The following is a 72,089-nucleotide window of genomic DNA, read 5'->3' as shown; positions in this document are numbered from 1 at the left end:
ATGAAGAAAGATCAAGAGGAACGAAGAAGGGAAAGGTGGAATAGGAAAATGTCAGGAGATAAGGTGAGATATAAAACCCTCTTTGAACCATCTCTAGTGCATAATCACAAAAAAAAAATTGCAATACATTCTAAGATTTCTACAACAAACACTACTAACTGCCTTCAACAAAAACTAAGTCCATTTGCTGGTTTTAGTTTGTGGGTTTTTTTTCCAAACAGTCAGGCAATCCAGAACTTTTTGAATCTGAAGTACTTTTTTGTCACCGTATCGTGAGTAGAATTCTATCCTCTTCCCTGTTTACCTTCTGCTTTACTGAGGTGATGCAACAAGTGCAGAATGGATTAATGTCTCCAATAAATACAAAGAAATGGGTGGCAAAAATCTGGATACTTGAAGATAAAGAGCACTTGGGACTACCCTGAGGCTGTAAAGCCTGAGTAATGTTTGCAGTAGAGAGGAGGAAAAGTTAAAAAGCAATGAAAGTCAAGGCAGCTGTTGTGGATTGCTCAAAGGAAAGTAAAAAGCTTAGGAATGGCAATTAAAAAAGATATGATAGCTAAAATCAGGTAGCATTTGAAGGTGTATCTTATCCCTCCTACATTTCCTAACCTGAGCCCTGGGGGATGGGCCTCCTAATTATGTGTGTAATCTATGGGAAAGGAGCCAGCAGACAAATGGAACCTGGCATCCTGAGTAGACTCTGCAATTAAAAGCAACATTTTAATATGGAAATAGAGCAATCTCTCTTTTGGAGACTAGTCAAGAAAAGGTGAGTCATCAGATTTTAACCTACTCTGTTTTTCAGTTTCTTTTCCATTATTTTAAAGCTTAAATATAACTTCTTCATAGAAACTGATCTGGATGCTTTTAGAGTGTCATGCTTAATGGCAAAATGGGTAGCTTACCTACTGAAGCCAGTAGTCTTCACTATTACAAATTGGAGTGGGCACAAGATGGTGCATTTACAGGACTATAAACACACATGAAAACTGTATGAGAGCTCTGCTCTACTGTTGTCCAGGTTTGAAACAAAAAACATTGTTTCAGAAGAAATTCTGACAGCAGTTTTGAAATGTAGATCTACTAAGGAAAAAATTAAGCACCTGTTGGAATATGAACTATCCGTACCGCACTGTCTGTGGTATTGACGTGCTGGCCTCCAGCTCCACTAGCTCGCTTTGTTTCTATCCGTAAATCTTTCGGATTAATTTGCAGCTTCATCTGTCATGGGAGACAGAAAACAAACAAACAAACAAACAAAGGAACATATTTATGTTGTTTTCTTTGTAGACTTATGTCAAATATGCACAGCTGGTTTATTTTATAAGGCACTTTCAAGTAAGATTAAACTTTTTAAGGTTTATAAGTGGTAGCTCACATCTACTTATATTAACAATACCTAGTAGCCAGACTGGAACGTGATATGGTGGAAGCCAGGAAATCAGAAAAATAGTAGCTTAAGGCATAATCAACCCTTAGCACTAATCTTCTCGCTCTTCTGAAAGCTCTACACCCTCTTCCAGCAGACTTAATCAATATTTGAACTTGCCCAGGTGTTTTTTAAATACAATAGAACATATTCCCTTGGCTGGCTCTGGAATGGGGCGATGGTCTCTGGGAGGAAGGAGCAAGACAACTTTGGGAGAGAATAGCAAGGAATATTATCTTTGACAATTTGCTAAGTCAACATGAACCAAAGATCAAAACAAAGCTTTAATTCTTAACCAGCTGTTTTTAACCAAGCAAATATGGTGAGAATAAATTATCATCTGTACACTTTGAAAGGGGAAAGTGAGGACACTACAAAAACGAGGAAGAGAAGGTGCTAAAAGAAATCCCTGTGAGCTGTGCAAACTAATTCAGTCTTTTGTTACTTCGTAAAAAATGTAGAGTTTTCCACAAAACATGCAAGACAGTCATACTGAATTTTCAAGTTACAGTGAAGTAAACTGTCAGTGACTTTCTTGAGATTAGGATTACGAGCAAATCCAGGAATTTTTTATTTCACCTCTCTAGACAAAAAAAAACAAACAAATACAACTTAGTTTAAAACTAACTAATACTAAAAAAAAACATCATTAAGAGAGAATAACAAGAGAAACAGAAAACACCTGGATATCAGCAATATGGCATGTAAAAACATTGCTCATGGTAAAGTCTGTTATACTAAAAGATAAATATTACCTCAGTGGGTTGGGGTAATATTGCAACAGTCATTGTGCTGGTGTGAATGCGTCCTTGTTTTTCTGTCTTTGGCACCCGCTGAACACGATGCACTCCTCCTTCAAATTTCATGTACTTGTAAGCTTCAAGACCTGCTATACTGGCAACTGCATGTCTTAGGCCACCTTAAATGCCACAGAAAACTAGTTGTAAAACTGTAAGAAAAACTACTGGTACTATGCTTTTATATTTCAAACAGTGTATTTAGACATCATTGTCATTTGTTTCTTAAAATTATGACATTACTATGTAAATTCTTAGGCAGAATTATAGAATTATACTGAAAATGCAAGAAAATTCTTAAAACAAAGCCAGACACAGATACTCACACACTATCTCATGTAAAGGACTGTCAAATTCTTTTTTATAGAATTCAATTGATTCTTTTTATATACATAAAAAGATTGTCTACGAACCATGTACACACATGTACACATATCATGATAAACCATAGTAGAACTCTAACACCAGTAGTAAGTTTATATAAAGATCAAATTTTGAAAGCCACCTTCAGAAACTACATCAATTTTTTATTGTTAGTTGAGAACTTTACCATTCAATGGGAAAAAAACTAACTCTCTAAAGGATGAGTATTATTCATACTCCTCTCCTACTTGTGCAAATCTGCACCACTTTGATTCAGCTGCCCTATTCGACATAACTAGTGCTTCACTGATTTAATTTATAGCCATTATCTACTATCAATTCTGTAAGATAAATCTGTCATGTTTAAAATAAATCTGACCATAAAACATGTAGTTTAACAAATAAGAATACCTGTCAAAATCTTCAGTTTATATCAATAAGTTTCATTCTAACAGGTACCGTGAAATCTTTCTACTACTATGCAAACACTATTCAAAAGAACAAAAGATTTCTTCTTTACTCTAGAAGAATCTTATATAACCTAAAATAATTAATGTAGTTGACTAATAAAACTTATTTAGTCCTTTACATATAAAAGCAAGTACTAAAAAAATCATAAGCAACCTCTGCACATGAGGAAGAAGCCAGGCTACGTCAAGAGTGAAAATAACGTGAATGCCCACAAGGCTATGGCACTACTGACAAGTATTAATTATGTGATAAGCAGTCCATTACAAAAACTAATGTTCTGTCTTTTCTCCCTCACTTCTCCTGGCATAAAGATATATATCGTGGGTACAGTTTGTCTATTTGAACTGCAGGCACATCTGTGACACGTTCAGGAGAGTTTAAGTTTGTAGTGACAATAGTGTGCCTGTGACACCATAGTGCTTAGCACGAGATGACAAACTCGTTCAAAAGACAGGTATTTAGGTCATACTGTTTCAAATCAACTATTACCAACAGGTTTAATATGAAATGCAGAGACAAATTTCAACAAACTCTTTACCCTGGCAGACACCCCATAGGCCTGACAAATACGGTTAGCTCTTACTAACTATATACTCGCCCCTTTCACCTAAAATGTCTCCTTCTATCCTGAAAGCTGATGTGCACAGAAGTGTGGGTTTGCACTCGGTTTTTGTGTGACATCTTATATCCAGATTGAGACAGAGTCCCCTATGTGTGCCTCTGTCTGCCATTACAGGGTGAGAGGCAGTGGACAAATAACAAAATGTAGGTCTGTGCTTTAACATGTGTGCTAAATCTTGAACGTGCTGTTTTTGCAAAGCGGCATCCCTTAGGGTAGGTCAATAAAGTCCATTAAGATTGGACTGAAATCAATTCTTAATTGCAGCTTTGTTTAACATTCACCTTGTTCACATATGCTCACATTCAGATTTCAGCCAAATTCTGGAGCTCTCTGAAATGAGGGAGTTCGACGTTTTCATGTAGGCCCTTATTTTTGCTCATGCAGTCCATAAAACCGGATTGTGGATGGGATGCAACAGTCTAGTGTTACCAGCAGCATCCTCAACTCCATTCTTACTCAGCACAGCGCAGACACTTGGAACCTGACGGTTCAAACATGTCTTTCAGTGGCAGTGCCATCTGTAGTGTCCTTACCTCCCAACTTATTTCTGTCTCCTCAATTTTCATAATACACAGTCATTTAAGTAAGATCATAAAATACACTAAAAGAGGCTGACAAAGGCTAGTGCTGCCTTTGTTCTTCCTCTGAATTTACATCCTACCTTCCTAAACATTCCTTTCAGTGCACAGGCAAGCCCTCAGAAAGACAAAAGTTTAAAATAAATATATATCCATTAAAAATCTAGCCATTTCAAAGAGAAAATACGGCTAGATATATACTAGGTTAATGTATTACTTCAATTTCCCATTTAAGGCATTAAAGAGAATGCCTCTGAGGGTGTGGGCTCCTTGTCCAAGGACTGAGCTTTCCACCAAAAGGGTAATCAATCACAACTCCCTTTCTCTTCCAACCACAGGACTGCAAGTTGAGTCAGACCTGACTTAAAACTATCCAATAACAGAGACTTTTTAAGCCAAATCAGGGGATTGATCCAATTAGCACTGTGGCCTCAAAATTGCTAGAGCTGAGAGAGAGAAGGAACATATGGCTGGTAGCTGGCTGAAAGGTGGGACAGCCTAAGCTGACAGTGAAACTATGTTCTCAAGGTGAAGTTGTATGTGACTGCTGGGGTTCACCCTACCCAAGTCTGCCTCAATGAAAAGGGCAACTCTCCTCTTCCCCTAGCATATGAAATGGAAAAGACCCAGACCCTTCTCCCATACTGTTTATATCCATCTAATGTGCACCAAGTTTACTCAATTTTTTAAAAAAAAAAAAATTAACAGAACAGAAGTGTGGGTTTGCACTCTGGTTTTATGTGGCATCTTATACCCAGTTCAAGACAGAGTTCCCTCTCTCTGTCTCTGTCTGCCATTACAGGGTGAGAGGCAGTGGACAAATAACAACATGTAGGTCTGTGCTTTAACATGTGTGCTAAATTTTGAACATGCTGTTTTTGCAAAGTGGCATCCCTTAGGGTAGGTCAACTTTAAAAAAAAAAGTTAACATATTTCTCTTGTCCTCTAAGACTGAACGAGCTCAGCTCCTTGCAAAGCATTTCCCTGGTCATGAACAGGGATAAACATGACTCTCCTCTTTCAGCAACAAGCTGTGTTGTAACATGAAGCTTCTTGTCCCTACCTTCACTTGAAATGTGCAAATAATTTACTTGATAAATGACCTCTTGACCATAAAAAAAAGTTTATTATTAATAAAAAATTAGTTAATAAACAATACAGAATTCAAGGCTCATGAAATTAAAAAATATGTATTAATTGAATTGACAGCAGCCACTCTAGGAGATCGTGATATTATGAAAACCTGAACTCATGTTCATCAACTTGAAATAAGTCACATACTCAGAACTCTAAAGAAAATTATTGTTTGAACATGTTACTGATATAACACTTTTAAAATCAAATTCTATTAAAGATTTTAAGAACCCAGAAGTGTAAGTGAAGTCCATGATAAATTAAATTGTATCTGCATATCTGACAAGTGATTCACAGATTCATAGATTTCTGGGTTGGAAAAGACCTTAGAGATCATCAAGTCCAACCATCCCTAATCCCCATTAAATCATATCCCCAAGTAGATCATCCACCCTATTCTTAAACACATCCAGGGATGGGGACTCAACCACCTCCCTGGGCAGCCTATTCCAGTGGCTGACAACCCTTTCAGAGAAGAAATACTTCCTAACATCCAACCTGAATCTCCCCTGACTAAGCTTATACCCATTTCCTCTTGTTCTATCACCCATCACTAATGTAAAGAGCCCTTCCCCTACCTCCCCACCATCTTTTCTCAAGTATTTGTAGGCTGTAATCAGGTGTCCCCTCAGCCTCCTCTTCTCCAGGCCAAACAGCCCCAACTCCCTCAGCCGCTCCCCATAAGTTTTATTTTCCAGCCCCTTGACCAGTTTAGTCGCCCTTCTTTGGACTCGCTCCAGGAGCTCAATATCTCTCTTAAAGCGAGGGACCCAAAACTGGACACAATATTCCAGGTGCGGCCTCACCAGTGCCGAGTACAGGGGCAGGATCACTTCCCTATTCCTGCTGGTCACACTATTCTTGATACACGCCAGTATCCCATTGGCCTTTTTGGCCACCTGGGCACACTGCTGGCTCATATCAAGCCGGTAGTCAACCAACACGCCCAGGTCCTTCTCCGCCAGGCAGCTCTCCAGCCACTCTTCCCCGAGTCTATAGCGATGCTTGGGGTTTTTATACCCCAAGTGAAGGACTCTGCACTTGGCCTTATTAAAGCTCATGCCATTGGCCTCAGCCCAACGATCCAGTCTGTTCAAATCCCTCTGAAGGGCCTCCCTGCCCTCGAGCAGATCAACACAGCCTCCCAGCTTGGTGTCGTCCGCAAATTTACTGAGGGTACATTCAATCCCCTCATCCAGGTCATTGATAACGATGTTAAACAGAACTGGACCCAGCACTGAGCCCTGGGGAACCCCACTGGTGACCGGCCTCCAGCCGGATTTAGCCCCATTTACCACCACTCTTGGGGCCCGGCTGTCCTGCCAGTTTTTAACCCAAAGGAGGGTGTACCTATCCAGGCCAGCAGTTACCAGTTTCTCCACCAGAACACTATGAGAAACTGTATCAAAGGCTTTACTGAGGTCAAGGAAAACTACATCCACAGCCCTTCCCTCGTCAACCAGGCGGGTCACCCTGTCATAGAAGGTGATCAGGTTTGATTGGCAAGACCTGCCTTTCATAAACCCATGTTGACTGGGCCTGATCACCCGGTTAACCTGTATGTGCTCATTAATAGCACTCAAGATAACCTGTTCCATGACCCGTCACCGAGGTCAAACTGAAGTTTGAAGTGAAGACAATCTCCCTTTTTTGAGGTTGGAATACAGACAACAAATCAAACCTGTACCTAGATTTTCAAGTTCTCAGTTTGTGATGTCCAACTGCATTCCTTCACGGTGTTCAACTTTTGAACCTTTTAATCCCTCAATATATAACAGTGAATCAAAAACTACACTTATGCAAGAAGGGTCTTAAGGCACAGAAAGACCCTTATCACAAGGGTAGTGTAGCTCAATGACTTGAGAAGCTCAGTTAGGAGACTTGTGGATACTTTTTTTTTGTTAATTTCTACATGGTTGAAACTGAAAACGTTCAAGATACCTGAAAACATCAAGTGCAAAATATGGTGTAAGTAAACAGAAGCAGCACTAGAAGATGCTTCACATTTCTTAAAGCTTGCTAAAAATCTCTCTGCAATTATATTGTTGACTGAAAAGAGATTAGAGTTTTTCTGACAGACTGCATATCCTAACATCCTAGCTTTTCCCATTTCCACTTCAAATTTTCACTAAAAAAAGCAAAAAATACCAATGAAAGTATGAATACAGTTAAAGTTTCACAATCAATCTGAGCTAGGAGCAGTAAACTGCACAATTGCCCATCTACTGATCCATACCCGCTATAATATATAAATTACCTCCACTGCAAAACGTAGGCAAACAAAGCATGCTAGCTTTACTCATAACAGCATGGGGTAACAGCCTGCAGATCTGCTGACACAGACAGACTTAGCAAATCTAGACTGCTGAGAACTGGGGCTAGCAATCTGTCAAAAAACAAAATCCCTGCCACCGGTTGGGCATGGGCATGTCTCCAGGTTTCAGATTGCAGTTTCACAGATGGCATATGTGGACTGAACGTCTCACTCCTGGAAGGAGGTCCCTGGTTTTCTCACTGGCACCACTAGTAGCCACACACTTCTGCCTCCACTGCCCCCATGAGTGTTCTTCCTCTTCTCTTGTGCTGCATTACCTGAAAATTAATCGAGGGGTGTTTTGGTGCTGGTTTTCAGTTGGATTAACTTGGTGATGGGACTCTGCAAACACATAATCACAACTGCCAACGCAAAGAAGTCAGCAGTAATGAAAAGACAGCAGCCTGATCTTTCTGAAACAAGTTTACACACTTACTGGATTAAGCTAAAATTAACTAACATGTGCCACTGCTTTAGTTTGTTGTGTAAACCTACCAATCCCCATCCCCAACAGCAAAGACACTGTTGATGCGGTACAATGAACCAACTTCACAGCTCACCATCACCAGAATATCCATTTTTCCCACCTCCTTGCATTCAGCCCCTTGCTGCTGTTTATCTTATGTGAGCTCACTTAACACATTAACCAGACAAAAAGCTATCCCAGTTGTAAAAAGCAGTCTTACCCAGTTTAAGTGAAAGAACATCAAAACAGACCGAAAAAAAAAAAGGTAGGATTGCTCAGACACGCAGAGAGGCAGTAAGGAAGAGGGGATAAAGGAGAAACGTCTCTTTTTGGTGGCACCAAGCTGTTAAACCGATTATCTGTGAAATTTTAGTTGAAGACTTTCATAAATAATTACATCTCCTATCTCTCCTCTCAAAGTCTCAACAATTCCTCCACGTTGCTCTTCCATTAGCTGTTACAGATAATATATCCAAACATCCCACTTCCTTATATAAATCCTCAGAGGACATTATTTCAAATAAATTCAAGATGTTTGAGATTAAACGTCCCTCTCTGCCAACAGATCCACAATAATAAACAGACTTTCAATCTGCTACCAAACTGATCTATAAGCACTAGAAACATTAAGTAACTAAGTAGAACAGTATATCCAAATAAAAGGTATGTGTAATCTGTATTTGTAAAAAAATAAAGCTAAAACAACATATCTGCATCACTTTCTGAATTTTCTTCCTCCAAGCACTTAGTTCCATTTCTACTCTTTGAAACTACTGAAAGACAAGTTTTACTTTTTAGCACTTCAGTAACAGTACTTCTGAAATGGAATTTCATTCTCAAACACTGAAGCTGAGGAAAATTGTTCTCAGACATTCAAACAATCTTCTGCTTCTAAAATTAAGTTAGTGCAAATTAGCTTCCTGTAGTTAGGAAATTCAGGTGTCATATGAATGAGTGTTTCAATTCAAATTAAAAAGTTACAAAGATGAAGTGTTTTTGTTACTGACCTATTTCACTGGGAAAATATTCTAATATTTCAAATTTCCACTTTTTATAGGCAGCATATCGTTGATACATATCAAATATCTCCGAGGTGAACAGCATGGCTTCCTGCCCTCCAACTCCAGCGGTTACTTCCATAACAAGATCACTCTTGTCCATTTCTTCTGAAGGAATCAAAAGCAACACTATCTGTGAATACAAAAACATCCAGCTAAGACTTCCCTCTGACACTGCTATCTGCAACCGAGACAGTATAAAACGCCAGACAAGTCCATAATCGACCCAGGCTGTGTTCTCCTGCACTAACTCCTTGGTTGCCCAGAGGACAGGCCTCTCATGCCTCCTGCAGTGAAGAAGCAGCAATCAGAGAGAGATGTGAGGCAGGATGCTGCATTGCAGTAAGGCTCCCTGTGTCTCTTCACAGTTGCAGAAGCTACACAGGTCTCTCAACACCTACAAAACTTCACAGAAGTTGTCACCCTCAGGAGTACATCATCGCATACACACCGGTTCTTGCGAGACCATTGAGCATCTCTCTTCCCATCAGATTCCCTTTTAACCTACTCTCAACTGCAGAGGTAAGGTATGGATGTTCAGGACAGTACTTCAACAACTCAGCTGTAGTATTCATTTATTTATTTAAAAAGGGAGAGCCAGTCTTATACTGATCTGTAGAAGTAAGACAGACTAGAACCAAAAAACTCTATCACATTTTTGCAGGCTAAATACAAAACTTTGGATGATTCACAAATGCTTTTCAACTACCCTCCCTTACTAGCATTAGATGATGTTTCCACAGACAACTTCTTTTGGCAAAATTGTAAGTATTTACAAAAATATTTATGAAGTGACTGTTGTATTGCTGTCCAAGGAATAAAGAATGTGACAATATCAGCTTCTACTTGCCAGTAACATTAAGAATACATAACAACTTGTTTATGTAAAGATCATTATTTCAATGTTAAATAACAGATACTATGTAGAACCTATATAAGGTATATAAGTTTAAAGTAGTTACTTTAGTAACTAGTTTTAAAAAACACTAGTGTGTGTGATAGTACACAAGTTTAATGTTTCCAATAGATAAAAAGCTGGACATCCCTAAAGGTACACTCAGATAAGACAAACTATTGCACCTACTGATAAAGATTTATTGGTTCAAAGAATTTCACATATAAGTAGGTACTTACTTACAGGCTGTCTCTATACCATCTGCATTTTTCTCATTTTCCTTAGATAACAAACACTATTTGAGGGGTATAATTGGCGGGAAGGGGAGAAGAAGCTGAGTTTATTGTACACATCTTATTCTCTTATGAGAAGACAATTTGGCTTTCTTAGGAATGACAAGGAAATAGGGGCTTTTAAAGGGGATCTAACCTGCTGTTTCAGATCAGCTATCTCTTCTTCACAGGAGGTGATTTCCCTTTCTGCAAGCTTCTGGAAATCTTCACTCTCATCTGGAATATTTGAGTATGGTTAATCCTCAGACTTATATCAGTGTCACTCTCAGAAAACCTTCTGAAAAATAACCACATGAAGAATTTAGTCTACAAAAAAAGCCCACAACCACAAAACACACCACCACAAAAATCCCCACCGCAGTAAATCTGTCAGAAAATGAGATTAATAATACGATCTGTAACAAAGATGAACAGTACATATTAAGAATGTTTTCTGATATTGTTCAGGTATGGGACATGGGAAAATCTGAAGTACAAGAAGTTCCACTTAAACATTAAAAAAATCCAAAAACACCTCAACCCAGCCAAAAAAACAATTGCTGTGCTGGTGGTCAAGCAGTGGCACAGGTTGCCCAGAGAGGTTGTGGAGTCTCCATCCTTGGAGATATTCAAAACCCAACTGGACACAACCCTGAGCAACCTGGTGTAGGTGACCCTGCTTGAGCAGGAGGTGGGATTGGACAATCTCCAGAGGTCTCTTCCCACCTCATCCATTCTGTGATTCTAGGAAATTACTTTCTGTATTTCACTGTGACAGGAACATAAAGACTTTAAAGAGCACAACGGCCCCACAATTGGCACGCTTCATTAAAAGGACTATTACCCCTAGCATTGTATGCAAAAATTTGAAGATAGTAGTAGCAATTTCAATTATTTTCTCTCTGTCAATTTATTCCAGAAGAGCTGCAAAACTTCTAACACATCACTAAAAACAAAGGTATGGAAGAACTCTTGCATAATAAGAGGAACTTGTAATTTTAAAGTGTTACTTGACTGATCAACATTAACGCTTTACAATTAAGACTTGTTTTTCTGTACTACAGTTTCGATATATTGGTTCAACTCTCTTGCCCAGAAGAAAAAAAATATTACCTTAAAAAGGAGAAAAAGGTACACACAATGAAAAAGGGGGAACTGGGGCAGGCACATGGACACATAATTGCACAGTCAGCAGCAAAAGAAGAAAAAGAAAGACGCTAGACTTCTTTTTTCTGTGTACAGCAAGCTTTTAAAAGTGTTCATCTGAGATGGAAGATGCACTCTTATAATAAAGCCACACCTTTTCAGCACTGCAACTGCATTTAGTCACTAGCACAATTTTAAATGAAATTTTTTGACTTTACAATTTAGGTTTAACATTGCTGAATTACCACCCCCCCAAGCACTTCTGTAAGAAGGAAATTAAAAAGACAATCATGCGTAAATTGGTTTAAACAACAAGCATGCTTTACCTACAGCTGGCTAAGAGCATGCACGGTTGACTAGCTGATGACTGTAACTCTTCAAACACGTAAATTTGATTATTTCCAACTATCTACGTTTCTTTACAACAACAACTGACTGATCAAGGACTAGTCATCAAGGCCAACAGAAGGAAGGATAAGAATTAAGGAATTACAAATTGATTACAATCAAATCAGCTATTCATAATGCAATTATTATACGATTAAAAAAAATCTAGCACTTGAATACTTTAAGGTGCAAATGCAATATAAGCTCTAAAATAAGTTAAAAATAGTATGTACAAATATTTTTAAGTGTGAACTACAGAGGTGCTCAAAGTTACTGACTAAGCCCTTGTAATCACTTCACTTTGCTCAAGTTCTAAAGCTGGTTTTGATGATGCTGGCTTCTTCAGCAGGTTCTGAAAGAAGGGGAAAAAAAATCCTCCATTGCGTTTCATTCACTTAGTTTGTGTTATCGTTTAATTTGTTCAAAGGAAGCGGTTCTCATTTTTTCAATCTGAGGTGGGAGAGAACGAATAGAAAATAAGAGACCACCGGCTTTCAGACAGTGTTTGTCATCCTCATCAGCTGAAATAACCAACTACGCTTAACACTCTTTTTAAAGCAGTATTTAGAGAAGCAATAAGTATTAAATGATCTCGGGAACACTTCATGACCTAGTGAACGTCTACTGATCTGAAAGTACTGTTTTTCTGCGTTTTGGTTTCTAACTGCTATCGAAACGAAGTTTGATTCAAGGTAAAAAATATCTGCTACTTGGAAACACTAAAAGCGTGCAGCTACTAAAGCTAACCTGAAAGTTAAATTAATCCCCGATTAATTATGTTTATTTTATATGAAACAGATGCTGTCACGCTGCTCTCCTTTCAGGTACGCGCGGCTCCCACGCCCGCGGATGAGCCGTTCCCTCTCACTCCAGCTGACGTTCACTTGTACCCTGACCTCGACTCAGGTTTGTTTGCTCCCGGCCCCGGACGCCACAAGGAAACTGCCCCGGACTTCCCTCGCTGAGCGGTTTTCCACCCTCCCCGCCTTTCGCCACTCTCCCGCCACCGCCCCGCGCCGGCACGTGCCGCGCCCCCCGCACGCGGAGCCGCCGCCCGCGCAGGTGCACGGCGCCGCGTGGCGGCCTCCGCCCGCCCCCTTGAGGCGCTCCACCAATCGCGCCGGCATATGCAAATCACCCCGCCCCGGAGGTGCCGCGGCGCACTGACCCCGCCCCTCGCCGCTCCGCCCCCCTCCTCCCCCGCCCCGCACCTTGCCGCGCCAGCTCCCGCGTGTCGCGCAGCTCCTGCTCCTTGTCGCGCAGCAGCTGGATCCGCGCCGCTAGCTCCGGCCCCGCCCCGTCCTGCGCCCGCGCCTCCAGCAGGCGGCGTAAGGAGGGGGCGGCGAACAGCTCGTTTAAGCAAGGCCCGGCGCTCAGCCCGCGGCGCGGCTGCAGCGGGCATGTCCCCGCCGCCCTTCCCCCGACCGGTGCTGCTCGGGAGCTCCGAGGGGGCAGCGCGGCGGTCCGGAAGCCTTGCGCCGCGCGTAGAGCTCGCGAGAGCAGCCGCATGCTCGGCCGGGGCGGGAGGTAGGGCGTCCTTCCTTCGCCTGCGCTGCCGGAGACAGCCGAACGCGGTCATCCGCCTCCCTTCCGTGTTTCCGGAAGCTGCCGAAGAGGCTCGGCGCTGATTTCGGGACCAGTCGGAAACTATTGGCGCTCCGCTGGCGGAAACGGACGAAGCGGTTCGGGTCCCTTCGTTTCGCAGGGCTGTGCCCTGGGGCGGGCGCGCTCTGATTGGCCAGCGCTGGCGGGGCGGGCCGAGGGGCGGGGCTCGGCGGTGACGGGGCTGCGCCGGCATGGCGCGGGCGGGGATGCGGTGGGCCTCTCTCAGGGCTCCAGCGGGGCTCCTGTCGGCACAGGGGGTGTTTTTTTTTTATTAATTCAGACCAAAAGAGAAAGCCTCAAAACCCCAAACCTCGCCAAATCCTCCATACCACAAGTTTAAAGCAGGACTTCCGGGATGAGAGCCCGCGGGGGTGCGGAGGTTGTGACTGGGGCGGTTTGGTGTCCTGCGCCGCGGCCAACCTCCAAGGCTGCTTGTGTGGAAGGGGGCGCGGGAGGTTTCAGTCCGGGATTTGGGTGTCCAGGTTACTCTTACAGGTCTCTTCCTCTCACTCCAGATGAAATTTTCAGAATTAAAATTGCCTGACGAGGAAGAGGAAGAGGAAGCTGCAAATACTTGTGGAAGGATACCTCCACAGTAAAAGCAGATGCAAAATGAAGCATTTAGAGAAAAAAGAAATGCTTTGTCAGAAGAAGAGAAAAAGGGCTATTGAAAGAGCCTTTAGGTCAGAAGTTAGTGGTGAGATGGAAAGATCACCCGTTTACAAAATACAGATCTGAGTACAGCTTCTTACGTCAGAGTTTTAAACTGGAGGGCAGTGAAGATGCAGTCATTTAGTAATCGGGATGTGATGGGTGTTGCGGGATGATCTTGATAAATCCCCTCTGGTATGCAGACAGGGTGGTGTAGTAACCTCGGTTTAGATGGCATCATTAATGAGATTCTTGGCTAAACTCAAAACAGTTTGAAGAATATACTTTATTATAAAAATGTGCAACCATCTATAAAACTTTGTTGGGCAGTACTTTATATTCCAATCATTGGAAGAGTCGAAGTCGGGTCTTTGCTGTTCTTGTGTCCTTGTTCGTGTCTAAACAGAACTAGGTAATCATACTTTACAACTAAATTACACTGATGGAGTAACAGTAACTTCCACATGATACATTAGTAACTTGTTATTTTCATGCCTGTAATATCAAAAGTAAGAGTAATGCTTGCACACTTAAGTAGTTTTGGTAGTCGCAAACAAAAACTTGGAAGTTTTGTTCCATGGTGGAAATCCAAAGGCAATACGCTCAACGTGAGAATTTGTTATTCGCAATATTAAACATTAAAATGAATGGTTGAATAAAAACGTTTTCCTGTGATTGTAAATGCACCACTTTGCATAAGGTTTATTGACAAAATACAATGTAGCAATAATTGACAAGTAAAATCACACTCGAAGAGCTTTGTGGAGAAACGTACAGCCTGTGCTATACAGTCTGGGGCTGATAAATGCCCAGGTCATTGCTTGTGAAATCTCACCCACTGAAAGCTTTTCTCACACTCACTGCTACCTGCCCATGAAGCTCCTTGAAGCCTTCATTCAGAAGGGTAAAGGAAAAATGATCCAACTTATGCATTTAATAGACCAAATATTTGGTGTTCTGTAAGAAGGAAAGAAATTCTGGGAGTCTTAATGGCTGTGTGAACCCTGCTTGTGAGAGAAGTACACAGAACTTCTCAGTAAGGAGATGTAGAGCTTTTGAGAAGAAAAAAAGGTAGTGTGAGTCAATGAATGATGGTCAGCCTTCAAGTCACCTTCCCTGTTTTAACTCGGAAGGATGGATTTCCACAGAGTGAGTTTATAGGTAAAGGAAGGGGCGAAATTTAGCTTTTGGTATAACACTAAAGTAACACGCAGACAATGTTTGTCAGGTTTTTTTCCAGCTGATTTTGGCACCATTATTGCTGTGTTCTTTCATCCCATGAACGCCACTTCTACTGCTGGCAGAAGTATTCAGGACCTATGTGAATGGGGCTGATGTTTTGTCACTGCAAACGTACTCAGGCTATAGGTGAACAGAACTGGACCTTTCTCACTGGAGCCGTGTCCCAGGATGTGCTGTCTCTGAAAACAACAGCATTATGGGCTGAGAAAAACCCCGTTTTGGAGTTGGTAGTTAGACACGGTTCAAATAAACTTGGAGCAGACATTGCAGCTGTCTGTCTACGTGCAACCTTAATTTTTTGCTTTGCTGGATTTGGTAAGGACTCAGGCCGTTGTTGGCTGAGTTAACACTGCCAGGAGCAGGCTCAGACGTAGCAGAGGTGTGAGCTTTGCTCCTTGTGGTGTAAAGAGTCGACGACGTTAAGAGACTTTCTTGTGACAGCTTTGATTGCTTTTGAATTGGTGCTGTGGAATACTTAGGCTAAGTGGCTTTCGCAAGCACTTACTGCAACCAGAGGCTGCCCGTTCCTGAGCAGGCTCACGTGTGGTCAGTGCAGCAAGCTGCTTTCCTGGAAAGGGCCTCCCACCTTTTCTAGCTGCTGGTTCCACAGGCAGATGCTCCTTGTGATGGGATTTGCTGCCTAGGGGAGCAAGTTTGGCATCAGGTGACAGCTTAAACCCTGGCTGTTTAAGGTAGAATGTAGCTCTCCTCTATTTGCTCGGTTTACTCCACAGCCCAGCAGACACTTTAGCATGCCTTTAGTTTAAAACAGAGCTATTACTAGCTAAAGTCTGGTTTGTGTCCACTCTGTGTTATCCTGCGAAGGAATTACATGGGCTCCACAGGTGCTCAGCGAGCGGTGGACAGGCTGTGGACCTGTGGACCTGCGGCTATGGCCACGTTTCCACGGCACCGTGCTGGCTGGGCTCAGCTGGCTACCGTGCAGCCCAGCTGCCTGTGCCACTGACCTGCCTTTTCTCCGTCATACCTTCAGTCTCCTTCATACCGTATGTGCCTTCAATCCAATTTAAATACTCTCGATGTTGTCTGTGGTGTTTCGGTTTGGTTTGGGTTTTTTTTTTTTTTTTATTCTGGGTAGCCCAAACTTCTTTCAGCTCAGTTATTTGAAAGTTGACTGTAAACAGCTAAGTTGAACACATGCATGATACAATATATATTCAGTTTCCTTGAAACCTAAAGGTCTTAGGAGCATACCCAGGTGCTCTGCTTATTTGTGGTTATTCAGCATTAGGCTCTACTTGACAGAAAAGATTAAACACTGAGCAAAAATGGCAAAAACGTAACTCACTTTCTGTAGTGCACTTGCTATATACATTCTTATGAAAAACTGAAATACAAGTTAAATACATACTTATTTTATTCCAGGCTATAGAATAAGTGTTTTTAGGCAGTTTTTCAAAGTGTATTGTACACTGCATGCACAATAGATCAGTTCAATAGCTCGACTGTTTTACAATTTGTGTTCAAAGAACTGTATGATAGGCAATGAGATCATGTTATGGCATGATTTGTTGTCCATTTGGACCATATCCATTTTTTTTTTTAAAATGTGGGAAACCCATACTAGATAGATAAAATGCATATTAATCATTTTAATATGAGCGTTTGCTCCAAAAAAGAAACTCCATATGTTATGTTCAATTTTTAAATCCCTCCAAATAGAGGATTTAAGACAAGAAATTTTGAACGTGATTTCATTGCAGTATTACACTGAAGACTGGTGTACTATTTTTCAAAATGATCTAACAGTTTCCAAGTACAGATTTTGGAATCTTATGCTGGAGATCAAGATAATATTTTAGGACCTGCACATTTAACTTCAAAACTGTCCTTGAAAGGATGACTTGTCTATGTCGACAAGAACTTCTACCTGTGTGAAATATCTTATAAAGATAGCTTATGACTAGCAGGTCACCATCAAATATTAACATTAAGAATATTCAAGTCTACATTTGTAAAGACTTATGCATGCAGTTTTGTCTCTTACACATTGTTTAGATGTGTGGACTAAATGTATTGTGCCTCAAACACCAACAAACTTGAAATTACGTTGTGTAAATATATACATATATGATGCTGTATATGTTTAGTACCACAGTAAATATAACTGCAATCAAATGATACTAGACATATGTAGGACCATAGCTAAATTCCAATATAAGAAAAAAAGCCAGAAAAAATCATTTTTCTAACAGTATTTCACAGTAGAAGGAGGCAGTCCTTTCTCACTGCATTTTCCCCCCTCAAGATTTGTAAACATCATAGCTATTATTCTATCAGTATAACAATTGAAGATTTTATTCATAATGGTAAGTAGCTAACCAACATGAATAAAGTTGTCATAACACAGTAACACTTTCAGACAAAACAGGTATTTATTAAAAGAAACATTTATAAATATTTTGTCTTGCATTTTAAACTACATTTTCATAAATAACAATATTTAAAAGTGCTGAATATGGTAGGATAGTCAGCAACGCCACTGTAAACAGATTTGTTTTCCACTTTGCAGATTTTCTTTTTTAGATCCCATTTTGTCAAACACTACAACAGTTAAAATATTTGCATAGGGAATAGAGAATAGCCCTTTTAATCATCTCCTGAATTCTATATAAATTACAAAACCAAATGAGTTTAAGAAACAGTTCGTTAAATTGTTCATATGTATATCCAAAAAAAGCACATAGGTTTCAAGTAAAAAGAATGATTAAAAAATTCCCCAGACTTGCTATTTGAAGCGTGTTCAATAAATTAAAAAAATGAGAGGTAGTAAAACAAAGGAAAAAAAATAAGCCCTGGAAAATAAACTAAGACCTGTATCCTACCAGTTACTGTATAGCAGCGGACCTGCCCCGGCAGCAGCGGCTCCAGGGAGAGGCGGCACCGGGCGCTGCCGGCAAGGAGTAACTGGGTGGTTGGAGCCGAGTGTCTCGGGGCTAGATTCCACTCAAGGACACAACTGCCAGACCTTCCAGTCCCATCGAAAGCAACGGGCTTATGTCATGTTTAGTCCTGCGTAAGTGAGAAGAACCTTGCCTCTTAAGTCTTAGTGTAAGACCAGAGTTGTCAGTATTAAATATATATATACACACACATAAATATATATATATATTTAACAAGTATTCAAAGCCATTTCTTGGTATATCTTTAGCAGTTTGTGAGGGATGCTAATGCTTATTTTGCTTGTACGTGGTAGATATGAAGATGGGTTTTTTAAGTTCTGAGTCACTGTCTCTTTAAACATCAAAATGCGTCCTAAAATTGAGCATTTTTTGATAAAAAGGACAAGCAAACACCTATTAAAAACACCATGGCAGCCAAGTGATGGGAGTACTGTGCTGCCTTAGCTCTGATTAAGGGCTCAGTACAGGATTCTTTACCCAGGAAAGACACCCATTGTGTTTCCATAGGCATTTTGCTTGGGTAAGGACTGTTTTAGGTTTAGGAGCCCTTGAAGTTTGGTTTAATATTACTCTCCAAACCCCTTGTTTTCAAGGAGTTATTCAAAATCAATGAGGCTAGAAGCTAAGATAAGACTTCTTTAACCCGCCATCTCATAAAATGTTACTTTGCTTAAAAACCTTTTTTACTGGATTTAGCTTTCAAAAAAAAAAATTTACAAGACAGATGCAATTCATCAAAATGTTCTAAAATGCTCTAAAATGCTACATGTAGGCAATCTTTTATTAAATTTCTTTATTCAAAAAACTAAAGTATCAAGCTTTTTTTGTTGATTTTTTTTGTGTGTTTTTTTTTTTTTCTGAAGTACATAACATTATACAACAGTGTTAGAACTGGATAGCCAGTCTTTAATAAATCAATTACAGTATCCGACATCTGAAATGTACATTGAAAATCTTTGTTCTTTTAACAATTAAACAATATCAGCGCATAGATCGTGTCACCCAGATACGGATCCCTTTAAGTGGTTTGTGCTTTTTTTTTCTTTTTTTTTTTTTGACATTGCAAACTCTGTAACGAAAATGCCACAGTTTTGGCAGTGAACAACCAGAGGAATCCTCCGCTTGATTTATTTTAAATAAACAGTGATAAATAGCTCTTTTTTTTCTGTACAGAAATATTGGCTTCAAAAAGTCAGTGTATTGTACTCAGTAGAGCATGTTAAGTAATGCTACACCTTAAAAATTGGCTTTTTTCAGTTAGTGATGTTAAAAAATGCAAGCCTCTTTCTGGTTTGCTGCAATTGTTTCTATGTACCATAAGACTGTATTGCACAAAAAAAGTTCTTAAATACAGATATAATTTATGTTATTGGATTAAATATTGCAACAACTAAGTGGTAAGTGAAGCAGTTTTACCTTGCACATGCAGTGTGAGGATACACAAGGAGACTGTTCATAAAACTACAAATACATCATTGCAATCTTGACTGCAGTAGGGTGAAAGGAGTGTGAAACAAATGTATTTTGGCAAATCCATTGTTCCCCTCCCACCCCATCTCGAGCAAGGAGGACCTTGGTAAAAATGTAGACAGAGACCATAATATGTATTTGTTTTCTTCACAGTAGCCTGAGTAGTGCTAAACTGTAGTTCTCCAGGAACCCAGCTCCAGATGTTATTAAACTACTTTTCTTCCATCCCACCCACCCAAAGAAAATCAAGTTATTTTGTTTGAAAATCAAAACTAAGTTTCAGAAGTAGAGCCTGTAATACTTTCAACGAGAGACTTATAAATCTGAGAGTTCAAAAACCTTGGAAAAGAGTCTCTGTGCATTAGGGTGTATATCTGGAGTTGGGCGTCTTCATACATGTGAGGGCTGGGATCCAACAAGTTTCTGTTGATCACTTCTCTCACCCGGGAATCAAGACTAACCTGAAGAAGATGAGAACAGACTAATATTAAACAGTAATATTGGAAAGGCTGTTGCATGTACCTTTATTTCAGTGGGAGCTCCACAGAACACGCTGAGTTTATCACTTTGTTCAAGTAATGCTCCGTGCTTCTTTCAGAGCCACCACACAACTACAGACTGAGACCATCAACTCTATTTCAGTTTTGACTTGGTCTTTATATCCATCTTAAGATTTGTAAGAAAAAGTGCAGCTGTATAACAGAATAAATACAATGCAATCAAATAAAGCTCTGCAGTAACCTGGATTTCCCAAAATGTGTTATTTTACCTTAAAAAAACAAACTACTTATTCAAAATTATTTTTCTCAAGGGAATCTTGAATTACTGTCATTCAGAGAGCTGAAATGTTGTTTTGTTTTTTTTTCTGACCATTTGTGGTTAAATATTTAGAAGCTTTCTATTCAGTATTCTCATCTTGCTGCCCCACAGATTTTTTCCCATTTTTTTTTTCAGACACTGCACTTGTTACTTGCAAATTACCCAGAGTTTTTTGTGATTTTTATCATGTTAATCTCCCAGTTAATATTAGCTATTTCAGATTTGTTCTTCTTTTCAAGACCCTTTTCAAGCTGGTGATTTTCAGGATAACATATGTCCCTATTGAAGTTGTTAGCAAGTTTCAATTTTAGCTTGTTGTGTACTTTCCATTTGTAATGCACTCCTGCTCCTCGGCAGAAAAGGGCATATTATGCTCGGGATGAATGCACAGGTGATTTTAGAATATCATTTAGAAGTTTGAGTGACTGTACACCTTATCCACAAAATGCTCTAGAAACAGTAAAATTAATGCCTTCTGGATTAAACAAAATGGCAGCAGCAGGGAAGCCCACTGGGGCCAGCAAGGGTTTACTCAGCTAAGAGGAAAAGGCTAAAATACTGCATAGAGAAATACCAAGTACAGGTCAGTTAAGCTGCTGTGACATACACCAGGTTGCAGGCTGACCCCACAACTCTGCACCCCTATAAATAGATATGTGAGCTTCTGTATTTGTATTTGTGGTGAAACAGAGTCTTTGAAATACAGTGGTATGGCATGATATGGTATGGTGTGGTGTGGTGTGGTGCAGTGTGGTGTGGTAGTGGGGAGTAAACATACGTTTTCATTACATCTTCAGTACCAGCTCTAGAATCTGGCATTTTTGGTTTGTTCGCACATTGGAATATGTCACTGCTACAGCAGACAAGCTCTTTCTCCTCCAAGATTTGCTCTTAGTTGGTGTCCTGGTTTCATTGGGATAGAATCATAGAATCAATTTTCTGTTCAGAAGAGCTACATTTCTGAAGTAAACTGCATTTTTAAGAATACTGCAGCACTCAAGTTGGTGAGAACAAAGTTGATAAGACACTCTTAGTTTGTAGCCATCCGTGATATGCAGGTATCCGTAGTGATCAAGGACTTTTCAACTTGTTTTTGCTAAGGACCCAGATGTCTCAGAGCCTGGGAGGAGACTGGCCAGGGCGATTGACACCTGAATTGGCAAATGAGTATTCCAGACCATGTAACGTCATGCTTACTATAAATTGGAAAGTTTGTTGGGGACAGTCTCTCTCTTTCTCAATGTGTTGCTGTCCCTGGAGAGTCTCACCTGTCATTCTGCTCCCGAGGCCTGCTCTCTCTCTCTTCTGGGACTGTGGTTTCGGGATTTTCCTGCTCTGGAATCCCTAGTTGGGAATGGGCTGGATATTGGTCAAGGGGTGGTGAGTAATTGCACCATACATTACTTGTCTGTATATATCTTATTGTTATTATTATCATTTTTATTTTCTATTTTATTTTATTTAATTTCAGTTACTAAATAGTTGTATCTCAACCCACGAGTCTTCCTTCTTTTCCTGATTTCCCACCTCACGTGGGGAGGGTTCACTCAGTCACAGAAGAGCTGGCTGTTGTTTAGCCCCGGATACAGGCATTCTTCTGATTGAATTCGTTGTCTAACTAACATCGCTGTGCAAGCCCACCGGACCGCACAGCAAGAATGAACCCATCGGTGGGGCTGCTCAGCCATGAAACACAACGGCGTGCAGGTCTGTGGTGTTACGGTAGTTTTGAGCAGCAGCGTTGCAGCCACATGTCTTTGGAATTTATTTGAATAGGTTTCCATCCTAGACCGTTGCACCTCTGTAGCATGGAAACAACATGCTAAGATTTAAGTGATTTTCCCCCTGACACGTGCACACGTGCATATCTTAGCAAAAACAGTTTGTGCAGGTAGCTAATTGGTTCTTTGCTATCAAATATAATATCTGGGATTAAAAGCTCAAATTTGGCAGGATGGTGAGGTTTTGTGCCATTGAATATAGTAAAAGTTAATTGCACTTACAGAATGAAAAAAAATTAATTATGGAACTTTAAATTTACATTGTAGTTTTTCAGTGACTTGCTAAAGCCATATGGCAAAACTAGTTGGAATTACTAAAGGTATTTCCTTGCTAAACAGATGAACACAAGGTATCTGTTTAGAACACTAAGAAAGCCTTCTGCCTCAATAACTTCATCACTGAGCAAACGATTGTAAGTATTTCAGCTCTTATGCAAAAGATAACATCTGGCATGGGATGCTTGGATGAACAAGATCTTTTCAGCTCCTGTGCTGATCTAAAGGGTTGTAAATAGTCCTTGTTTGCCTCGTAAGATTTCCAATAAGGGCAGGAGCAACTGGCTGATGACATCCACACATATGCAGTGCATCAAGTTTGTGAGCAGGTTTGTTAAATCCTAAGTCAAACAACACTTAGTGTTTGAATTTTAACTGCAGGTTGATCTTAGCTTAAAAAGACAGCTGAGCATTCAGCACATATATATGTACTAGAGATATTATAAGAAAAAACTCATTATTAGCTTGCTGCACTGGGAGTTATCTCACTCCACAGCAAAAGTATACACTATGGCACAAGAGAAGATAATGGAGCTATAAATTGCTGTTGGCTTCATTCATATGAATGAAGTTGCAAATTGTTACTGAAAGCAGTGCAGAAGTAAAATGTAGGAAGCAAGGTCCACAGTGAGCATAAATTAGCACAACACCATCGAGTAGAAAGTCAAAGGCAATGCACAGAGACAAGGCAATGGAGCTAAAGGTACATGATGTGGCCTAAGAAAGACTCTTCTGCAGTGCTTATATATTTCTATATATCTCTATTCCAAAACATGGTTCAACAATGGATGATTTTTCTTTACTCTGGGTGAAGACCATTTCAGAATTTGTCTATTTCAGTTTAAGGGTTGAAGAAAATCTTATATCATTTCCTAGATATTATCATACCTGTCATTAGAGAAAATATGTGGTCTCAATTCCTGGACTCTCACATAGGAATAATGAGTGAAAATTTGAATTTTATCCCAGATAGCCATTGCAGCAGATAAATCTATGATTCTCATTTAAATTTCTTAATTTTGGTGCCTTTTCTCCAGAAATCCATTTGCATTCCTTCTTTCATCTCTCTGGCAGGCATGTAGCAATACTAAAGAAGCCTACGTATTTCTCAGCCATCTCTTACTGGAGTTTCTTGAGTCTTAAAGAGAGCTTTGAGGTGATGTGGCGAGTGATGCTAACTGGCCTGGCACCTGTGTCTCTACTTTTTCTGTCCCTTTCTTTCCTGATTTAATGTCCATATGTCCTGGTTTTGACTAGGACAGACCTAGTTTCTCTTTTTAGCAGCTAGAAGAGCTCTGTGTTTTGGATTAAGTATGGGATTCATAGATTTCATAGATTTCTAGGTTGGAAAAGACCTTAGAGATCATCCAGTCCAACCATCCCTAATCTCCCATTAAACCATATCCCTAAGTAGTTCATCCACCCTTTTCTTAAACACATCCAGGGATGGGGACTCAACCACCTCCCTAGGCAGCCTATTCCAGTGGCTGACAACCCTTTCAGAGAAGAAATATTTTCTAACATCCAACCTGAATCTCCCCTGACTAAGCTTATACCCATTTCCTCTTGTTCTATCACCCAACACTAATGTAAAGAGCCCTTCCCCCACCTCCCCACCATCCCTTCTCAAGTATTTGTAGGCTGTAATCAGGTGTCCCCTCAGCCTCCTCTTCTCCAGGCCAAACAGTCCCAACTCCCTCAGCTGCTCCCCATAAGTTTTATTTTCCAGCCCCTTGACCAGTTTAGTCACCCTTCTCTGGACCTGCTCCAGGAGATCAATATCTCTCTTAAAGCGAGGGACCCAAAACTGGACACAATATTCCAGGTGCGGCCTCACCAGTGCCGAGTACAGGGGCAGGATCACTTCCCTGTTCCTGCTGATCACACTATTCTTGATACACGCCAGTATCCCATTGGCCTTTTTGGCCACCTGGGCACACTGCTGGCTCATATCAAGCTGGTAGTCAACCAACAACCCCAGGTCCTTCTCCGCCAGGCAGCTTTCCAGCCAATCTTCCCTGAGCCTATAGCGATGCTTGGGGTTTTTATACCCCAAGTGAAGGACTCTGCACTTGGCCTTATTAAAGCTCATGCCATTGGCCTCAGCCCAACTATCCAGTCTGTTCAAATCCCTCTGAAGGGCCTCCCTACCCTCGAGCAGATCGACACAGCCTCCCAGCTTGGTGTCGTCCGCAAATTTACTGAGGGTACATTCAATCCCCTCATCCAGGTCATTGATAAAGATGTTAAACAGAACTGGACCCAGCACTGAGCCCTGGGGAACCCCACTGGTGACCGGCCTCCAGCCGGATTTATCCCCATTTACCACCAGTCTTCGGACCCGGCCATCCAGCCAGTTTTTCATAGATTTCATAGATTTCTAGGTTGGAAAAGACCTTAGAGATCATCGAGTCCAACCATCCCTAATCCCCATTAAACCATATCCTCAAGTAGATCATCCACCCTATTCTTAAACACATCCAGGGATGGGGACTCAACCACCTCCCTGGGCAGCCTATTCCAGTGGCTGACAATCCTTTCAGAGAAGAAATACTTCCTAACATCCAACCTGAATCTCCCCTGACTAAGCTTATACCCATTTCCTCTTGTTCTATCACCCAACACTAATGTAAAGAGCCCTTCCCCTACCTCCCCACCATCTTTTCTCAAGTATTTGTAGGCTGTAATCAGGTGTCCCCTCAGCCTCCTCTTCTCCAGGCTAAACAGCCCCAACTCCCTCAGCCGCTCCTCATAAGTTTTATTTTCCAGCCCCTTGACCAGTTTAGTCGCCCTTCTTTGGACTCGCTCCAGGAGCTCAATATCTCTCTTAAAGCGAGGGACCCAAAACTGGACACAATATTCCAGGTGCGGCCTCACCAGTGCCGAGTACAGTGGCAGGATCACTTCCCTGCTCCTACTGGTCACACTATTCTTGATACACGCCAGTATCCCATTGGCCTTTTTGGTCACCTGGGCACACTGCTGGCTCATATCAAGCCGGTAGTCAACCAAGACCCCCAGGTCCTTCTCCGCCAGGCAGCTCTCCAGCCACTCTTCCCCGAGCCTATAGCGATGCTTGGGGTTTTTATACCCCAAGTGAAGGACTCTGCACTTGGCCTTATTAAAGCTCATGTCATTGGCCTCAGCCCAACGATCCAGCCTGTTCAAATCCCTCTGAAGGGCCTCCCTACCCTCAAGCAGAACAACACAGCCTCCCAGCTTGGTGTCGTCCGCAAACTTACTGAGGGTACATTCAATCCCCTCATCCAGGTCATTGATAAAGATGTTAAACAGAACTGGACCCATCACTGAGCCCTGGGGAACCCCACTGGTGACCGGCCTCCAGCCGGATTTAGCCCCATTTACCACCACTCTTTGGGCCCGGCCATCCAGCCAGTTTTTAACCCAAAGGAGGGTGTGCCTATCCAGGCCAGCAGTTATCAGTTTCTCAACCAGAACACTATGAGAAACTGTATCAAAGGCTTTACTGAGGTCAAGGAAAACTACATCCACAGCCCTTCCCTCGTCAACCAGGCGGGTCACCTTGTCATAGAAGGTGATCAGATTTGATTGGCAAGACCTGCCTTTCATAAACCCATGTTGACTGGGCCTGATCACCTAGTTAACCTGTATGTGCTCATTAATAGCACTCAAGATAACCTGTTCCATGACTTTGCCCGTCACCGAGGTCAGACTGACAGGCCTGTAGTTCCCCGGATCCTCCTTCCGCATTTTTTTGTAAATGGGGGTAACATCCGCCAGCCTCCAGTCCAGCGGAACTTCCCCAGTGAGCCAAGACTGTCCAAAGATAATGGACAGGGGTTTGGCAATGACATCCACCAGCTCTCTCAGGATTCTCGGGTGGATACCATCAGGCCCCACAGACTTGTGGGCATCCAGCGGATGAAGCAGATCCTTGACCCGTTCCTCTTGGATCACAGGAGCTTTGATTTGCTCTCCGTCCCTGTTCTCAGACAGCATAGGCCAGCTCACCTGGGAACTACTAACCTTATTATTAAAGACTGAGGCAAAGAAGGCATTAAGGACCTCAGCCTTGTCCTCATCCCTAGTGACTAACATACCCCCAGTGTCCAGTAGGGGCTGGAGGTGATCTTTAGCCCTCCTTTTGTTATTAATGTATTTATAGAAGGACTTTTTGTTGTCCTTTACGGAGCAGGCTAGTCTAAGTTCCAGTTGGGCTTTTGCCCCCCTGATTATCTCCCTACATGCCCTAACTTCCTCCCTGTAGTCCTCCCTGGACGCCTGCCCATTCTGCCAAGACTTATAGACCTCCCTTTTTCTTTTGAGGTGTTCCCAAATCTCCTTGGTCATCCAAACCGGTTTTCTACCCTGGCGACTCGATTTCCGGCACACAGGGACAGCTCGCTCCTGTGCCTCCAGAATTTCCTTTTTGAGGAGTAACCAGCCCTCCTGCGCTCCCTTACCCTTGAGAGCTGTCTCCCACTGTACTTTATTAACCAGACTTCTAAACAGTCCAAAATCTGCTCTCTCAAAGTCCAGCTTGGCTGTTTTAGTGCTCCCCCTCCTAACTACTTCCCCTAGAATAGAGAATTCTATTATCTCATGGTCACTATGCCCCAGGTGTCCTCCATCCATCACATCTCCCATGAGACCCTCTCTGTTCACAAACAGCATGTCTAGGGGAGCACCTTCTCTAGTCGGTTCACTGACCAGTTGCGATAGGAAGTTGTCCTCCACACGCTCCAGGAATCGCCTAGACTGTTTTCTGACTGCCGTGTTATGCTTCCAGCAGACATCCGGTAGGTTAAAGTCACCCACAAGGACAAGGGCTAGTGAGCGCGAGACTTCCTCCAGTTGTTTAAAAAAAAGTTCGTCAGCCTCACCATCCTGATAGAGTGGCCTGTAGCAGATTCCCACTACAATATCCGCCTTCATAGGCCCCCCTTTGATTTTTACCCACAGACACTCCACCAAGTCATCCCCAACATTAAACTCTAAGCAGTTTAGACCTTCCTTTACATAAAGGGCAACCCCACCACCTCTCCTACCTCTCCTATCCCTCCTGAAGAGCTTGTAGCCATCCATGGTAGCACTCCAATCATACAAGTCATCCCACCATGTTTCTGTGATGGCAACTATGTCATAGCTTCCCTGGTTAACGAGGGCTTCCAGTTCCTCTTGTTTATTGCCCATACTGCGTGCGTTCTTATAGAAGCACTTAAGTTGGGCTCTTGACCCCATCGCACCCCTAGGGGGGGTAGCTTTAATACCTATGCCGTTATTTATGGGATTATTTGCTGTGAGAAGAATGTTGATAGCACACTGATGTTTATAGTTGGCACTGAGACCTCAAGGACTTTTCAGCTTCCCATGTTCTTGCCAGTGTGCAGGAGCACAACAGGCTGGGGGGTAGAATAGCTGGGACAAAGGGTCGACGACTTCCCTTATGACTTGAACTTAGATTTAGGATTGAGGGCTAAATTGGCCAATGAAATATTCCATATCATGTAACATCATGCCCAGTGTATAGATGAGGGTTGACTGGAAAGAAGGGCTTTTGCTCTTCTGGGGGGCTCTCAGACTCTTGGGCTCTCTGAGTGCCATCTCTCTTGTTCTCTTTCCAGGCCTCTCGCTCATCTGGGATTGCAGTGTTAGGACTTACCTGTTTTGAGATTGTTTGCTGGGATAGGACAGGTGTTGGTCACTGGTTGGTGTGCAATTGCACTGTGCACCACTTGTTTGTATATATTATTATCATTATATTAATATATTAGTAGATTAATATATTAATGTGGTTTTTTGTTTGTTTTTGTTGTCTTTTTTTTTTTCTTATCTCAACCCACAAGCCTCCTTCCCTTTTCCCTTTAATTCTCTCCCTATTTCCCCCACGCGGCTGTGTGGTGTTTAGTTGCTGGTAGGGCTAAACAATGACACCATACTAAGACTTTCATCCGACAGATCAGGCAGACTTTCAGACCCCCATCTGGCAATCCAGGGTATAACATTTCTGCTCCAGAATAACACAACAGAAAATGCAAATGTAACATTTACAGCTTTACCTCTTTTGGTGATAGTATAGAAATGTAATCTTCATATATAAGTCTTGCTTTTTCTTCAATAACTTTCTTGTTCTGTTCCTTCTTTAGATCTTCACATGCAAGCCAGAAAAGCAGGTTCTCCTCACTATATTCTGTTCGAAGAAACTCTCTGAAAAGGTTCCTCCCAGCTGGTGTTTTCATCATCTTGTCAAAATTCTGAGCCCAAGACAAAATTTCATCTGCTGTAGGGTTTTGGCTGCAAAAGGAAAGTATCATTACAAATATGCTTCTATTTTTGTAACAGTGTTTTCATACATTCATCCAAAAATTCTCCTTTCAACTGCACTTTAGTCCAGAGTGAAAACTGGAAGCAACAAAACTTCAGCAGTGACAGGGGAATTTTGTTGACTCTCCACTTGTGCATTTATTACCTCAATAGCCCACTAAATGTTTTTAATGTTATGAGACATGCACTTGGCTTTCTACAAGTTTTCTACTAGTGTTGATAGCCATCAGACTCAAAGACAAAATCTCACTGGATTCCTGCCTCTGCAGTTAAAGGGGATGTGATTTCAGGGAGCTAGCAATGGACTCTCTTTCATGAGGGGTTTAGATGACACCTGATGTCCCTGCCTGCTTCTGGTGGTGTTTGGCCAATCACTGGCTGCCACATGATTTGGTTCAGGGAAGACAAGAAAAACAAAAGGCTCTTGGCAGCCAAGAGCATACTAATGAGGCCCAACAAAACAGTAATTCAGAGAGCTTTTAAATTAGCATATTTCTCTGTGGTTGTACCTAAGGGTTGCTAAGCTTCCCTCTGTTTGGTGCTATTGACCTGAATGATGATCTATTGGCACAAGATGTGATGGATGTTGCTGGCAAAACTGGAGAGAGAAGAAATGGGAAAAAGTGTTGCTGGCAAAACTGGGGAGAGAAGAAATGGGAAAAAGTCCTTATTCCCATTTTCTGAAGGAAACTTGGCATGACTTGTAACAGTGGACACACTGGATAAGTGATCAGAAGACTAACTTGTGCCACTAATCCATTAATGTACCAATGAATAGCTTGAGAAGGTAAAACTCCAAGTTACTTGATGACAATTAAATATAGTTTCAAACTTAATTCTGAGCGCTCACACTCCCCTTCCTGATAGGATCCTACACAAGAGCTTTACTAGCTGTTGTTAATAGATTCTGTGTGATCATGTTGCACAAGAAGTGGCATTTGTCTACATGATTTCTCTTCAAGTTCATTTATCAACTCCTACTCTGCATGCAAGGCAGACTGGACGACAGGAAGCTATTTGTGATAGCTTTTTAGCAGTCCAAAAGATCTAATAAATGAGAAAGTGTTTAACATTTAAACTATCCAGCAAAATAATTGTGATCTGAACAAAAAAGTATAAACATACAGACTGAAACGTCCTCTCTCTGAGGAGAGCAAAAAGAACCTGCTGAGGTGGATGGAGCTGACAAGCAACCTGTGCTCCCTCATTGTTTATTGGGAAGCTCTCTTCACTATAGTATTTTGTGGAAATTTCTGATGTCCTCTCATAAACAACCATGAGTACCAGTGAAGACAATGAGTTGTTTGGGTTGCTTCCACCATCAATGATATCCTCTAGAGTTGAGTTTTAATTTACTTTTTATGGGATTAGAGTACTCAAGGCCACTGATAGGTTAGCATTTTTCCCAACACAATAAACATGGGCCCAAGCTTTAGACAGAAATAGAAGCTCAGACTTTTAGCATCAGCCTGTTTTTCAAGGTGTATGTTTCCTTGGTTAATTCCAGTGAAACCGTAGTCCAAGAAGTTTTACAAAAGGTAGCACTATTAAAAATCTGACTGTGAAGTACACTTGTGCCTGTTAATTTTCCTTCTTGTCTCTCTAAACAGAAGAAAATGATTCCACAGGTAGCAGAAGCTTCTTATAGAGACCCATAGGTCTATGGAACCATCCATGAACCTTCCATTCTTCCCCACAGTTCTTCCCCACAAATAAGAAACTGTAAGTAAGCCTGACTTATAGATGTCTCTGCTGGCATTTCATTGTCAGGACAGATTTTGCTTCCTTTTGTAAAGAATTTTTTGGAGAAAAAGTAATTAAAAGGACATTCCCAAAGCATAAAAACCAAAGCAATTCTTGATATTAGTTGTAGGCAAATTAAAGATATTTGCTAGGCAACAATTTGCCCAACTTACCATTCTTCTATGACTTGGATACTCTCCATTTTGGTCGTATGTGTTGGCCTTCCTGCATTGTCTCCTCTATCTTCATTCCTAACAGTGAGGCTGCAATGTAGTACAACACTTTATTTTGTCTAGAGAAAGTTAATTTAAAACAATGACTATAGTAATGCCAAGTTTTAAAAGATATAAACCTATGTAAAGTGTCATTTTCACTCTTGCCCATAAATTTTTGGAGAGAAATTTTTGATAACTTTTCCCCTTAATTCTGATGAATATTCATTAACTGTTGCTATCAGCATGTCTAATTTTTCACAGGCTCACAGTTTATCTACTGAAAGATGGATAGAAACTTAGAGGTCACTTTTGGAGTGATTTCACTGAGTAAATTGAGAATATTAGTAACAATAAGGGTAGGGGGAATAAGAGTATCTGAACTGGACATTGACGAGGCTTTGGTGTCCCATCAGTTTTGGATGGTTGTTCATTCTTTATAAACATCCTCTTTTTTCTCTCCAGGATATGGTGGAAATAGATGGCTCAGATACAGAACTTAGCATGTGGCAGCTCCTTATGATTTCCTCCTCTGACCTAAATTTGTTTTTCATTCCAAAAAGTAAAACTTACTGACCTCTCAACAGAAAGGCATCCATTACCCTCGTATTACCACAAGCAAGGAAAAGAAAGACTTCCTTTATGTAAGGATGTTTTGGGGTTTTTTTATTTTATTTTTTTGAGCTGGTAACTAGCATCACTTATTCTTCTGTAAATATCTTTTTAATTGGATTTGCTTTAGTGGTAGTGACTTCCTCTGTGTGTGCTCTCTGTGAATGTTCTGGAACATGGCATTGCCAGCAAAAAATGACAATTCCTGACAACTACTGAAATAAAGCATGTTTGGAATGACATAAGTATTCATATAGAAAACCTGATTCCAATAATTAAGAAGTGGAACATGGTAAGGAGATGGAGATTTCCCTTTATCAAGTGGTCCCTAAGTGTCTAATTGAGAGAAAACAAGCAACTAAGCAAATAATCTCCTCTTCCAATCCCAAGAGAGCTCATATTTTTAATATTCAGTATTCACCATACAATGATTCTCGCAGTCATCCTAAATGGTGATATACAAAAATATGCTGGTAGCATAAAGCTTCTCCCACCCCCACTAGTCTGAATAACTTCTGCTCAGCTTTAAGAAGAAATCCCAGCTTTGAGACAATTTTAGCACAAATAACCCTTCTCTCTAGCCCCTCTATGGCTATGAGTTTGTTCAACACTTTTTCAAGCGTTTGGAAGAGGTAGTAGGTGATCTCAAATACTCTTCTGAAAACTGGAAGTTTAAGCTCCCAGGTAAGGCAGAGCACATATTAAGACTTAAACATTACAAAGACGTACACTTTCAAACGAAGCTGTTTGATACTGGTTGCTCCTTCACTTACCTGCCAAGACCTTAGTTCAGGCCCTTGGTCCTGCTTCCCCTGTTACAGCGTAGGAATGCAGCTCCAGTGCTGCTAAGGTGTTAGGGTGTCATCAACTGCTGCAGGAGAAACAACACATCCTGAACTCTGGGGTTGGCAGGTAAAAAGCCTTTCCGTCTCCTCTGACCTGTTGCTCATCAGTCTATTGAGGGAGCACCCAGGAAAGCCAACGGGAGTTCCGTATATAGGAGAAAAAAAAAGGGACCATCCACTTTCTGTCTTGTAATCTTTAAGTCCACACATGTAACTGCTTAGGGTCACCTTGCATCTGGCTGGAGCACAAAGTTGGGGTGAGGGAGAAGCAGGGAAGGCACAAAACTGCTCTCTCTCCCTCCCTCCCTTTGTCCTTTGCAGTCCAAGGGTAAAGCAGCATTTGTCTTCTCTGCTGGTTGCAGAGAACTAAGTGTCCTTCAGTTCCATGGAAGAGTAACACCATGGAAGGAGGAAACGGCTTGTGCAGGTTGGGAATGTAAGAGGGTATATTCACCTGAGCCCATCCAAAAGAGAATGAAGCTGCCTGTTTTCTTTCCTCCACCACATGAGCAGCAGTTAAGATGTATCAAGATAATTTACTTGTCGGGCAGTGGACATCCAAGGTTTGGATGCAGAGTCTTACTGGAAGCAGAAAGTGACTCATCTGAGAGCAGTTAATTTACATTGCAAACTTAATTTGATGTCTGGGATCAAATACTGTTTGCTTTGCTCATGGAAAATCTCTGCCATACTTAGGAAAACCAACATGGGCTGATGAAGGTGGAATACAAGCAGTGCGTGGTGAGTAAGAAAGAGAAATGGGAAAATGGAAGAAGAAAGCCATGTTGACTTCATTGCACTTTTTTATCCAAGGAGTAATGGATAGGCTCTATACACTCTGATTTTCTACAAGACTAAATCTCAGTAAAAAGTTCAGACAGTGGGCCCAGAGTGTAGCCTGCAGTCTTCTGGTATAGATACCAGAGTGCCAATGCCATGTGCACGCTTGGCCCTAATTCCTTCATCTCACCATTCATAGTTGGAGTTCAATGGCTGAAGTTAGTCAGAGTTGCAAAACAGGGAAGGCTCTAAAGAAAGAAGTGTTATACTTGGTTGGAACTATTTCTCAAGTTTGGGTATTGTATTTAAAACTGTGCTAAATTTATAACACATCTTGGCCTAAATCCTGCATTATGTTTCCAGTGACAAACACTAGCACTACATTTCAGCTTTTATTTATCTACATCTGTCAAGGGTGGAGTTCCATCGGATACATTACTTTTGATATGCTTTTCCTGTGAAAGAAACCATAATTTTTATACAGAAGTACATTCAATTCAGACATGTTCTGTTTTCACTCAAGGAACTGGTTCATGTTCGCTTAGAAAAAAATTAAATATTTACACATTTGTGACTGCAAGGCTAATTTGAAACCAACCTTTAAATAACTCTGATCACAATAAGAGATTGCTACCTTTTACCTCAAAATGACAACACTGCACTGCTATTTTCTATGTTGCTGTCCTCAGCTGAAAATACCCTATCTGTTCACATTTCTCTGTGGAATTCAGCAGTCCTCAGCAGCAAAGGCACCCTGCATACCTGGTGTCCTTGATACATTATTTCATCATGGAAGATAGCTGATTATGTCAGAAGAAATATGCTGTATAATGTAAAACTAAACAGAGTAAAACTAACAGGATAAAGATTAACAAAAAGATCTTACTCAACAGTTAAGACTTTAAGAAGAGGAAATTGCAGATATGCCTTATCAAAAGGAAGTTAAATGAAAGGGAGGTGTTCTAGAGAGACATCTTATGTAAATTAACATATATGGTGACATTATTATTTATTAATTGGAGTACATCCAGCAGATATCTTTAAAATTTGGAGATGTAAATTACCCACAATAAAAGCACAACAAAACTACTATTGCCTTAAAAAGAGAGAGTTTGGGGTGTCTGAAGGCAGAGGTTAAGTGGAAAGCACAAGAACTGATTTGTTTTCTGTTCTTATGGAAGGTTTGTTCTGTCCACTTTTATGCTGATTTTATTATACTCTGGAGAGTATGGTAAAAAGTACTTCAGTAAATCCAAGTGGCCTGAGCTCGATGTACCTTTCAAATATATCTTGGGTTCATGACTTCTACAAAAAATCCATAGTTTCTTTAACTACTGCAACAGTATTATTATGAGTAATATCTGTTTGGAGTGAGTGCATTTCTATTTTGCAGCTTCACAGACTTTATAAATAAAAATGTTAATGACCAGGTATTACTTGAAGAAGTATACGAAGTGAACAAATTACCATATATAAGGTTAAACTGGTCCAGGTTCCTACTTGATGTGTTTTTGGATGAACTACTGGAATTCAGAAAAGTAATCTTTATTTATTTAGCTACTATTATTTGTCTGTTAATACTCAGGTTCAGCAATTAAATAATTGTTCTGTTGAGTAATTACTTAGCTAAATCAGTATTGCGGGCCACTGGTGCATGCTAAGGTAAAAGGCTAAGCTACCTGGATAAAATTATCAAGAGAGTTGGGCTAATTTAAGAGAAAAATCTCACTGACTTCCTCCAGGTGTTTCCAGCTGGTGATTTTAGCCTTTTTTTAAAGTTGTTTAGTATCCCTACTGCTGCATTTACCTTCTACTGCCATTAAAAAACTTAAAATAATTTAGAACTTGGACCTGATCTTTCATTTTCTGTATATCCTGTAAACAAATAGTCTTTAATTGCTTCCCAAGGGTCAGATTCTTGTGTACCAGTAGCCTAAATCTGGTGGATCAGTGAAATTACTGTTACCACTATGTCAAGGACACAGTGCCATTTTAACAGGTGCTAAGATTAATATCCTGCCCGTACATGGCTAACACCAGTTACTATTCACTCAGGTATTTTCTCATTTATGTGCATCATATGCAGTATATCATCACAGTATTTTGCAGTTATGTTAGGCATTGAAGACAATGCGACAATTAAAGCCTCTTGCCTTTGTGGTGTTTTTTGTGCTACCATGCAGATAAGGAGTAGAAATCAAACTGGGACACTTTCAACTAGTTGGTAGGCTATTGGGTTGCCATTCAGGAGATCTGCGCTCAATTCCTACTTCTTGGCCGAAGTTTGTAGATGCTAAGCCCTCCAGGGCAACAGTTACATTTTAGGCTGAACCTGAGCATGTCACACAGTAGGGCCACAAGCCCTCTAGCCACCACTGTAACACAAAAATCTTCCTTATTCCAGTACAAAGGCCACATGAAGTCAGGTACACCGACAGTATTTGGTTTTCAGATGAAAATCAATATTCAGTTAAGATCCTCTACATAACAGATGTTCTGGCACGTTTCTTTCATTGATCTACCCTTTGAAAGACTGTATCTCATGGGCACCACTCTTCACCCTATCCTATTTTTTATTATTATTGGCTCAAAAGACAAAATATTTTTAGGTCATAAATCCAAAAAACACTAAGGATTTTTTTCATGCTTGAGTCCAGCTTCCAGTGCAAGCAAGCTACAGACAGGACAAGGGGCAATGGATGCAAACTGAAAGAGGGGAGATTTTGATTAGATATAAGGAAGAAATTTTTTACATTGAGGGTGGTGAGGCACTGGAACAGGTTGCCCAGAGAAGTTGTGGATGCCCCATCCCTGGAAGTGTTCAAGGCCAGGTTGGATGACGCTTTGGGCAACCTGGTGTAGTGGAGGATTTCTCTGCCCATGGCAGGGGGGTTGGAACTAAATGATCTTTAAGGTCCCTTCCAACCCAAACCATTCTATGATTCTATGATTCTATGATTCTATGAACTTAAATAAAAGTGATTTAGTAGCTGTAGATTAAGAGGAGGCTTTCTTAAAAAAATACAACTCCCTTCCCACAAAAACCAAAAGAGATCAAGATTTAATTGTGATTTTAAAATTCCACTGGTAGATGATGCGAAATGGCTATTCACCTAAAATGTTGACAAACACAGGTTGAATTTACCAAATAGATTCAGATAGGAAATATTGTTTCAGGGTCAATTTGGAGGAGGAAAAGCTCTCCTTTAAACAAGCAGGTTAGTGCACTCATTCAGGATTTGAAACACCCTTCCTGTGGGACTGCAGTGGGTTAGATGTCTTTCAAGCTGTTTTGCTGGAGCTGTTACACTTTGGTGAAAAAAACCAGAATACTCATTACACAAGACAGAAACAGGAGACTCTTAACGGCAAATCATTGTGTAATGAATACTTTAAAGCATTTTATATAAAGTACAAAATTTTATACATCATTGAAGGGAGAGCCTGAAAACAAGAACATATGATTAGTGCATTTTCCTGAAGTGAGGGGAAGGTGCTTTTGAAAACTTTGAGACAAAGATGGGCACCAACGCTAGATCTTTTATCAGCTGGGTAAATATCTCCACTCTTCAATACAAAGTGAGGTACCCCTGCCTGTCTCCAAGCTCTTTGATTCCTTTCCTTTTATTGTAAGTGTCTTGCTTACAACATGCTATATGAACAGAAACATATTTTTCCTGGTTTTAATTCGGATGCAGAAAAAGTGTGTGCCAGTATCTTTTTCATTTTCGATTGTGGTTCAATCTGACCAGACTGTCTTCAATGCTGTGGTTCAACAGTCAGTCATTGAAAAATCAATTGCGCGCACAGCTCTGTTCACAAGTTCACTCCTACATGCTGAGGCAGGCTCTCTGGTAGAAGTCAGAGATGGATGTGATCCCCGTATGCTGTGGGATAATGCAACAGACAACTATACTGGCATTCTTTAATTTCTTTTATAAAACTAAAGATAAAATTATTTTCTAATAGCTGGAATATTTAAGTCTGAGGGCAATGAAAACTAGTCAGGGCTGTGTTTGTTTATGAACAGAGGAGCATGATTATTTTGCTATACCATATAAAGCAATAATAATGAAAATAACTGCAATATTATCATGATCCATTCATAAAGAACAATACAGCTATGTAAAATCTCAAAATCACTTAGATTGGACTAGATATTTCCATAGGCTCAAATAAACTTGCATTATATCCTTCAGGCTGCTGGCTGTATTTGAGAGAAAGGGGATGCATCAGCCATCAAAGCCATATGTTGTGGTCTCTTATCTCTGACCTCTGAGAATTTATCTCCTTGTAAGAATAGCAAGATAGACTAAAGCACTTAGACTGTTGCAATAATACCAGGATACGCCAAGCAGAGAAGGGCAGAGAAACTTCAGCCAAATGAGTGGCACTGAATGAATTCCAGAGCAGAGGCTTGGGTGGAGACCTGGCGGTCTGCAAGGCCAGCATAAGTGATGTGCACTTCATCCACAGAAAGACGTGAAACAGTAAAAATTGCAAACTTGGTATTTCTATGTGTCTGTATTGGTAGTCTGCGAGACACTTTGGAGAGCAAGGGTGGTCAAGAGCCTTCGGAGTCATTTACTTAAATTGATCAGAATCTGGTCTTAACCAGCAGAACATGGTAATTTTTGTTTCAAGGAAGAAACAGGTCAAAAAAATGTGAAGGATTCATTTTTTTAATTAGTGTCCCATCCTAGCTCTTTAATGAGATAAGATTCACAGATCTTCACTGAATTCAGTAAAGAAATGTAGGATGTAAAATTTTATACTGAAAACCAGTTACTTTAGGGAAAAATAGCTACATCCTTCTCTGAGTAAAAAATGAATTGTCTTGTGCTTAAAACTAAATGATGGAGGTTGTGTTTAGTAGACTGACACAGGAAAGCAGTCTGTTGGGGAAAAGCCAACAATTACCATAAGGCTATAATCAGCCTACTTGGCAGTGTCCGCTGAAACTATAAACTCCTTTCAAAAAGTCCAGGTACCTGTGGTGCTAAGTTTCCTGAGTGCCAGTTACATTTGCCTTAGGTGAAAAGATGGTGCAAGAGACGTGTATAATCCAAATTGTTTTTAAAAGAAAAAATCAAACAAGCATAGACTCCAGCTTGGACTCAGCTGTTCTAGAGTGAAAAAAATATGTATTTGCAAGGAGAGCTTATAAACTTGAGGTCTGATTCTGCAAGCCTTACCTCATGTAAGAAAAGAACCCCACCAGATATTTTTTGGTTTTGTTTAAATAATTCAAGTATTTGCAAGGTTAGCATCCTGGAGATTTTGAATTACAGCTAAAAACCCTCTAATGTTTCAAAGCTTCAGATGGGGGAAAGAACGTGGAGTCACAAACCTCCTAGGTCTCTGTTCAGCTTACACTGTGATCTCATCATTTTGATGTGTAACCTTAAAAGCCACAGTGATAACCGGCCTCTTTTTTTTCCTCATAGGTCACAAAAAGTCAAATAAAATTAAACAAATAATAAAAACAGAGGCCTTTTCTCTTCCAATGGCTAGAAAACATTCAATTTCTTCCCTTCTAATTTTCCTTGGTGGTATTTTTCCCCTCAGTTTAGTTTGCTATGCTGTAGCGTGGTGTACTTTTCCTTTTTTTCCCCTTTTTTCCATCTCTTTGTTCGAAGAGCATACAGCTGAGAAACAGTCTGTAACAGACGGTTGGGCACTTGTGTGTGCCGTGAATGTGCTTTCAACTGAAAGGCGCAGTATCTGCTCAGGATCCAGTAACAGCAAATGCAAGCAGACTTCTGGCTCCCATATGCACCTTTCTGCATACCATAAATCCTATGGGCCAAGGGGTAGCTCAAGGTGGAAATTTTCTGGTCTGAATTTTGCCGCTCCGGATGGGTGCAGAAGCTGTTTCACAGGCCCTTCCGCTGGGGTTTTATAGAGAATGCAGCTGACTGGAACGGAGTTTGTGTTCCGCACAGATTTGACAGTTAAAGATAATTTACTTCTGAATTGGATTTTCCACAAAAGAGCGTTTGTGGAAAAGTTTAAGATTAATGAAATTTCATAATTTGTTTTGATGGTTTTAAAAATAATTATTATTACATTTTAAGATTAAATAATCAGTTTTCTTGGTTTCATTCATTGTTAGTAACGATTATTCTAACTAGTCTTTTGTAAGTAATTCTAGTTAATGTAATCAAATAATAGATTTAAATGAAATATTGTGCTTAACTTCAAAAGGCTCTTTAGAAAAATTACATTCTGTCATAGTAGATGTTTTTCCCAGTAAGCTTTCTGATTACAAAAGAGATTTTCTAATAAGAAAACAATTTGTCAGGAAATCTAGCAGCTATAACTTTTAACTCTATGATACCTGGAGTTTATTAGAACCTCATCTCTCAGAGTCCTGCAAACAGTGAGCAGCCCCACCTTTCAGTCAGAATCACGTTTATACTAAGAACAGTAGAGAGAAGCTTGAAGAGCAATGCCTTACAGCAACAAAATCCTAAAACACAGCAAAACCGGCATTTGTGTTTTGGATTATTTTGAAGTATCCTTGCTTCCTTAAACTGGTCTTGAGATTTCTAGAAGAGCACATTGATGGTATGGCTGTGGAGCATGTGGACATAAGAATAAAGAGATGCGGCCAAAACCCCCTGTGCCTACACACAGGTATCTTGGCCTGTTCGCTGCCATATTTCTGACATCTATGCTGTAGCAGCAATCCAAGGTGACTGAAGGAGTTGCTGATAATTCTCCTGTCTTTGTTCCACAGCACTGCTCTCGCAGTGCTACTTAGACTTTTCTGTGTGCAGGAGCAGCTTTTAGCCCTGTGAGATATTTGAGAGTTTAAAAGGAAATACACTTAAAACCGCTATCGATGATCAGGGTCCTACCCTTCTTCCTTGTGAAAACCTGGACTAAGGTCTGTGAATTCTTTTCTTCAAAGGCTTATGATAAGGCCAGCTCATCATTGTTCAGAGTTGGGAACTTCCCCATGAAAAATAAGGAACTTCTCAGTTCATCTGAGATCATATGTTTCTGCCACACTTTGAAGGTGGGGGAGAGCAGGCTGAATTTCTTACTGCTTTTCGATTTAATGCTCCCTTAATACTGTGCTGGATTTGGCATAATTGGTCAAAGTCATTACAGATTCAACTATAAACCATAACCAAAAAAGGAGATTGTTGGAAATCGAGGTTTAAGATATCTGGAGCATCTCAGGTTATTAAGGTCTTGTCAGTTAAGACATTTAGCTCTGTCCTGATAGTCTTATGTTGTGCTACTCCTCAGCTTGAGTAAAAGCAGAATTGAACCCAAGTGCTTAAGAGTATAATCATCTCTTTGTTAATGGGAAGTCTTGGCCGAGGTTTTGGAGTTTATGTAAGATCATTATATAAGGTTATTAAATTGCATCCCGCATGCCACTGTGAAGGTAGATCATCCTTACTGAAATATGAAGGCAAAGTTAAAGTAAGTCATAGAGGGATGTATCAGTAAAGCAAGTACCTAAAAAGGTTTAAGCAAATCTGCAGTGTTCCACTCTATTCCCTTTCCTGTCTATTTAATGATTTAAAATGTAATAGATCTAAAATCTGGTAACCTTTTCTGTTCATAAGGGACAGTTGGACTAACAGTCTCATTTTAAAGCCATGAGTTATATTCTCCTGCTGTATATTTCCCATAAAAGTTGAATTTAGTGTACATTTGACAGACAAGCTTTCAAATTTGTCCAAACTCTGCATTTTCCTTTTGGGTACCATGCAGAATTTGAAAGCAAAGGCTTGTAGAAGCAAAAATCCATGTGTGAATACATCTTCCATCACAGATGGCTATTTGCAATGTGATCTTTGATGTAGTTTTTATATTGATTCTTTCTTCTTTTAGAAAATGTTCAGAAGTGGATCAGTATTGGGAAAACTAACCTGCTGGAAACCCTCTGACAAAAGGGACATTCTCCTAAAATACTCACAAACATATCCATAAATGTGTTGCAAACATTTAAGAATTGAGTTTAGTCTTTCCCAAGTTGAACACAGAATAACAAAATCACAGAACGGTTGAGATTGGAAGGGATAGAGCTCTGGAGATCATCTTGTCCACCCGCCCTTCCACAAGCAGAGCCACCAAGAGCAAGTTGCTTGGGATCATGTCCAGATGGGTTTTGAGTATCTCAAAGGATGGAGACTCCACAGCCTTTCTGGGGAATCAGTGCCAGTGCTCGGTCACCCTCATGGTAAAAATGGGTTCCCTGATGCTCAGAGGGAACCTCCTGTGTTTCAGTTTGTGCCCATTGCCTCCAGTCCTGCCAATGGACAACATCGAGAAGAGCCTGGCTCCGTCTTCTTTACACCCTCCCTTCAAGTATTAATTCACATTGATAAGATCCCCCTGAGCCTTCTCTTCCCCAGGCTGAACAGTCCCAGCTCTCTCTGACTTTCCTCATAGCAGAGATGCTCCAGTCCCCTAATCATTTTAGTGGTCCTTTGCTGGACTCTCGTCAGTACGTCCCTTGCAAAGAAGAGCCCAGAACTGGACACAGCACCCTGGGTGTCGCCATCAGTGCCACGACCAACACATTTACTACAATCGTATTTAAAAAAAGACTGCAATTGGGTAATATTTTGGGGGGCTACTTAAAAATATCCAATGATATTTACACTTCAGGATGACTTCAAGGTGAAGAAGGAAAATGCTCTCAAAAGTCAATGCAAGCTAAAAGGTATGCAGAAGGAGCCTGGTCCTTTTAATAGACAGCCTGCTGAAATTGCTTTCCTCCTCCGTTCTTGTGTGACTGATTTAAACTACCTGGCTACAGATATTGCAGCTCAGCAGGCATCCAAAGGCAGATGGAAACTACCAGTGTGCACCGTACTTGAACTTCTGAAATAAAGGACAGCATCGCTCTCAGACTAGCACTGAACAAAAGTTTTAACTGTGCAAGAGGGGAAAGAACTGGTGATTTAAAGCAATCAGACTTTCCTAAAGTCTCCTTTTTCTCAGATGTATTTTGCTCTTCTGAAAATCTGTAAGAAAATATGCTTTCTGCTGGATTCTACTTTAAAGAGATTATACTCCTTTTACATAATGATAGCCACACCAGAAGCTATTAAAACTTTTGGACACTCTTAGTACTTTCTAGGAAAAATTTTTGAGATTTTTATTCTCAGACGTGGAATGTAATTTCCGTATAGGTAAGAAATCCATGGCTTGCCAAAGTTTGCTTGCCAATGATTCCTACTGGTGTTACTCTAGCTTTGTTTCATTACTGTAGAGCTGGTTTCTGCTTTAGGCAAGATTCAACTCAAGGGTGTATTTCTCTTGTCAGGTCACCCAACAGATCGCTAGTCTGGCTGTCAGCTTCATTCCTTCCTTCAGAATAATATTACCATTCATATTCCATCTTGTACAAAGGATATATTTAATTACTAGACAATCTGCAGTGTCCTTACTCCTGGCTACAGCTATTCTGCAAGCAATTCCTTCATATATTTGAGACAATTAAAAGTGGCAGTTGTCTAGTGTTCAAAGAAATAGAAGCTGTACTCTTTGAAAGGGTAACTGGATGAATAAAAGCCCTCCAATCCACTAGCAAGCAAGCCTAATGGTCTCAATTAGTTCTGACAAATGGGCCTAGTCTCAGTTTGTGTAGTAGCTGTTTTTATTATTCTTGGTTTGCAGAGATGAAAATAGCAGTAACAGTAAAGAATTGAGCCTGATCAGAGTCACTCCTTTGATTCCATAGATTTAGTTGCAGTTTCCAAATGGGAAGAGATGCCTGGGAACATTCATACTAAATTCACATTTTTTTTTCTTTTCATAAGGTGTTGTAAAGTTCTTCAATTAAAGACAGCTTTATGTATTTTGTAAAGTATAATTCCTACTTGATGTTTATGAACACCGTTTTTTATGAAATTAGCCTGGACCAAACTAGTTTACGTTTATCCACATTACAATCAAACAAGATAGGGGATCTTTCACTTAACATCTGTTCAACTAACAAACAGGATTGAGAATCACCATGCCAATCTGTATATTTACAGGCATCTGTTTTGATGGATGTTAACTGCTGTTTTCCAGATTTTCTGTTAGACAAGGCCCTGAGCTGGGAAGCACTTTCAATCTGGATGTCATCAGGAACTAAAGATATCCATTGCTCCATAACGGGTGCTCAGCGTCTGTCAGTATCAGGCCCTCAATCAGCTGCTTCAGCAGAGCCAGAGTTGCCATCTAGACAAATATATGTGCTATGGAATTATTAAGGGCAACTAGACAAGATTCACATCTCCTTTGTCTTTCTGCCTCACATAATGAACGTCTGACCCACTTTTCTAGGGACAGGATCTCCATCTTAGAAGTGTTATCTACTAGGGGTGCAGACTCATTTCCATGATACATTCTCTCATTTTTTCTCTTAAAAGTGCTAGACATTTATTCCTGTTTTAAATGACATTTTAAACCGATTTGGAATGATACATGGTTAAAAAATAAACCTTTGTAAGATGGAAATTTTGCTGCTAACAGACTTAAGTAGCCTATTTTTTTTTTTTCCCTTTTGGCTTGGAACTACAGACCGCATTTATTCTTGCAGATAAAATGGGCTGGGAGAGTTCTCTGGCCCTGAGGCTGACTGGCACCACGTAGCCCCCATCCATAAAGCCCAGACCCAAAACAGGGTTTCTGCACTTGCCACAGGTCATTGCCTGAGATGGTGCTCTTTGGCACTGGCCAAAACTCTGCCAGGGAGTTAACGCTTGCTAACAATTTAACTGTGTGGCTGATTGCATGAGCCCATATTAGACTCTGGCCCTGCTTAGTTTACTAGTATAGACAGAGCCAGTGTGTTCCATTTGGATAATATTTTTTTGTTGGTTTTTCTTTTTGCAATGTTAATTATTAAGTTTTTATTATACTTCATGATGAATAAAGTTCAGAGGATTCTCAAGGCTGCCTTGGTGCCTTTAAAATGTCACGATCTATCAAAATGCCTTACTTCAGCTTATATTTTGATCTCAGACCCATTTTGACCTTTCACACACTTCTCCATTTCTGTGGTTTTCCACAGACTCCTGAGTTAATGCATCTTTGTGTAAATACATAATTGTTAAATTTGCAATAAGGAAACAAAAAATCCAGCCCAGACCCTATTGAGGGAGATTTCAAAGGCTCCAGACTCCTAATAGCTGAAAATCACAGTGTAAACTGGACTCAGGCATCCTCAGCACTCTTGGTTTTTTGCGTTTTCTTTTTTCCACAGCAACAGTCAAGATGTGCTCTGGTGACAGAAAATCTGTCATAACATTACGAACCTTCCTTCAGCCCCTGATCCGCAGACACCAAGCTGAAGAGCATTTTGGCACAGGCAAGTGGGAAACAGGCACGAGCAGCAAGGGAGAGCCAAGATGCTGATGCTCTGAACCAATTCATCTTTTAAACAGCCTCTGAGGAGACATCAAGCTGCTCTACCCCAATGGAGGGGATTTTGCCATTGCTTTCTCTCCCTCTAGTCTCCTCAAGAGCAGCTGTCCCTGAATACGCTCTGTGTGCTGCACCTGGGCAGAATCAAGATCGTTTTCTAAAGTTAACTAGATGTAGTCTGCTATCTCCTTCTAAGGAGCTACTGTCACCATCTTATGTGCTGCTGAATTAGAATGAGCCTTGTGTAATCCCGAATCCCCTCTGAGCATGTATTTATTCTTCAATTTAGGAGGATTGCAGCTCAGATTTATTTTTTTTTTTTCATTCCAATTTTCTTTACAGAATTGTTTGCTTGAAATAGGACTATTTTTTGCAGTTAGGCTGATGAGGGTTTCTTATCTTAGTAGTATTATACACACACTAATCTATGCATTTGGTTTGTGAAGATTCAGAAATATTTATTAAAAATTTCCTAATACATTATGTTTATGTTCTATCCATTTTCTAACCTGCTTGTGTTATCACAGATGGGTAAAAATGTCAATAACTGCATGAGTCTCCATCTATTCCTCAAAATGAAATGAACTTTTAAATGAAGTTTTAAATATTAAGGATAAAATCCTGATACTAGGGAAGCTTGGCCCCGCGAGCCCAGGGCTGGTTTTGATGCTAATGACGATTCTACCACTGGCTCGTGATCAAAGTTAACAGACTGGCTGCATAAGAAGCTATTGCTCCACTCTTTGCATTAAACTTCTATTTTATTATGAGGAGGAATAAGTTTGCCTCATGCCTTTAAAAATAGAAACATTTATCAGTTTACGTGGAGTCAGACTCAGTTTACAGTTTTAAAGGTTTTTTCAAACCAGAGTTCTTTGTTGAAAATTAATTTAAAATTATTTATAGATGCTGAACATCTGTGTAGTGTCTTGTGTATCTTTGTGCTTCCACCATGATTTCACAGTAGGTCAGCAGTGCCTTAGTGCTGACCCCTTCGCAGACACTTGTTGAAATAAATGCAGTGCGTAGCTTACAGCTTTCTCCGAGAGAACTGCATGATTTTGATTTACTTTGCATGTCCCACAAAGCAATGACCTGCACCAAAGCCACTTCTGCATAGCAAATGATCTGTGGGAACTCGATGCTGCTGTGGGAGCTGGTGGCTCACAGCTCCTGCTGTTGCTCCAAGGCTGCGCAGGACCTTGAGCTTCCACAGGGCTTTGGAGGTAGGTGGCAGGGGGCTGAGAAGAAGAAAGGAGGAAGATAAAAGGTAGTGGATGAGCTTGGAAATTGGGATTTCTGGGCTGCTTTTTGATGAGGGAAGATGAGATTTATTTGATTAATTTAGAACAGGGTGCCACAGCGACTAAGGCAGGCTCTCATGAGATTTAACAAGTTAAGTTTCCTTTAGTTGTTTTGACATTAAATTTTACAGGTTGCCCAGAGAAGTTGTGGATGCCTCATCCCTGGAGGTGTTCAAGGACAGGTTGAATGAGGCTTTGGGCAACCTGGTGTAGTGGAGGACTTCCCTGCCCATGGTAGGGGGTTTGGAACTAGACGATCTTTGAGGTCCCTTCCAACCCTAACCATTCTATGATTCTATGATTCTATGATTTTTGTAAATTTTATTTCTATAGTCCTTTTAGTTTGCTGGTAACATTTTGATCTGCTGCATTCGCGTCCTACTCTTTAGAAGTAGATGCTGAAAAAATTATGGAGAACCAGTTCGCTGTAGGTAGTATACCCGAGACCTCATCTAGCATACCTTTGCACTTTATGGCATCATTTATGTAAAAGAAATGTGCTCTCCTCCTTCCAACAGCAGCGTTTCACATCTGTTTCCCAGAGAGGTGCAGGAAGTGATCAGATCTGCCTTTACTCATCACCTCTGGAGCTCTGGGATAAGCCATGTATTGAATCACATCTGAGGTATACTTGTGTTCTGGATCAAGGAGAGAGCAGACTTCCAGGAATTATTATGCTAACACTGACAATCTGGCCCAGTGTCACAGAAGCGAGCAAGCCCAGAGGTTGGCAAGTCAGACTGTGCAAACAAGCATGCACAGAGCCACCTGTCCCCAGCCTGCCCCGAGGACCTAAACATCCATAAAACTCCAGCAAAATCACATGTCCTGTCTGAATGATAAAGCAGTGTGAGCCTATTATATATCACGCCCATTAAGAAGACATACTTCTCCTTAGAAGACATACTTCTCCTTCTTCTTTAGAGATCATCCCTTTCTTTTGCTTTAAAGGAAAAATGAATGCTTTACTTGGGAATTATTTAATAAGTACTGCTAACATAACTTACAAAAGTATGGAAAAAATACCGGACAAGCTACTTATTTTTAGAGTGTCTTCTGCTTGTTTTTCAAAATGCTGAGAATTTAAATTTCTTATTTTAAGTAGCTCACAGAACCTTGACAGGATAATTTCTGAGGACTAAGTATTTAAATCCTTACCCCACGCTCACCCCATGGTGCATTCCAGTGACAACAGGAATGTCTGTCAGGCAGCTTTCTCTCATGGCCTCAGCACTGAAAATAGGATATGTGGACTTATAGACAAGGTGACTTAAGACTGATTTTCTAGAATATCACATTCGGTAGCTTGTGTGACAGGTCATATAATGGATTTTATCCAGCTTTAAATTCTACCTGTCAGAAGAACTGGTGCTCCTTTCCTAAGAAAGCACAAGTGCTGCCCATTTCACTGTGATGATACAGACGATACTGTCCCATGGATGCCTAAAGCATGAGTTTCTGTGCTAGCTAAGTCTACTATCCCTCAGAATAAATTATTCACCAGGAAAGAGAGAGAATGTTTTCATCTTTGACCTCTGCAACAATAAATGATAAAAACGTAAGGAAGTCCTATGATGTTTTAAAGTATAAAAAGGCTCAGAATGGAACATCTTTTCCCATTAAATATTTTTTAAAATATCACCTTCTATTTCAGTAAAATAAGAGTACAGTAGCTTGCACTTCTGTATTCTATACTAGAGTACAATAATTCTCAATGCAATTTTCCATATTAGCTTTTCTTGGGTGTGATGTCTTGAAAAGGTAAAATGCAGAGAGTTGAGTACATCTGTTTCAGATGTGTTGTCCTATGTGTTCAGGGAGGAAAAGAAGAATTAGAAAAATAGGTTTGTAAAAAAAATAAAGTTGAAAGCCAAAAATATTTTTCAAAATGAGTGCTTTTGTTTCGAAAATAAAGATTTTCTTTTCTTGCTGAAAGTTTTAACAAAATCCTGGACCCTGGGTGATTCTTTTTGTACCAGCCCACTTCTAGTATAAAAGTTCTGCTGCAGACAGGCATGGGAAGCAGAATATGGATTTTGTTTTCCACATATTTCAGAACATGTGGTTGTAATCTATTGCATTGAATTTTTTTTTGTTTCTGTCCTTTCTTTGCTTCTCTCTCTCCAAACTTTCTACCATAGTTAAATAAGATAAAGCAGCCATGACTATGACTCCCAGGGATTATCTTGTGTAGAGTCATGCAAAGCTTAGACACAATTTTTCGATGGCAAACTGACACTGAATATGCCAGAAAAAAATTATTAATCTCAAAGTACTAGAGAGGTGGGAAGTGCAAAAGAAATTGTTTTGGTTTGTTTTTTTCATTTAGAGTACCATGCACACTATCTGTTTGTTAGAAGGAGGAAAACATTGAACCCCATAGAGAAAAAATGTTACTATAAATTTAAACTGTATTTGTCATCTCATATTAATGGCATAAGTGACGGAAATATCTTCTTGTAGGCCCAAGTCAACTGCTAAACTCATGCAAGGAAAATGTTCCCTTTAATAAAGAAAAATATTTGTGTAACAAGGTCATCAGGAAGAAGTTTCAGACGTAACTCACAGAAGTCACAGGCAAGTTACAAGAACTGGAGGACAGAAGTTTCTTGCCAAGAGCAACTCTTGTTTACTGCCAAACTGGCAAATACCCTATCTTCCTTGGCATCTCTTGGGTGTGGGAAACTAGTCATGGAAGGGTCACAAGAAATCAAATGGCAGGCATAGCTTTTGCACAGGGCACAGCCCGAAGCTGCTGGACGTGTAAGTCCCTTTCCCTCTTCCACAAGAGTCTTCAGCAGTTGTTTTAGTGCCTCCCTTTAAGGTAAAGGCCTTCCAGCTTGCACATTTGAATTGAGCTACAGAACCAAGCAAAGCTGTGTGATCATCTTCACTTATCCCCTGGAAGCTGTTTCATGTCCCCCAGACTCCTGTACTGCTAAGGTCTCCTGCAGGGCAGATGTTAGATGCCTCCTGAGCCTTCTGTGTGTGCTAAAAGGAGAGGGATTGTCAGGCATCAGAGTATCCCAGAGCTTTAAAATTCACTGAGCACCTTACGAGAGGAAGAGAGAATGAAAAAATATGACTCCTGCTCTAGGTAGGAGACTAAAGAGGAAGCAAAATAAAATCGTCAGAACAGCCAACCTCCCTGTGCTAGCATCTTGAGAGTTTTTTTGAAGCGTGTGATTTACAAGTGTTTGCAAGAGTATAACTGGCTTCATGTCTGCTCAGGAAGCTGGAGTAATGGATTGCTAAATAAGGCTGGGAGGTGAAATAGCAGGCTTCTACCCTTACCTCACCAAGCTGAGCTCAAAATCGTAAAGCCATAGCACTACATACTAAATGTGCAGCTGTCTGGAGAAAGTGTAATTGCGGGAATTGCAGACTGTCATGTTAGGAGTCTTACTGCAGATTTTGCAACTCTCAGGCTACCCAAGTTGAATTGAAATTACACCTAGTAAGGAAGCCTTTTCTTATGTCTTCCATGGGAATGGTGTTTTGTGGAAGCTTAAGACCCAGGTGAGATTCAGTCCAGCACCTTAGGTACCTGACTGGTATTCATCTGTTAGATGCTTTAAGTGAGGCAGTCTTCCTGAAGTAAGCACCAAAGACCTGTATCAGGTCAGTGGAGAGAGCAAGGTCCTATAGAAGATCTCCAGAGAGATATATCATCTGCCTCTGTGGTAAGCAGATGAGCTTTTCCCATTGTGAACTTCAGAAGCACTTTTATTTTCTCCACTGAGGAGGACTACTTCCTTCACTACTGATGCTCAGGCACCAGTTCAGGACTTAAGCTGGTTAGCTAACATTCTGACCATACCTATTACAATAAAATGGCCAATTTAAGGAGCCTCGTTATCTCCATCTTTTCTAATCTGAGCAAACTTTGTTAATCAGCCCTGCTTTGTCCTTGTAAACTGAGCAATTTACTGTCCTGACGATTATCAGTGCCAATAGATGTACCAGGTCTGGCTGGGATGGAGTTAATTTTCTTCATAGCAGCCCATATGGTGCTGTGTTTTGGATTTGTGACCAAAACAGTGTTGATAACACATCAGTGTTTTAGCTGTTGCTGAACAGTTCTTGCACAGCATCAAGAATTTTTCTGTTTCTCATGCTGCTCTGTAAGCGAGTGGGCTGAGGGTGCACAAGAAGTAGGGAGGGGGCACGGCTGGGACTGCTGATCCCAACTCACCAAAGGGATGGTCCACACCATATGACATAGTGCTTAGCAATAAAAGCTGGGGAAGAAGGAGGAAGGAAGGAGGTTCATAGTTGTAGCATCTGTCTTCCCAAGCAACCATTATGCATGATGGAGCCCCAAATGGATGAACACCTGCCGACTGATGGGAAGCAGTGGATGAATTCCTTAGTTTTTTCTACTTCTGTACACAGCTTTGCTTTATCTATTAAACTGTCTGTATCTCAACTCATGAGTTTTGTCACTTTCACACTTCTGATTTTTCTTCCCCATCCCACAGGAGTGACCGAGCGGCTGGGCTGCCTGCCAGGGTTATCCCACAACAATGGAGAAGTACTCCAAATACTGGTTACCTTTAAGAAAGAACTATTAGAGGGGAAAAAAGTTTGTAATAAGATGTACTAAATAATTTTTTGATCTAACTTTTTGCTGTTAACAAGTCTCTATTAGGCAAGGTACTATTTCCCCAAACAAAGGTGTGAATATTTGCCTATGCTGTTATGCAAACAGAAGACTTAATGCCTGTTCTGATTTTAACACAGTGTGGAACAGAAGAAAACAAACATCATACGATTCACAAAAGATATTTTTAGAATTCTAATGATTTGTTTGGATAGACGAACTATTGAACTAACTCTTCAAATAGATAAAAGTGAAAGCTTCCCACTAAAAGCTGCACATACCCCCTCCATTTCTATGAATGGGAGAATGAATTTCTTGGGAGTACTGGTGGACGAGAAGCTCAATATGAGCCGGCAATGTGCTCTTGCGGCCCAGAAGGCCAACCGCGTCCTGGGCTGCATCAAGAGGAGCGTGGCCAGCAGGTCGAGGGAGGTGATTCTCCCCCTCTACTCTGCCCTCGTGAGACCTCACTTGGAGTACTGCGTCCAGTTCTGGAGTCCCCAACATAAGAAGGACATGGACCAGTTGGAGAGGGTCCAGAGGAGGGCCACGAAGATGATAAGAGGGCTGGAGCACCTTTCCTATGAGGACAGGCTGAAAGAGTTGGGGCTGTTCAGCCTGGAGAAGAGGAGGCTCCAGGGTGACCTTATAGCAGTCTTCCAGTACCTCAAGGGGGCCTACAAGAAAGATGGGGAGAGGCTGTTCAGGAGGGCCAGTTATGATAGGACAAGGGGTAATGGTTTTAAAATAGAGGGAGGTAGGTTCAGGTTGGATATTAGGAAAAAATTTTTTACTATGAGAGTGGTAGAACACTGGAACAGGTTGCCCAGAGAGGTGGTGGATGCTCCATCCCTGGAGACGTTCAAGGCCAGGTTGGACAAGGCCCTGAGCAACCTGATCTAGTTGGAGATATCCCTGTTCCTTGCAGGGGGGTTGGACTAGATGACCTTTGAAGGTCCCTTCCAGCCCTAACCATTCTATGATTCTATGATTCTATGATTCTATGAATGGTGAGGAAGCTGAGGCACTAAGAGGTTAGTGATATAAGAGCTGTCCTCAGTCACACGGACTAGTGGAAAAACAGAAGAAAATTCTCCTAATCTTGATATTGACAGTTAAAGCATTGTCATCACCATTAATGAATCCAGCAACATTTCCAGACAGGTATCTCTTGAGAAATTCACGTTACTCAAACACAAAGAGCTGTGGAACTGAGAAAAGCATATACTTACATTAGGTCCGGAGAACCTGTTACAATTATTGATTCAGGTTTCCTACTACAGAGAACTACCCTAGAGAATTACCTACCTAGAACCCCCTATATAATGACTAGTAAAGTTTGTACACAACTGAGGCAAGAACAGTAATCCATAGTCTACCTGGGTAGTTCTAATTTATCAAACAAATTTGGCACCAGAACCATTTACTTAATTTTAACCAAGATTCTGAAACATTTCTTATTGCCTTTTTCAAAGTTTTGTCCCATCTCTCCTCTAATGGAGTTTCCACTATGGAATCACAGAAGATAGAGCTGGAAAAGACTTATTACATCATCTGTTCTACTTCTTTGAGTTTAGAAAATGCAAGTGATGTCACTATCCTCTTCGACCCATTCTTTGACTTAATCCTGCAAACTAGCTTAAATTGATAGGATTTCTCCATGCTCAGTCTAATCTACTTTACCAAAAAAAACCCTTTAACCTCCAAAAAACCCCAAAAGACAGGATATTAACAGCAAAAACAATTACTAAAGCAGCTGAAGGGACATCCTGCATTCTAAAGCAGTATTTTCTCTAATTGAGATGTAATATGCATAAGCTGTTCAAATATATAACGGTATTGCATTCTAAGGAGTGGAGGCACTCCAAGGATCACAAACGCTCACGAACGCTTCAAAATAGAAGTATAGTTGTCAAATTAGACTTCTTGAGCTATAGCATGCTTAAAAAATAAAATCAGCTGTCTTTAAGTTTTAGAAATTAGACTGATACTTTTATGGCCATTCACGTTCCAGTATGCAAGGCAAAAGCCAGCCCTAGCTGTACATGCACAATAATGGGCTTTATTTCCATTCAGTATGGAGATGCTGTGGTCATGGCAGATAATTCTAAGAAAACACCATCTCAGGGATTGTTAAAAAGCAAGCAGAAAACTAGAAATTAATAATAAAAAATGAAGAGCAAACACAAAACATGGTGCACCCATGTCTTAACTACTGCAACAGATCTAGTCACACATCTCAGACAGGAGATAGTAGAATAGGAAAGGTACATAGAGAGACAGAAGGTAGGTGGATAGATAGAAGAGAGATAAGGATAAATCACGGTCTGGGTCAGTTTCTGTATCACAGTGAATAAAATAGAGACGACTATGGAAGGAAAGACAGCTGAAAGGGGATATGAGAGAGCTCAATAAAATCTTGATCATCCTAGGAACAATTATTCACTGTTCTCCACAATCATAAGAACAAGGAGGTGTCAAGTGAAATTAACATCCAGAAGGTTAAAACAAATAAAAGGGAGTAATAGTTCACAGAGTGCACAGGTCCACTGTAGAATTTATTGCTATGGGAAACTCTGGATGCCAAAAGTTTAGACGAGTTCAGGAAGTCACTTCAGAAAATGGGTTGACAAATTAAGGAAAGAAAATTCCATCAAGGGCTATAAACCACACAGAAATAAACTCTGGGCCAGGAAGTCCCTAGGTTGCAGATTGCCAGCAGTTGTGAGGAGTTTTGCTGCGGGTAGGTTGCGGAGGTGCGTGTCCACTTGTTTTATCCTTTCCTGTTGGCATCTTCTACAGGTCACTTCCTGAAATAGGATACTGAGCTAAATGAAGCTCTGGTCTGTGACAGTATAGTTAATCTTACATCGTGCCCTTGTCACAAAGCAGAGATATCGGTGGCAAAACATCCTCCCTTTTCTTCCCATTTAATACACTTTCACCTCTTTGCTGTATGGATTGAACACATTGCAAAGTAACCTCGTAAAAGCATGAACTCTTGCTCATCCTTGCTCCAAATATTCTCTGCTTCTAGGTGAAATTGGAAGTAACAGCCGAGGCAGGTTCACCCTGGTACTGCCTCCAGGATGTGGCACCTTGGAAAAAGCTGTCTCATTTCATGCCTGGTGCATACATGCCAGTATGTATTTTTAAATATACTGGGGGCGAACAACCTCAGATTTTAGACTGAGGCCAGATGGCTGATTCAAGTGAAAATAACACAGATACACAGAGGAATGGTCACTCCAAAAAGATGGAACTGTGTATGTAACAGGATACACAGGCTCAGAACAGTACGACATGTCAATTACTTTATGTTTCAGTACTAACTGTGATTATCAAAATAAGAAATAAAGACCTAATGCATCTCAAGACACTGAGAATTTAAAGCTATTTCTGAAACTGGCTTTAATTGTTTGACTTTCCAAGTGAACTCTTTCTTTAGGAAGAGACAAACAGCCACAATTTTCGAGCCTTTTTTTCCACTAAAATCATGTCGCACCAGTTAAAAGATAAAATAGAATTTAAGGCTGGTGTTTTCAAATTTACAGAATACATATGATTCAAGAGCTAAGTAGTAAAACAAGTCACCATATATTCACATTTATGACCATATCCGTTTTACTCTCCTGAATGCAGAGAACTGCAGTATCAAAAGTACAAGCAGAAAGAAACGTTTTGAATGCAAATTATAAAATGTTCAGTATCAAGTCTCTCATTCACACACACTAGTTTTACAACTGAAATTTCCTCATTTAGTTATGGTTTAAGTAGAGTAAATATAGCTTGAATTTACTATTCTCTCCTCTTCCCCCTCACAAGATGTCCAGCCAAATCAGGGAATTGTTTAATCAAATTTTTAAGTGAAATGTGGAAGTGTGCCTCTTGGCAGCAATCCTCTCCCAGAAGTTTACAAGTTCCCAGTGCTTGGCACTTTCCATTCTCGTCGTTTACCTGTGGTGGATACGGAATCAAATATACTACAGGACATACCATGAACAGCTGCAGCAACAGCACCAACAAAAGCAACATGTGTTGTTGGGCCTTTGGTTTCCAGGTGCTTGAGACACAGCTGATGTTCCTTCATTTTGTGACTGCTGCCTCTTTCTCATTTCAGCTACTTCAGTGCCCAAGCGGCTATAAGAACACAGACATAAGAGATGTACAGAATTACTACAGACCGTCATAAAGTACATTCACATTTCTACAGCAATCTCTGATTCTACTGATTCTCACAGCTTGTGGCAACAAAAGCATGTGGCCATCAACTGTGCTGGCCAAGTAATAGCTCTATTGTGCTAAAAGCAGTTTCCAGAAGACCACGTTTCAATGACACGCTTACGCTGCCGTGCCGCTGAATCACATCTATTCTTATCGCTTTGGCCACACTAAAAGGACTGTTTATTACCCTTTTGAACAGCAAGCTACACAGCTTGTGTAACACTTGGTAGAGCCTGAGTTGTTCCTTACTGTATGACTATCACAGCTCTTTCCATTGTACTAAAAATATAACGGGATGGTTATTCACTTTAAACATGAGCTGGAAACTGATCTTTTTTACTTTTTGACTTCTCTGGTCAATGCTGTACCAACGAAATTGATATAAGTGACAGTATATCAAGGGCACTACTAGCTGTCTGTTAAGAGCCGAGATTATTTTAAGTGTCATAACTGGGCAATTTGCCACTTATCTCTGCAAATAAAATGAATAAAAAATATGTATTTCCAAAATACATATTCCAACATATTTCCAACTTTGGGACTATATGCTGGTCACAGAAGATTTTCTCTTGCTCATTGCCAGTCGTTCCTGGGTTTTATTAGGCCAAGATATTTTTCCTTCCAGTGACTTGCAATATACAGCTGGAAGTAATATTCCATACATTACTTAGTTTTCAAAAGAAGTTAGAAAAGGTGTTGCTAAGTTGTGTTATTTGGGAAGGTTTAGATGTCAGGATCCTTCTAATGGCTCACATCTTCTTTGTACATCATGCTATTACAAGTATATATAAATTAGAATAAATTTAGTACCTTTGCCTTTGAAAAGTACAGAGAGATTACTGTGGGGTGGAGCCCATTTTAAAACAGAAGCGGGTAGAAGATGGCCTAGGTGAGCAGCGTGGGCTGTGCTGCACACCCGCACGGCTTCCTGCTGCAGCCAGGACTGCTGGGGAAAGGCAGGCTCTGGTTGATTTGCCACCTGGATACATCATGCACAGGCAACCCAGAGATGTGCTACTTTGTCTACACACATTCAAGCAGTAGCTGCGAGAGTTTGCATTTACACGGTCGATAAAACTCCTGGAGTTCTTCTTCTTTAATAGTGTCCTTATAGAGAGTTTACACACAACAACATGTAGCAAGGGCCAAGCTTCAGAACTTGAACTCATGCTGCAAAACAAGGTTGGTGGTTATTTCAGCTTGTTGCATAGCTAACTTTTCTATTTACACTGTCATTGAGTAGAATCAAGTAATTTCTGAAGTGTTTGGTCAAATTAAACAATGAAGAAACATTTAACCACCTGTGGTGAGGGCACCTGCTTATGCTATCGATATTACTTCATATGGTTTATAGTTGCTGAACTCTTAAACATTAAAACAACATACTTAAAAAAGCCATACCATTTTAAAATCAACTATAAATGTGTTTTTAACAAGGGATACTTGGACATCATTGAAAAACTGACCATATTTTTACAACAGATAGGAAGGAAAGGGAAAGTGTTGCAGCGTAATATGTAGCTCCAACAGCGAGTGACAGTATGGAGTCAGTTTCTCCAAATTACAGTGCTGAACTTCTGCTGACTGCACATGATGCAGTTAAATTATTTCATAGACAGCTGTGTCATGCTGTGAATGGTACTTGCTTCAGCAAGTGCTATGACTATGGCTAAATGAATTAAAGCCAGATATTTTCACAGGGAATATTTGTTTCTTGTAAGACAGAGATTCTCGAGACATTTGTATAAAACCACAAATTCATTAGTTTCAGAAACCAGTGAAATTACCCATATTTAGGTATTTGTAGGGCTGTAATCTGAGAATGAAAACATCCCATGCATTCTACCTGTGTACCTAAACTCATGCATTTCTTACACCATTTTAGCTATATATATAAAGCACATATAGAGTCTGTTGTACTATAAATACGAGGGGCCAGGATGAAGGTTATCCACTCAGACATGATGATGACAGTTGGTGACTTTGCTGTAGATTCACAATAACTTTAACACAGCACAAGCTGCTGCTGCCACCAAAATAAATGTGTCTCTCCCTTTTTTCCTGCACAGCTCACAGACACTCATTCCCTCACCTGAGCTGTCTCCTTCTCTGTGCTGGCAGCAGCATTTTTGCAGGTACGTGATGAATTGGATAAAAGAGTAGGCATGATTTAAAATTAATCCAGAGAGGAAAGAAAAAAAAATAAAATTAATTTTAACTTGTTTAAGTCCCAGTCTCGTTCAGCTTGGGAAGAAGAGAGCACTTGGGCCAGAGCAAGGGAAGAAACAGAACATCAGGCAGGCAAGGGGAACGTGGGGATCACCTCCTTCCATCCCTACTCGAGCTGGTGGGAAGTGATGGTGAAACGGATGGGAGTTGTGCAGCTGCAGAAAGGTAAAATCTGCACCTGTAATTGCTCACACACAGCACATGGCATGTCCAGGAGGCAGTCAGAAGTGTGGTTTCACAGGAATGGTTCGTATCTTCAACTCTGCCCAGCACCGTCTACCACTGAAAATTCTCCAGCATTCACCTTTCGGTATGGACTGCCACGGCCAATGGTTTCAGAGGTTTGCAAGTCTGGCAGTACACAGTAGCAACAGGAGCTGAGGAAACATGGGTCTTCATTGTGGAGTATTTCAGGAGGGATGGTTTCCTCCAAGGCTGCTCAGACCCCACAGGTTAGCCAGTCTTTACAGCAGGACTGCTTGCTTTGCTATGCTTTGACTCTGCTCTGGAGTACGGAGAGGGACATGACCCATCTCCTTCCTGAACGTGCATTACTCAGAGGAGGAAGAGGGCAGCCCTTGATTGCAGGTACAGTTATATTCATCAATTTAGGAGGTATTTGAAAGAAAAAAAAACAACAACATGACAGGAAAAAACCCCAACCCCCCCAGATCCTGTGTACTTACATTCAGGGATAGTTTGCATTCTAGCCCTAATACAGTATGTTTGGCTTCTTGAGGATAAAACATTAATTACAATGTTAGGAAAGTGCTGCAAGGGGGTGTATTTTGAAATGGGCTGATAACATGGATACTGTGTAGTGGGACTGTCCTTAGCTTCCGAATATAATAGGCAAAGATCTTACTGGCACAGTGGGACAGAGTTGTATTTAATCCATTTCAGATTCCGTCCTTTTCACAGCTGATGTTGGTGTTCACTCTGAACCTTGCTGTATCTGACAATGCAAACTGTTATTTAGCTCGGCGTGACTGCCATGCTGATCCATAAAAGTGCAAGGCTGAAAATCCAAGCACCGGTACAGTGTTCTCAGTGAATACATGAACGATGTTCACTCATCTGGCTTAACCACTGGTTGAAGTCAAAGTTATCAGCCCATTTTTCATGCTTGTGTTACATTCTCTTGGAGCGCTTCTAAGCTGAAGTCTGTAAGAAATATGAAAAATCCACCCTGTGATGTAGAACAATAATATGTTTACTGGGAATGAAGTAGGATGGGTGGAAACTTTAGTTTCATGCTTATTTTTGTTGGATTTTGTGTTTCATGTTGTATTTGCAAATACCAGATGCCATCTAGACCATACTGTAATTGATTCCATTAGATTATTTAGGATGCAGGAGCAGGAATATCTTAATTCTTGGCTATATTTAGAGACTGAACTGTAGACAGAGGGTTTATATTTGGTGCCTTGGTCCAAGGCACGAAAAAGAAATTTAGAATCTTTAATTCAGCAAGTCAGTCTGATGAGATAAATTATTTTTCTGTAATTGAGAAAGTACATAACTGTGAAGGAGCAGAATATCGTGAACCGATATTAAGCAGATCTTCTAGGACAGTGGCATGAATTGCACATGCTGTCAAGACCTTGGTTTGCCTTTTAGTTTTTTCAACATTTTCATTCTTCCTGAGACCCTCTAGCTTGGCAAAAATACAGGGTAGGGAAGGTGGGCTTTTGTTCAAGGAAAAAATTTTTCTCCTTGGTACCTTATATGATCTCTCAGACTATCAAAATACAGGTATAAACTTCTTCTGCCAGTTTTGCATCTGGTTCTTTGCCTCCATTTAGTGGCATGGTTTACTAACAGTGTTATGTTTTCCATTTGTGCTAACAGGAAATAGGAATAGTATTCTAGTTTGCTTGACTGACTCATTCTCTTGGGGGTGGGTAGGTATTATGGCCCTCTGAGCAATCCCATAATCATGAAGGATTTCATTTTGCAGAACATCTGCTGTCCCTACTCTGCAGCTAAGGGAAGGAACCCAAGGGTACAGCAACTGTTTATTATACAAGTTACAAGACAGGTAGTACATATAAGCTGCAGAGCAAGTAAGTCTGTGCAACCCTGTGTGTATCTTAAATCTTGCAGTGCTAGAGGAATATGAAAACTAAAAAACTCTTAGAAATTTGGAGTAAGGCTTCCTGTCAGTTTTGGAAACGATGGCACATGAATCTATTTCTATGTTTAGACAGTGTAATTACCGCTTATTCTACTGGGTACTCAGGGGTAATTATTACAGAAATCCTGTTGTGCACAGAGCAGTATCTTGGGAAGAGAGCTCAAACAGGAATAACTGAGGAAGAATAATTTGGTTTATTACATTTATACCTGGGCAATCCAACTGAATACCAACTACAGACATTTCAAATTCCACAGAGTGCCTCTAGAAGATGAAAAGAAGGCAATCTCTGAACAGTTGCATCTCCCTAACTCTCCATCTTCTGCAGGATTTGTGCTAAGGTTTTAGAGTGTTTTCCCTAGAAATTCCCAAGGTGTTGGATACAATACAATACACAGACTGCACCATTTCAGTCATTTCAGCGGTTCTACTGATGCTTATCCTCTAATGAAGCAAGAGAGTTTGTTGTTTCTTTGTTTGTTTGTTTGTTTTTTTCCCCTGGCCTCAAAAGCCTGTCGTTATGGCCCCACAAATTATCTGAACTTTTGGCACTGTCTCATCCAGCCCCCTCTGCTCATTTTGGAGCTTCCCCTTGCACATGACCCTCCTGTTGGTTGACTACCGGCTTGATATGAGCCAGCAGTGTGCCCAGGTGGCCAAAAAGGCCAATGGGATACTGGCGTGTATCAAGAATAGTGTGACCAGCAGGAGCAGGGAAGTGATCCTGCCCCTGTACTCGGCACTGGTGAGGCCGCACCTGGAATATTGTGTCCAGTTTTGGGCCCCTCGCTTTAAGAGAGATATTGAGCTCCTGGAGCGAGTCCAAAGAAGGGCGACTAAACTGGTCAAGGGGCTGGAAAATAAAACTTATGAGGAGTGGCTGAGGGAGTTGGAGCTGTTTAGCCTGGAGAAGAGGAGGCTGAGGGGACACCTGATTACAGCCTACAAATACTTGAGAAGGGATGGTGGGGAGGTGGGGGAAGGGCTCTTTACATTAGTGTTGGGTGATAGAACAAGAGGAAATGGGTATAAGCTTAGTCAGGGGAGATTCAGGTTGGATGTTAGGAAGTATTTCTTCTCTGAAAGGGTTGTCAGCCACTGGAATAGGCTGCCCAGGGAGGTGGTTGAGTTCCCATCCCTGAATGTGTTTAAGAATAGGGTTGATGATCTACTTGAGGATATGGTTTAATGGGGATTAGGGATGGTTGGACTCGATGATCTCTAAGGTCTTTTCCAACCTAGAAATCTATGAATCTATGAATCTCCTGTAAAGCATTTCTGTCCCCCTCTCAGGACTGAGAGGGCATTCCCGAGTGAAGCTGATGCACTAGGAAGTCATAGAAACATCTTGAAACTCCATTAGGGATTGAGCATTTTTGATCATATCTTCTGCAGCCATTCCCTAATGGCTGTTTAGAAAGAGAGATATCATACAAGGGTGAGGATAAACACATACTATCATTTTATACAGCAGAGAAGTGGCATTTCGTCTTTTGTTGCAAGCAGGACGTGTAATGGCTTAGCTTTCAGGACAGAATTGGAGCAGAATCAGCTAGAGCAATCTGTCTTTTTTCAAACTTCTGCAATAGGCAAGAAAGATCACCTTGCATCAGAAAGGAGCAGTCAATGACTTAAGGATATTGAGGGTGATTTACTCTGCAGGAAAGAAACTTAGCCCTTGAAATACTTTTCTTTTTGATGATCTATCACATCAGCTCTTCTGTGTTGCTTTGCTTCCTTTAACTTTGCCAATAAAGGACCAAAACCTCTACTGTGTAGCTTACATAAATTCAAACCTTATACCTGTCCCAGATGCGACTCTATTGATCTCTTAATGATACTTCATGTTTTCACTGTCTTAACTGGCATTCACTTGGTACATGGATTCTTAACAAAAATTGTTTTTAAGTTTAGGGATGTTGGAAGCCTTCAAGCTCTAAGCATTAAGGTAAACACTATCTATTTAAGATCCCATTCAGGCTTCATTGTAAGAAATAAATGTACACTGAGGAAGGCTTTGTATACGGTGGATTCAAGACTTCTATCATTTTAGATTTTCCACATATTTGGAAAACCTCAACATTTATAAAAACAGTTACATTAGCATTTCCTTGATTTTTTTATGAATTGTTTGGACATAATTGGAGTGATCTTGACAGGATTTTGATTGGTTGTTTGGGTTTTAGTTTCTTGAAACAGTCAATGAGAGAGTGACAGAGATATCCCTGAAATACTATTTTTTTGAGAGGAGTTAGGTGCCTTATTGAATTTTTAATACATAAGACATCTTTTTAACTACAAACACAAAGCAAAAACCCTCAGAGAATGCCACAATATGTTACTTCTAATGATCTATGATAAGCTATTTGTTTTAAAGCCATATTTTTTTTTTTAAGGACAGGCTTACTAGTGTACTAGAACAGTGCAACTCAGCTTGGATGCACCTGCCACTTAAATAATCTCCCAGATGCATGTACTGCTCTTGCAATGCAAAGACAGCCCAAACACAACACCGATCTTTTATTTGGGTTGTCTTGATTCATCTAGAGGAGTGTCTTACGGGTGCCACAAACTAAATGAAGACAGACCAAGAGATGTCATCAGATATCTCTGAGCTATAAGGATTTCCATACATCCCTCACAATGCCAAGTGAGGGGTGAAATCAAGACAGCAGAGCCATGGGCACCCTTTTAAGTGCTGCTGATCACTTTTACAGTCTTCATAGAGCAATGGCATTCATGCTAGTCACTCTGCTCAAGAGAAATCTTGACATGGGTACATTCTCCCTTTTGCCACTGAGTCCTGAAAGCCAGCCAGTATTTCACAAATAAATTCATGTAAAGAAACAAAGAAGAATAAGTCTACCAGAAGAAGAAGTGTAATTGAGTTACCTTGGGCTTCATTTACTTATTTCAATGTATTTGTAGTCTACTACAGAACAATTAGAAGCAATGATGGAACCTTAATTGCACCTTAATTGATTTAAATATAGCCTATATGGAAAATTTCAATTAATTGCAGCAGCATAAAAGTTTGAAATGTTTGCATTTTTAAGAATTTGTGTTTTGGAAGGAAAGATCAATGCAAAAGGCAATTTCCAAAAACTATTCTGGTTAACAGTAGTCATGTCAGAATTTGAATTATAACTTCAAATTTTAACATATTTGCCTTTCTGGGTTCTTCAAAAACTGTATTTTGCACCATGTCTAAGTTCTAAAAACTTGTGAAGAGTTAGAAGGTCTGAATCAAAACAGAAGTTGATCCATGTATTTGTAACTAGACCTTTGTATTGCATACATACTGCATGTTGATGTGCCATGCAGGCCAGTGCACAGCTTCTGTGTTCTATGTGCTGAGTTCAGACAATAAAAGATATGCACATATTATAGCTTTTAATTTTAAAAGCCTAGCTGCCTACATCAAGCTGTATGAAGCATTGCTTTTAACTCTGATGGTCCCACATTGATTACCAAGGTGGCAGAAGCATAGAAGGAATTTATTTCCCTTAAGTAGCTTGAAGTGCCAAAGACACTCCATGACCTCCATTCTGTCATTCTTCTTGTAAAAATGGCAGACCACCTTTTGGTAGTAACTTTTGAAATTGTAGGTTTTGAATACTTTTTGGCTCAGAGAACAGGTTATTTCACCTACTGAATTTTTCTTTTGGGGAACTGAAGACTTGAGTGTCTACAGCAAAACCTCTTGCTCTTCTGTTAGTTACTGCAACTCAGCAAAGAGTTTTAAGACATGTACACTTCCACCACACAGACATTTTTCTCCTGTTAGGTTTTCTGCTCTGGAGATGTCTGACTCCTATTAAAGTCTTTCAGAGCAAGCCCTGAGAAGGTCATAAAGTGGACATTCTGTCCATTGATGGAACAGGAAGAAAAAGAAATTGTGTGGACACTTGGCAGAAAGTGTCCAGACATTAAGCGTTTTATTAGGATAGAATACTGCTATGAGAATATTCATTTAAATTGAAACTGTGCAATTTGGCTGAACATTATAAAATCTTTGCCTTGTGTAAAGTAATATTCTTTTTATGACTTTGCCAGACAGCTTCTGTGCTCATAAAGGATGTCTGAGATTTCTTTTTATTATTTTATGGTGAACTTAGTATCCTGAGGAAGCCCTGCTTAAATATCTGCATCATCGAGTGGATATGCATTTGTACTTCTGAATCAGATATTACTACGCAGTAACAAAACATTAAGACTGACAGTAATGCATTATTGAAAAGTTTGAGATGCCTGCATGTGGTTTTTAAGGAGCTGTACTAAAACTGTGATTAAGAGCACTCTACAGTGTTGAGGAACATTTTATAAAAAGCAAAATGTAAAACTCATCAGGAAACCTTTTATCTTTTTTAAGCATATTGGGTTTTTTTGTATGTGTTTGAGAAACATCTGAGAATCCCATTTTACACTACATCTATCTACCTATTCGTTGTGGCTAGCATGTCTGCAGCTAACTTAGACACATGAAGCCACTACACTTTAGAAAGCTGAAAAGACACTTTCCTACAGGGGGTAAATACGGATCTTGACATATTGCTGGAAAATTAAAGAAGTGTTTGCTAAAGTCCATGACATTCCCCACGAAGAGGACATGAAGAAGACTCTTGAGAACGCAGAGAGCTTTACTGCATGCATTAGCACTGTAATTTCTAAATAAGTTTCCCTATGCTCAAAGCCATTTCTCTGCGTAAGAAGCCCCATGTCATTTGGGAGTTATGTGAACTGCACATATTCTGTACAAATTTCAGCAGAAACTGCAGAAAAAATCATAGGGCCAGCACAAGAATTTGTAGCTAACATAAGGTAAAAAGATTTGCAAATGCAGTTCAAGTATTAAACAAGCTTCAATGATGGTGAACTACTTTTTCTGTACATAAGACCATTCTGGCAAATATTCATCTGCAGAAATGGCAGCACTTAACAAAATAAATGCACACAACTTCTGTTTATGGTGCGCGTGCTACTACAAGCTGAAAACCAAAGGAATTAGGAAAATTGTTTTAGTGTGAGAACAGCTTTTCTGAAACCACTTCAGACACGGTTCTAGTCTTTGAAGTGCCAGAATCTACATTCTTCACTGTAAAATGAAGACTTGTATCCTCTACTTTCAAGGCACTTTATTTTTTCAAATTCCTTCTGGAAACAAAAGTTGCAAATTTGGACAGAAGAAGCCTCAAAAAGGCTTCCTTAATATAGGCTTTTTAAAATAACGGGATATTTGGTCATCATGCGGATTTATATTTCACTGACTGACTTCTAAGGCATCCTCTGACAGGATCTCTATGTGTTCTAGACCTCCTTTCCTCAGCCACTCTCAAAACCAAAAAAAAAAGTATCATAAAATCAAGAGATTAGTGTGGCAAGGACAAGGTATTTGATTAACATGGTAAAACTGAGAGGGAGAGGAGCAGAAGGTGGCACGTAGAAACAGATTTAGGGTCTTTCTGGATGGCTTGGAATATTAGGAGAAGGCTAATCCAAGTGCTCCATGTGGATCGGCTTGACCTAAAAACAAGCTGCTTTCAATAAAGAAGGCAGGGTCAGGGACTATCCAGGTACCATGCTCTGCTCACATCACAATATCTATGAAATTTATGATCATAGAACTAAATGAGTGTTTACCCTTGATGGATAGTGGTGAGCCTGGGTGCATACCCATCAGTAATGAATCTCCACTTCCCTCCCACAAGCTCTGCCACTTATGTTAAACTTGTAGCAAGCTCCTGATATTTCTGTTTCTCTAGTTAGTGCTAATGCTTGCTGGTCTGAGGAAGGAGACGAGACCAAGACCAGTGTCTACTCTGTGCAAGAAACGTGCTCTTTCCCACCATGCTGGCATTTGGATGGAGAACAGTTAGTTTAAAGCCTTGACCCTCTCTAGCACACTGTGCTGTTGGCAAGGTTCTTGCTTCCACCTTGCTATTTCTCTGCTTGTTTACCTTGCTGCTAACTCCAGACAACACATTTATCTTATCACTTCTGACTTCTTCCTTAGCTGTTAACTGAGAGTTTTCAAGAGTTTTCCTGGGACTGGTATGTCAGTGTATGACACTTTCTACTACTAACTCTGCAGTTGCCTTTGATTTCCTCTCCTCCACTCTCAAGTCTGTAGCTGCTTTAAGTGACCCACAGTCCATGGCAGTTTGGAGTTTTGGTTTCTTGCCTATGTCGTGGGTGGCCGTGTGCTTAGCTGCATAACAGGTTCAGGTTTGTGGTGCTTTTATTCCTTAGCATTCCTACAATGATGTCTGTGTGATGTCAAGTATTTCTCTACGTGTTTGACTTTCATAGGCAGGTCTTTACCTGTCAGTTTGTGCAGGGTTATAACTAGCACTTGATAAGGTAGAAGGAATGATTCAGCATGACATAGGAGGGATCTCTTTCCAGCCATTCCTTATCCTCTGTCAATATCTTGGTTATCTTTACTGCTGACAAGACCTTTCCATTGTTTCCTGACTATCAGTAAAGATAATTTGTGCTCACTGGTACCAAGTCTGGTGCCGTGCCATGGGTGCAGTAATATTGTTACATATGGTAAGAGCATAAAGTATCGAGTACTTTGAAAAGAACAACCTTGTAATCACAGTTTTGCCTAAGTATCTTCCAGATTTCCAACTCAGTTTTGGGATGTGGTCTAACAGTCATTCATATATCTCAAAGCAAACAGGCTTGTTCTTGACATCTTCCAGGTTTGTCTGCAATTTCCTTAGTATGTCTTTCCAGCTAATTGCTATGTTTTTATCAGGGCTATACAGTCATTAATTTTCAATTTAGGTGGATATATTAACTATTTCCTGGACAGTTCTGCTGCCATGAACATTTTAGACTGTATTTTTAGGATGAAATCTACTATCCCCACCCAAATCTTTGCTACAAATTATAATCAAATGTTCCCCAAGTTGTGCATTTTTAAATTACGGAATCTTGAGCAATTTCCAAAACTACCAAGGTTCTCATAAGTTCTCATGCCAGTCTTCTTGTCATGTAAGTCTGTTTCCTCTGTGCTCCTAGATGTTCAGCGAAAAAAAAGTAAGACAAATTAAACCTCTTCCTTTTTTTTCTTTTACTCAGTATCTGCTGTTTCTGTGTTTCAGGCACTGTTCTTGACATCGATGTCTCAGCCTCTTTCCATCTCCCCTTTCTCCTCCCCACATAATAACGAAGCTTTACCTTCATTTTCTCATCCCTTTTTACAGAAGCAGCTATTGTTCCCATGCTCGGAGAAGGTTTGTTGTCTGAAATCCCGCATTTCCACTGGTCTGACTCTTTCACTGTACTCGCTTGCTCTGCATTAGATGCTGCTTTGTCTACCTGTCAGTCACACGTCCCGTGCAGCGACTCTCACTTTTCCATCTGCCGCTACCGAGCTTCATGTCCTTCAAGATGTGTCAAGTGAGAGGATTCCTCATTTATAAAATGAACATGTCCCTTTCCTTTAGTAGCAGAATGGTTTGTGGAGGTGCTGCAGTGAGCACTGTGGCCACATGCTTCCTCCAGGCTTTCTCACACCCCTGTAATCAGTGCTCTCCCCTCCCCAGGCTCTGTGCCCCTGACTGCTGGTGTTGAGACCTGGCTGGGGCTTCAGCAGAGAGGTGGGAGGCATTGACCACAGCCACAAGAACAGGACTGTCATTGGGAGGAGCTATCGAGGGTTCTTTTATCCCTTTCTGCTATTCAGCAAGTTACTATCAGGAAAAACAGGCATGAAATAAAAAGGGCAGCTGACAAAAGTGGGAAAATGGGAAGACAATAAACAAATATGGAAGACAGAAGACATGGATCTACGTGACAAAATCTTGGGTTAGAAACATTCTGGAGCAAGAAATTAGAGTGAGTGTCAGAGAAGTGACAAACTATGTGGCTTGAAAAGCTCCACGATTTTAATGGGAGGCTTTTCTGAGATACAGAAAAACAAACATACAACTTTCAGTTCCTGGGTGCATTGAACTATATATATATATATATGTTGACAAAGTAAACATTTCAGTGACAACATTTACTTTGCTCAAAAATATAAAAATTCTACCTAGATCTCATGGAAAAAGTTGAGGCGTGCCCCATGCCTGACACATCTCTGGGCACTGGAAGCCACTGGTCCAGGCCCTGAAGCTGTTTTCTTCTAAGACTCTCTGAAAGTAGAAAAAAGCATCACAGAGTTTTTAAAAATGATGATATGGTGTTCTCTGAGCTTTGATTTGCATTCACCTGCAACAACCCAGTGAGGTGGTGCAGGATGCACTCAGCCAACAGCAGAGTGACAGACTTCCCTGGGACCACCAGCCTCCTCCTGATCTGCACCAGTGTCTTAGCTCAGCTCCCTTCCCACGCCCTCCTTTCCTTCCCTTCCTTTCCTACTCCCCAGCCTATTGGCTTTCGCTGGCCGAGATGTCTGTCAGTTCTGCTGCAGAACCAATAACCTGCAGAGCAACACGGCGGGCAGATGTGTGTCTAACGCTGCTGTGGCGAGACTCGCTTCGACTCATCTGTCAAAGGCACCAGGCAGCACAGGAAATAAAAAGATTTGTGGAGAGAAAAAAAAAAATCAGACTTCCAGGTTAAATCCCTTTGCTATTACAAGAGCTTTCTAGAACTTACCGTCTTTTCAGTGAGAGAAAGTAGGTTTTCTTTCCTTTCCCCTGTCCCTGTTTTATCCCTTCCCTTGGTGCAAGGATCCCCAGGTAGAAAGCTGCAGCCTCCTTTGTCTATCTCATCACCTGAGCATCTACCCCTGCTGCTTGAATCCTCAGTAGCATCTTGTTAGCTTGCCTGGAAGAACAGGTATCTCCAGAGCTACTCACATTTGCCATTCTGACTGCCACAAATTTTTGTGGCCATTGGTGTTTTATAACATCAAGCAGTGGACACTTGTAGCACCATCTCTCTCCCCTAAACATAGTCAAAGTGGTATCTCCAAGTTCATAGAGATTCCCAAAATACCACATTGAGGCAGAGGGCTTGAGACGTTTTGAAACTAATGTGAGGAGTCCCTAAAGCTAGTTAGCATGTTGTGTGTTGGAAGAGATGTATGGAGGTTCAGAGGATGAAAACAAAACCAACTATGATTTATTCTCCTCTCTTTTCTCCTCCCATGGTCATTTTTTAATCCGTCAGTTTCAAAAACACAGATTTCCAACCATCCCAGTGAACAAATTTTCATAGCAAGCTGTGCATGTATTCTTTCATATTCACCAGCAGAAAAGAAGAAATTATGTCTTCCTGCAGAATTTGACAGCTATGGAACTATGGAAAACTTATGTATTATTTCAGAATAGAAAAAACAATAGAGCAGTTTTTCTTCCTCTTTTTTTTCTTAACCCTATCAAGCATGTGAGTTTACTCTTTTAGCATTTCTACAAATGCTAAATACAAATTGGCATGGAAAGAATCCATCATTTTTCCTGCTGGGAAAGGATATTTGAATTTGAAGGACATGCTCTAATAGTATGTCCTTGTCTTTGTATGATGGTATACTTGAAGCAATATGTGCTTAGGGAAGGCTGTGGTGCTACTGGATTTGTTTCAAAGCTTAAGAGAGAAAAAAAAAAAGCAAATCATTTGCTGCCCAGAAAAAAGCAAAATACATCCAAAGGCAAAAAAAACCTTTTGAAGACCACTTATAAGTGAATTACAAAAAAGTCTTACATAAAAGGTCTGTTAACACCTCATTTTTATAAAGTTTAAAGGATGGAACTTGAAACTACTTTCTCATAATATAGATTTCATGGTTTATCATAATCCAAGTCTATTTTTTGTACCAATACTAAAAAGTCTGCCACTAAGACATAAGGGACTGAAAACATGGTGTGAAAACTTGAAACCTTTGAAATCTCTGGAAATACGCAAATTTTGGTATAAAAGTGTCACATCTGGTCAGATCTGTACATTTACAAGCTCTCCACTCTTATGCTGAGCATTAGCACAGATTTACAACCATCAGCTCTGCTACTGTACAGCAAGGCACTAAAGTAGCTCTTCCACTTGAGCATGCAATGGGATAGAGTGAACCGATTTAATTTAGATAAATAGATCCCTGAAGATCAGCAGACAAGACCTCTTGGAACACTGTCTTCACAGATTACTGAGTGAAGCTTGATGTGAATGTCTAGTCTATCACTCCTCTTCCTTTAAAAGCTTTTTTTTTTTAATAAAGCCTGTCTGATGTCCTTGTTTACTGTCACGCAGACTATAGGCTCCATGAGGGAAGTTCATCAGCATCCTTTTATCTGGTATTTCATGATGGTAAAAAAAAATTAGAGAGCTCTGCATAAAAAGCTGTGTTTCCTCTAGCCAGTGAAATATACTTAGGTAGTTTTCTTGCTAAATTTTAGAAAAAATATGTCTATAAGGATAAAAGGACTAAGAAAAGTTTTAATAATTGAAAAGATCTGTAGAAGAGTCCTGGGCAGCCTGTCAACTGTATGTTAAAGGACAGCATTAAGTGAATTAAAAAGAAGTATGGGCACGGCACTGCTGGCCCAGCCAGCAATCTGCAGCTCCACCTTTCCCACAACTTCCCCTCTCCCAGCCATTCAGCTGTACAGTGACTTGGGCATTGACTTCTGTCCCAAACTCTCTTTGAAAGTAAGACCTTGCCATGAGATCTATAAGAGGATGGGGAACAAGGGAAGCTTGGGAACAAGCTCTGCACATACGAGGCCAAATTGTACCGAGACTCACAGACAACGAATCTCTCTGAGGACCTTCTCAGTGAGCTGTCACAGTGGCTCTTCCAGCAGTGGGAGTTTATACAAAGTCTGTGTTGGCCTGGCTAAGGCTAAGCTTACAGACCAAATCTTCACTCCACAAGAGCTTCAGTGGGACCTCTCTCCTTCACTTGGCTGCTGTGGTTTTTTTTCCATGCACTTGGATTAATTTTCTGTGTTTGAGATTATCTTTGAAAGTTTGACTTGTTGTTTGGTTGAAATTGGATGACATACATGAAGTTAGGGGAAAGGGACAGACAGGCAGATACAGCAAGGTCTCACAAGCATCATAAGCTTAGGAAACTGAAACGAAAAGTCAGAAACCAGATGAATGTGAAGAGCTTTGAGCAGTATGGCCTGGAATAGCCCACCACCAAATAATAAATTCCCATTCATCCACCTGCAGCTGTCATCCAGGACCTACCTTCAGTCATTGAGGCAAATGGTAAAGGGTGTTGTTGAGGAAGAGTGTGGAAGGAGAAGAATATGTGGAAGGAGAAGAGAAGAATAGTGCTCACTGTCTAGACCAGCTATATTAAGTAAAGCAGAGCCAGACCCCACCGTGGTTTTATTTTGTGAATCAGGAATATTTAGGCTAGATCCAGTCCTGCCAATTGTGCAGCTTCATCACATGCTTCAGGGAGGGGAAAAACGTTCTGCAATAAACCCACAAAATATGACTGAAGCTACTAAGCTTCGCAGCAGGCTAAGGAGGAGATTTAATATTAGGAACTACTTCAATCTCTTTTTTAAAAAAGCAACAATTAGAAAGAAGATTTCTTTAGACTTTTTTCTTTTAGTCCCATAAGGCATAAAAATTCAAAATATTCCAGCTGAAGGGCCATTTCAAATTTTTATGTCCTGTTTTTATTTGCCTCAGTTGATTCTACTAAGGCAAAGAGTAGACTATGTCATTCTATAATACTTACATGTTATTAGAAATAAATATTGAATCAATCGCTTTAAAATCTCTACACTAGTTATTTATAGTCTCTTTTCTTCCAAAACCCTTTACGATAAAAGAATAATGAAGCCCTTTTGAGTGAGTAAGATGGAAATTAAGGCATAGTGCAAGTAGCAAGAAAAGCTTGTTACAGACTAAGACATATCTTCTTCTTATGAAAAATACAACATGTTCTATATGGTAGGACTTTCAAAAACATCCAGTGATTGTAATATGCTGCATTCACTGAAGCAGCTCCTAAAAACTTCTCTAATTTGAAGCTCTCACATTGAAAAAGGTGAACATCTCCGAAACATTGTTACTGTTAAAACTTTCTTGGGTAGAAAATACTTTTGGGACAGAATCTTTACAAACCTCATAAATCACAGAAAACTGCAAATTTTATTTACCGCAAACTTATCTGTATTTTAAGTATTAGACATAGGGTTGCTTCATATGGGTGGTTTCTAAGGTTGCATGATGTGGATCAGAGATTCCTCTGACATTTTAGCTTTCATAAAGCAAAAACATTACACTTGCTACAGCTAAATAAATCCTTATCCTTTGAGGCAAAAGGTGAATATTTAACACAACTTTGCAGCCTCAGAGATCTACTATATATCTTTCCTTGTTGTTACCTGAATGGTGTGCAACTAAGTGCAATGATAAATAAGAACAGAAGCTTCACAGAAGGACATTAACCACAATATTTCTCAAAGAAAGAGACCACTGCTTTGTTTCAAGAGCTCTCAAACCAAATGACGCTTTCATGTTAGGTTTTACATTTGACTCATGCCTCTTGCAAAGTTCTGGCACATTCAGTGAACGCACAACTGAAAAAATAAAACTCAGCATTTCTCCCCAGCGCACTTGACACAAGTCAGCATGTCTAATGCCATTCTGCCAGTTCTTGCTAGTTCTAATAAACATCTCTTGAAGTGGCTTCATTCCACATTATAGGCAAGAAGAATAAAAAACATCCCAGTAGAGTTATTTAGTTATGCTTGGAGACGACTGATGGAGCAGAATTGCCCTGTGGTGCACAGAGGAAGTCACTGATGTGGAACAAATGGGACTGCTGTGGCACCCGCAGAGCACGTGGGGACAGAGGTCTCTGGACTACCAGAGGACTACTGGAGTCCCCCTGAAGCCTCTTCTGGAGGTAAGACAGCTTACATAGAAGAAGAAAAGACATCACAGACACTAGCCTTATCAGGAATTCTTTTCCCTGGTGGCACTGCAGGTGTTACCTTTTCCGTCTGTTATTTAGCTGTCCTCTCCTGGGGAAGGGTCACCTTGAAAACCCTGTTCCTGGTTACCTGTTACTACTTGTTGCTTTTCT

General features: G+C 40.5%; 2 protein-coding genes across 2 annotated transcripts in view; both read right to left on the bottom strand.

The window, feature by feature from the left end:
• The window catches only part of MTRF1L (mitochondrial translation release factor 1 like), a 15,637-nt gene extending 2,193 nt beyond the window's left edge, over positions 1 to 13,444 (bottom strand). The window contains exons 1-5 of the mRNA XM_086625126.1: positions 13,147 to 13,444; positions 10,560 to 10,639; positions 9,185 to 9,368; positions 2,188 to 2,351; positions 1,107 to 1,224 (exon numbers count right to left, since the gene is read on the bottom strand). Of these exons, the coding sequence (XP_086481252.1) occupies positions 1,107 to 1,224; positions 2,188 to 2,351; positions 9,185 to 9,368; positions 10,560 to 10,639; positions 13,147 to 13,444 (844 nt within the window). The remainder of the gene's footprint in view (positions 1 to 1,106; positions 1,225 to 2,187; positions 2,352 to 9,184; positions 9,369 to 10,559; positions 10,640 to 13,146) is intronic.
• Positions 13,445 to 20,099: 6,655 nt separating this feature from the next.
• Positions 20,100 to 57,345, bottom strand: RGS17 (regulator of G protein signaling 17). The gene is made up of 5 exons (XM_086625113.1): positions 57,251 to 57,345; positions 54,490 to 54,633; positions 30,926 to 31,015; positions 28,745 to 28,979; positions 20,100 to 20,288 (listed from the first exon to the last, which is right to left on the bottom strand). The coding sequence occupies exons 1-5, from the start codon at positions 57,343 to 57,345 to the stop codon at positions 20,100 to 20,102; spliced, it is 753 nt and encodes a 250-aa protein (XP_086481239.1).
• Between the last annotated feature and the right edge of the window lie 14,744 nt (positions 57,346 to 72,089).

Source organism: Tauraco erythrolophus, chromosome 2 (genome assembly GCF_009769465.1).
Source record: "Tauraco erythrolophus isolate bTauEry1 chromosome 2, bTauEry1.pri, whole genome shotgun sequence".
NCBI lineage: Eukaryota > Metazoa > Chordata > Aves > Musophagiformes > Musophagidae > Tauraco > Tauraco erythrolophus.
Note: the sequence above shows the minus strand (reverse complement) of the source record. Positions and strands in the feature narration are given on the sequence as shown.

What these genes read in the sequence shown, in the direction of transcription:
- RGS17 (XM_086625113.1), bottom strand. Translation starts at nt 57,345, where the DNA reads ATGAAGACCCATGTTTCCTCAGCTCCTGTTGCTACTGTGTACTGCCAG. An exon ending in TGTTGCTGCAGCTGTTCATG is followed by an intron (nt 31,016 to 54,489) that starts GTATGTCCTGTA and finishes ACTACATTGCAG; the next exon opens with CCTCACTGTTAGGAATGAAG. An exon ending in ATCCAAGTCATAGAAGAATG is followed by an intron (nt 28,980 to 30,925) that starts GTAAGTTGGGCA and finishes TTCCTTTTGCAG; the next exon opens with CCAAAACCCTACAGCAGATG.